The 72,089-nt window shown below is 36.3% G+C and overlaps 1 long non-coding RNA gene across 1 annotated transcript; it reads left to right on the forward strand.

Moving 5' to 3' along the window:
• Positions 1-7,943: 7,943 nt before the first annotated feature.
• On the forward strand, positions 7,944-48,851 carry LOC140596564 (uncharacterized). Its single transcript, XR_011998490.1, has 3 exons — positions 7,944-7,962; positions 48,364-48,411; positions 48,832-48,851. It is a non-coding gene; the product is annotated as an uncharacterized lncRNA (long non-coding RNA).
• The last annotated feature ends 23,238 nt before the right edge of the window (positions 48,852-72,089 follow it).

Here is a 72,089-nt window from a genome sequence, read left to right on the forward strand (position 1 = left end):
TAAGACATTTGAACAATTTTCAGCTATTTTCTACATCCCCATTCAGCATTTTATTAAAGTTGCCTAAGCTTAAATTACGATTTTTTCCTGCTTCCTTTAGCTGTGACAAGAACAGGCTGGTTTGCTACAATTGATGTATATTTCTTTCTCAAGTTATCTTTTTGCTTTGAGTTACTCACTTATATATAAGTAATTATATATAAATATATAAAATCATATATAAATATATACATGTATTTAGATATATATTTATACATTTGAATGCATACATACATTTTATTTGTATATATATACATATATTTATTCTATATACTTACTATACATATTGTATATATGTAGATGCATATATACATCTATAATATTACATATATTTAAATATATACATTTATTTAATTACCTCCTTTTTTTTAATTAATTTTTATTGGTGTTCAATTTACCAACATACAGAAAAACACCCAGTGCTCATCCCGTCAAGTGTCCACCTCAGTGCCCGTCACCCATTCCCCTCCAACACCCGCCCTCCTCCTATTGTTATATTGCCTGTACTGTCCTATTTTGTGTATCTTTGTAAGTTTTTTTTTTGTTTTTGTTTTTTTTTTTTAATCTACACCTTTATGTTGTGCCCAAGATTGCGAATCCAAGACACGGCCAAGGAGCCGACAGCGATGCAATCACACGAGGGTTTATTTACACGCTCGAGCCTGGTCCAAGTGCACCCGACGCAGCGGAGCAGGGCTTGGGCCCCGAGGCTAAGAGGCGCAGCAGCTTTATAGGGGCCAGTGGCCCATGGCATATGCAGAAAGTTGCACAGTCACGCTGGTCCGCTGAGCCGGATTTCCCACTGGGGTGTGTCCTGGTCTTTTTTTTTTATGATAGTCACAGAGAGAGGCAGAGACACAGGCAGAGGGAGGAGCAGGCTCCATGCAGAGAGCCTGATGCGGGACTGATCCTGGTTCTCCAGGACCGCAACCTGGGCCGAAGGCAGGCGCTAATCCACTGAGCCACCCAGGGATCCCCTACTTTAATATTTTTTCAAATCGTAAAAACATTTGCTCTTCTTGACAGCATCACTCACCAGAGTTCATATTTTACCTTACATTGCCAACATGCCCTGTCCAGCAGTTAGGAACCATATAATTTCCAATCTCTGTGTCACTTTCAAGTGAGGATTAAAGATAGGCATGAGTTTTCTACACACTCCCTTTTCACATCTTTACAATCTTTGCACTTACATGTTCCAGATAAGGAAGAGTGCTGCTGATCTCTACATAAGACTTTCCCTAAGCAGCTATGTCAGACGTTTCCAAGACTATCACCAGATTCAGTGATTTGTTAGAACCCACAGAGCTCAGAAGTTATTGTACACATAATTATGGCTTATTACAGCAAATGGACCAAAAGCAAAGTGATTTTTTTGAAGCAAAATGATTAAAGGAAAATAGTACATGCGGCAAAGTCTGAAGGAAACCAGGTGTAAGCTCCCAAAAGTTCTCCCTCAGTAGAGGACATGGTTAATTTCTCTAGCAACAAGATGAGGAAACCTGTTTGAAGTATTGTCTACCAGTGAAGTCACCTGAGCCTACAACGCCATGGCTTTTATTGGTGGTCCACCACGTAGGTATTTAGCCATTGCCTACAAGACCAGTTTCTGAGGCTCCAGAAACCCAGGAGAACAGGTGTTCATCATAAATCACAAAGTTTGCACATATTCTCTACAAAGACTGGTATAACACCTCAGGGACACAGGCATACAAAACATTTATATTGTTTAGAATCCAAATATTTTTTAACAACTTTGTTGAGCTATATCTCACATACCACACTATTCACCCATTTAAAATGTACAATTCATTGGTCTTTCTCTAATCAGAGATATGTACAACCATCTCCACGATTTTAGAACATTTCCTTACTGGAACTGTGATTTCCAGTTCTGCACATAGGAAGCTGAGAAGTCAACTCTCTGTCCTAACAACAAGTAAACAAGCTGAATAGACTTAAAAATCAACTCTTCTCAGATCTTTAAGAGGGGGAAGACACAGGAAAAATCACTGATCCCAAGATTGGATATATAGAAAGGTGAATGAATAACAGGAGGGAGTCATAGCTTACCTGGAGCAGACACTCACAAGCGGAAACACCTGTAGGAACCAGGCCTGAGATGAAAATTTGAACTGTACTTGTACTTGAAAACTTGAATTTCTGGAGTCTCAGAGCAAACAACTCTGGGGATTAAAAACTCCAGCGGGGGGGGGGGGATCCCTGGGTGGCTCAGTGGTTTAGCGCCTGCCTTTGGCCCAGGGCGCGATCCTGGAGTCCCGGGATCGGGTCCCACGTCGGGCTCCCGGCATGGAGCCTGCTTCTCTCTCTCTCTCTCTCTCTCTCTCTCTCTCTCTCTCTATGTCTATCATGAATAAATAAATAAATCTTTAAAAAAATCATTTAAAAATAAAAAATAAAATAAAATAAAATAAAAACTCCAAGTGGATCTAGTCATAGAAGAAACTCCCACAATACTGTTAGATTCACTTCTAGGAGCTCCATCAGATTCCCACAATAAATACCATTAAAAAAATTCCCTGGGGCTTACAGCAGGGAAGGGGAAGAGAAACCATTTTGAAACATGCCAAAGCACTCCATTTTTCTTAATTTCTCTTCACTCCACACCTATCTATGTAGAAGTCTGAAAATTCAACAAAAATATTTCTGGAACTATTAAATGAGTATAGCGAGGCTACAGAATGACAGGTTAATATACAAAGGTCAACTGATTTCCTACGTGCCAGCAATGAACAAGTGGAATTTGAAATTGAAAACACAATGCCTAGCCAACACTTGTCTCCTATGTTGTTAATTTTAGCCATTCTGACAGGTGTGAAATGAGATCTTTTGTAGTTTTGATTTGTAATTCCCTGATGATTGATGTTGAGCATGTTTTCATTGATGTTGAGTCTGTTAGCCATCTCTATGTCTTCTTTGGAAAAATGTCCATTCATGTCTTCTCCTCATTTCTTAACTGGATGATTCATTTTTTGGGTGTTGAGTTTGATAAGTTCTTTATAGATTTTGGATACTAACCCTTTATCAGATATGTCATTAACAAATATCTTCTCCTATTCTACAAGGTTGCCTTTTAGTTTTGTTGATTGTTTCCTTCACTGTGCAAAAGCTTTTTACACTGATGAATCCCAATAGTCTTTTTTTGTTTTTCTTTCCCTTCAGGAGACATATGTAATAAGAAGTTGCTACAGTTGGTGTCAAAAAGGTTGCTGCCTGTGTTCTCCTCTTGCATTTTGATGGTTTCAGATCTCACATTTAGATCTTTAATCCATTTGAACTTAAGAAAGTGGTCCAGTTTCATTCTTCTGCATGTTGCTGTCCACTTTTCCCACCACTATTTTTTGTTAAAGTGACTTTTTTCCAGTGGATATTCTTTCCTGCTTTGTTGATCAGCTGACCATATAGTTGTCAGAATCCATTTCTGGGTTATCTACTCTGTTCCACTGATTTTCGTCTGTTTTTGTGCCAGTACCACACTGTCTTAATCACTACAGCTCTGTAATACAGCTTGAAGTCCAGATTGTGATGCCTGCAGCTTTGTTTTTCTTTTTCAAGATTCCTTTGGCTATTCAAGGTCTTTTACAGTTCCATACAAATTGTAGGATTGTGTGTTCTAGCACTGTGAAAAATCCTGGTGGTATTTTGATAGGAATTGTATTAAATATGTAGATTGCTTTCAGTAGTATAGATATGTTAACAATATATGTTCTTTTGATCCATGAGCATGGAATGTTTTTCCATTTCTTTGCATCCTCTTTAGTTTCTTTCATCAGTATATTATAGTTTTCAGAATACAGGACTTTCACCTCTTTCGTTGAGTTTACTCCCAAATATCTTATGGATTTGAGTGTAATTGTAAATGAATCAATTCTTTAATTCCTCTTTCTGCTGTTCCACTATTGATGTATAGAAATGCAACAGATATCTGTATGTTGATTTTCTAACCTGTGACTGTACCGAATTTGCGTGCCAGTTCTAGCAACTTTTTGGTAGAGTCTTTTAGGTTTTCCGTATAGAGTATGATGTCATCTGTAAATAGTGAAAGTTTGACTTCTCCCTTGCCAATTTGGATGTGTTTTATTTCTTTTTGCTGTCTGACTGTTGAGGGTAGGACTTCCACTGCTATGTTAAATAACAATGGGTGAGAGTGGACCACACTGTCTTGTTTTTGACCATAGAGGAAAAGCTCTGTTTTCCCCATAGACAATGATATTAGCTGTGGGTTTTTCACATAAGACCTTTGTAATGTTGATATAGATTCCCTCTATCCCTACTTTGCTGAGGGTTTTTATTATGAATGGATGTTGCATTTTAAGGGGAAACCTCTCACACTGTTGGTGGAAATGAAAACCGGTGTAGCCACTCTGAAAAATAGTACAGAATTTCCTGAAAAAGTTAAAAATAGAACTACCTTATGATCAAGGAATTGCACTACTGTGTATTAACCCAAAGGATATAAAAATACTAATTCGAAGGGATACATTCACCCCAGTGTTTATAGCAACATTATCAACAATAGCCAAATTATGGAAAGAGCCCAAATGCCATCGACTGATGAATAGATAAGCAAATGTGTATATATAAATAAATGGGATATTACTCAGCCATAAAAAGAATGAAATCTTTCCATTTGCAACAACGTGGATGGAGCTATGGAGTATTATGCTAAGCAAAGTAAGTCAGTCAAGTAAGATAAATGCCTTACGATTGCACTCATATATGGAACTTAAGAAGCAGAACAGATGAACAGGGGGTAAAAGAGAGGCAAACCAGGAAACAGACTCTTAGCTACATAGAAGGAACTGATGATCACTCTTCCCAGGTGAGCAGGGGATGCATTACATAGGGGATGGGTATTAAGGAGACCACTTTTGATGAGCATGGGGTATTGTATGTAAGTGATGAATCACTGGGTTCTGCACCTGAAACTAATATTGAATGGTTAACTGTAATTTACATAAAAAATTGGAAAAAAAGACCCACAATACCATTTACATTAACAGTCTCAAAAATGAAATACTTAGGGCAGCCAAGGTGGCTCAGTGGTTTAGCACCGACTTCGGCCCAGGGCCTGATCCTGGAGACCCGACATCGAGTCCCACATCAGGCTCCCTGCATGGAGCCTGATTCTCCCTCTACCTGTGTCTCTGCCTCTCTCTCTCTCTCTCTCTCTGAATAAATAAATAAACAAATAAATAAGTAAAAAAATGAAATACTTAGATGAACAAAAAAAAAAACAAACAAAAACTAAATAAATGGAGATATATTCTATTTTTATGGACAAGATGATTCAATATTATGAAAATGTAAAATATATATATATAAAGGGTGGATAGAGGGAGCTGTCCATGTAATACCAATTAAAATCCCATCAGGTTATTTTATGTGTATCAAAAATTAATTCTAAAATTTATATGGAGTGACAAAATATCTAGAATAGCCAACACACTATTGAGGGAGAACAACAGAGTTGGAGGGCAGATGCTACTTGGTTTTAAGACTTACTACTCAGCTATAGTAATCAAGGCAGTGTGGCATTGACAAAAGAACAGACAAATAGAGTAATGGGCCAAAACAGAGATCCCAGAAATAGATCTCCATAAATACAGTCAACTGATCTTTGACAAAGGAGAAAAGGTAATACAATAAAGATAGATTCTGCAACAAATGGTGCTGAAAAATTGGGCAATCATCTGCAAAAACACAGGCCTAGACACAAATCTTGTACCCTTTATAAAAAATAACTCACCTACATGTGAAAAAGAACAGTATAAAACTCCATGAAGAGAGTATATGAGAAAACCTAGATTACCTTGGCTATCATAAGGTCTTTTTACCACTCCACCAAAGGCAAGATCCATGAAAACAAAAAAAGATAAGCTGAATTTCATTAAATTTAAAAGCTTTTGCTCAATGAAAATCAATATCAAGAGAATTAGAAGATAAGCCACAGAATGGGTAATATTTTTTTCCAAAAAATGCACCTGATAAAAAACCATTATCCAAAATATACAAAGAACTCTTTTTTATTTACAAGATTTATTTATTTATTTTAGAAAGAAAGAGAGTGAAAGAAGATGCATGGGAAGCATGAGTGGGGGTAGGAGCAAAGGAAGAGAATCCTCAAGAAGACTCCTTCCTGAGCTCAGACCCTGAGGTGGGGCTCAGTGTGGGGAAGGAATGCCAGGCTCCCATTCTACCTCACTACCTATGTGATTATGACTTGAGCCAAACCAAGAATTGGTCACTTAATCGACTGAGTGTTCTGATAGCCGTTCCCTTCTTTATCCCTTCACGTCTAAGGGGTAAAAGACGCATTGATTGCTTGCTCATGACTGGAAGTGTTTTCATTTGATGAAAATAATTATTAGGCGCAAACAGTTTTTAACCTGATAGTTTCTTTTCCATTAGCTTTGCGAACAAGAATCAATACAAGAACACTTCTCCAAAAATGATCTCTCATTCAACAACTATCAATGAGCATCTACCATATATCAGATCAGGTATGGTGTTAGGTGCTAGGAATAAGGCAGAAAACTATAAAAACAAGACAAACAAGTAAAAACATAATCCTGCCTGTATACAGTAACTAATATTCTAGTGCATTTTGAAGCACTGAAAAGATGATAGATTCTGTAACCAGATATGTGAAAATAATCAAAATAAAAAGATACCTTCACATGTTCCTACCACTTGCTCTTTTTTAAATAATCACATGCAGCTAATTGCCTTCCCTGTCCCTTTCCAACACAATTCTTTTTCTTTATGATAACAATAAAATATTCATTAAATAATTAATTCGGAGAGACAATATTAAGGTAAAAGATTTTCAAGTTCTCAAACTCATCATTGATACATATCCTCCAATATTCATTTATATTTTGTCTATAGTTCTACATTAAAATATTTCACTTGCCTGGGGAAACATTTAACAATGTTTATAACAAAGAAAACCTACCCTTGGAGAGTGGAAGCAATGCTGAATTGTTTCCTACTATTCATTAAAGCTCAATTATAAAGAAGAATATTTATGGAATTATTCTGTTTTCTTTCTCCTCTTCTTCCCCGTTTTTCTCCTCTCCCTTTCCTCCTTCTTCCCCCTTTTTTCTTCCTCCTCCTTTCCCTCCTTCTTTCCTGTGACTCTAAAGTGTTGTGCTATATCAGATTTTGTATATATTTGTGCTTATGTTTGAGTATAAATATATATAACTTCTGATATATTATACATATATAATCTACATACACAATATACATATATGACTACTCTAATATTTAGTAAGTTTTTAAGTGATTATTTTTATAATGAGACTTTTGAATAAAATATTTAGCCATCCCTTTGTATTCATTATGAGAAAAAAATCTTGCATTCTCTTCCTCCCTCATACCTTCCTCTGCTCCGTCACTTAATATTATCTTCCTTGTGTGTTTATCTTTGTATGAAATCTGTATGCTTTTGTCCCTGAATTTATCATTTTATTTTTTAAATTTATTTATTCATAGAGACAGAGAGAGAGAGAGAGAGAGGCACAGACACAGGCAGAGGAAGAAGCAGGCTTCACGGAGGGAGCCCGACGTGGGACTCGATTCCAGGTCTCCAGGATCACACTCCGAGCTGCAGGCTGCACTAAACCACTGTGCCACCAGGGCTGCCCGAATTTATCGTTTTAAAAGATGTCCTTTGGGGATCCCTGGGTGGCGCAGCGGTTTGGCGCCTGCCTTTGGCCCAGGGCGCGATCCTGGAGACCCAGGATCGAGTCCCACATTGGGTTCCCGGTGCATGGAGCCTGCTTCTCCCTCTGCCTGTGTCTGCCTCTCTCTCTCTGTGTGTGACTATCATAAATAAATAAAAATTAAAAAAAAAATAAAAGACTTCAGGTTCGACTGCAAGCTATTGTGCATAAGGTAATAAAGAGAATTATTTTAATATCCAAATTATTTTGTTTTCATTTATTCATTTGATATTATCAGAATATCTAATATTTATATTCTATCCTGTTATTCCTATTCCTGCCTTGGTTTTTATGATTTCAATTTTTAGTTGAATATATTAAATTAATTCCACTGGAGGATCCCTGGGTGACTCAGCGGTTTAGCGCCTGCCTTCCGCCCAGGGCACTATCCTGGAGTTCCTTATCGGGCTCCCTGCACGGAGCCTGCTTCTCCCTCTGTCTCTCTCTCTGTGTCTCCCATGAATAAATAAATAAATAAATAAATTCTTTAAAAATAAGCAAATAAATAAATTCTCCCTAACAGTCTTTTGCCAGGATCTTTCCATTCACTTCTTACCTAACTATAGCCTTTCTTCCAGAAAGGCTTGTATGAAAAATGTATGCTGCTATTTTACGGTAAAAACTGTTTTGTCTATATACTTTATACTTGGAAGATGACTTTGCTGGATATAAGATCCTTGTATCATATTTTCTTTCCTTGAGGCTCTTTGCAAGTGTTGATCTTCTATCAATGAATATTGCAGCCAAAGTGATTACCTGGACCTTCATTTTCAATTTATCTATCTTATTTCCTTTCCTTTATAAGTGCCATACTCTTTTTCACCAAGAAGCCAAATGGATCTTTCCTAATAAACTCAACGGAACATTTGTTTATTTGATTTTCTCCTTCACATATTCAGTTTTGCACATGTTATATATTTGGTTCCTGTCTTTTCTTTACTACTTGTTCACTACTTATTTGAATTTAGTTTCCTTTTGTTAAGTTTTCTCACTTCACTTTTCTATGTATCCTACTGTTCTGTTTCTTTTCTTCCTATTTATCTTCCTCTTTACTGGCCATTCTTTCCTGTGTTCTTAGTGTTTTTTTTCTAAAAGTTGTGATTACATATTTAATATTTTTGTGTTAATGTTGGGAGTGTTGGATTCAAATTTTATCTGCTTTAATGTCTCGGTTTTCTTCCATGTTTTTTCTCTGTTGGGAAGTTTTCCTATTACCCCTTTTCTTTTTTTTTATTACCCCTTTTCTTAAAGTAACATTACATGGATGCTTTATCTATTCCCCTTTGTTGGTTTTGTTGTTGTTGTTTCTTTCTGTGAGGTTTTTGTTGTTGTTGTTTGTTTGTTTGTTTGTTTTTTTTTTTTTGGTTTGCTTTTTAGCATATTTTTGTTGAGTTGGATTTTCAGAGAAGAAATTAGCAGGGGATAGCAATGACCGCATTCTTAAGTACTGGTTCTTAACAACTTTTGTCTAATTTCTCTGTAGATGTTTGCCTTTTATTTATTGATATTATTTGATTACTGATATTAAGAGCCCTTTATTTACTAGAAATTATTTTGTTACATGCATAGTGTTATTTAAATGAGCATAGAAGCCCATGTAGTATTATTTTATAAATCTTTATAAATCCTCATTCACTTTATTATAACCTTTTGTCATTGATGGTTCTATTAGGATAACATAAACCTCTTTAAATATTGCAAGCAATTTAGAGTTTAGCACAGCAAATTAAGTGCTTACATATCTGTTGAAAGGACTGAGAAGTAAAAGGTCACAGCATACCACCAATAGATCTCAGGTTTGTTGATAGCTTTGGGGGAATTATGAAGTTCCTATTTCCAACCCTGCTCAAAAGGTACGGGAAGTCACTGCTGTTGGTTGCTGCAGGGCAGGCTGTAACACTGAAGAGAATGATTCTTAATGGCCAGCAGACACTAAAAATTCTCACATTCACCATATCCATGCTTTTGCTTTCTGCTGCAAAAGGAAGAATAGAACTGTTTCACTTCTGCCTTCCAGATCTAACAGTCACTCATATTATTATAATCTAAACCAAAGCACTGCCACAAAGCACCCTGGGAAATTTGTTTTCTAGACATGCTTCTAAGCTATAGGAGAGAGCACGGAAGGTGGTGAGAATGGTTCTGAGTACCAACAATCCTTTTCCTCAGTGCCAGTACACAGCCTTCTATTCAAGCTTATCTCCCAAACAATGGCAACAAGATCATGTGACTGACAAAGATAATGTGCAAGTAACAATGTGTTTGCTCTTTTCCTGAAATCCTCATCATATGCTATACTATATATAGCATTAGATAGTCTTTATTTCTTTTCTAGTGTAATCACAAACCCCCTTCTAATTTGTAGAACCTGTAACCTGTAAAGACTGATTAATAAGTCATTCCATCAACCCTTTATAAAAATTGTGCAGAAAAAAAGAAAGTCTTCACTTTTTAAATTCATATTATTTACTTGTTTATTTATTTATTGTATACTCCATACCCAGTATGGAGCTTGAACTCACAATCCTGAGATCAAGAATCGCAAGTTCTACTGACTGATGTAGTCATGGCGTGCTGAGAAAAGAAAAGCTTTTAAAAAGGCAACTGATACGATACAGAACAATAAAGACAATATGATTATTTGTCTAGTCTTTGTTTAACAACTGGTATTTAGTTGCTATTAAAAACTTCTTTCTTTCACTTTCCATGCTATGTTCCATTTATACTCAGTCAGTGCCTCAAAAGTTTGTGATACTCTGCTTAGTAAGGTGACTCAAACCTTTATTCCTTAAATATCATGCTATGTTTGATATTTGATTGCTGTGGCCTTGAGAACCCATGAGTTAGACAAACATAATCCTCTCTGCTTCTACTGTGTAGCAGAAATTATATTGCACCTTACTATTAAGATTGTAACTACAAACAGTTGGCCTTTACCTATTAATTTGGTTGCATTAGAAACTCAATAAGAGTAAGTTTTGTTTTGTTTTGTTTTTAATTTCGAGTTCATTGAAACCATCACTGTGCCCTTGTAAAACAATTCTGCCTTTGGAAACAAACACCTGTAAACCATCAAAGCAGTAAATTATAGGGAGGGGAGACAAAATCATTTTTGAGGGTGTTCTGAGGGATTATAATGAAAGGAGTCATTCTCACTTTCAACCATTGAGTTTCCAATCTGTTTTCTAAGACAGAAAAAAACATTTGTGGTCATAAATAAAAAAAAAATTTAGAAGATTTCTTCAATTCTACCAGATATTTTCTATAAGCCATTCCACTATATAACTGGACCAACTGCTTCTGGGTAACGAGGCACCCAACAAGGTGAGTGATTCCCTTGGGTATGAGTCCATTGCTTTACTCTTTTGTTGTAAAGTGAATGCCTTGGTCAGAAGCAACATTGTATGGGATGATAATTGTAGCAAATAATGTATTCTATAAATCAGTGGGTAAGACTGAGGGCAGGAAAATTAGAGACACAGAATGGAAATGCTTACCTATAGTAAGTGATAATATCAAAGGGGGAAGGATTACTACTCTTTGATTCAAAAGGGTAAACATTCATTAAACTGCCACCAGAACTTACTTCCACCCTTCCCTCTGGGAACATATACGTAGGATTCCTAGTTGATCTTCACTATAGACATTTGGTAATTGAGCAGCTGAGGTAGCCAGATTTACCTTTACGAGAATCTTACGTATTTGAGGCTAAGCAAATTCTATACCAGCATCCATTGTCAGTTTGTTAACGAGTCTACAGAGTAAACACTAGGTGGCACATAAAGAGCCTGACTGACATCCACACAATAAGAAATCTTATCTGAGGGATCCCTGGGTGGCGCAGCGGTTTGGCGCCTGCCTTTCACCCAGGGCGCGATCCTGGAGACCCAGGATCGAATCCCACGTCGGGCTCCCGGTGCATGGAGCCTGCTTCTCCCTCTACCTGTGTCTCTGCCTCTCTCTCGCTCTCTGTGTGACTATCATAAATAAATAAAAATTAAAAAAAAAAAAAAAGAAATCTTATCTGACCTGGTACTGCAAGTCTCTTATATATCAGTATGTGTTTGAAAACATTTATATAAATAACAAATATCTATGTTTTTTGCCAATTTTTAGAAGTTCATCATTAATCTTCCTTCTTAACCAAATTATTCCCTAATTTTTTGATTGTAGGGTTTCTAAAGTTAGTGTTATTGGAAAAATTATTCGTCAGCACACCTGATTGTTAATATCAATGAATTGATGCGTATCTGTACCTTCAACCAATTATTTTCTTATGCAAAGTGAACAACCAGAGGCCATGCTCAAAATTCTACCCCTGAAAGGATTTTCCTACACAATTATCTTTCAGGCCTATGATAATTAATTTTAGACATCAACTTAACTGGACCATAGGACACCAAGATATTTGTCAAACATTATTCTTGGTATTTCTGTGAGGGTGGTTGTAGATGATATTAACATTTTAATCAATATACAGAATAAAGCAGAACTCCTCCCCTAATGTGAGTGGGCTTCATCTAATCTATTAAAGGTCTGGAGGAGGGTGCCTGGGTGGCTCAGTGGTTGAATATCTGCCTTTGGCTCAGGTGTGATCTCAGAGTCTTGGAATCAAGTCCCACATCAGGCTTCCCACGGGAAGCCTGCTTCTCCCCCTGCCTATCTCTCAGCGTCTCTGTGTCTCTCATGAAGAAATAAATAAAATCTTTAAAAGTAAATAAATAAATAAATAGAAAATAAAGGTCTGGAGGAATAAGAAAGCTGAACCCTCCCATGAATAAATAGAACTCCTCTTGCTTATGTGAATAGGAACATCATTATATTCCTGTCTCCAGACTGCAATGGAAAATTCATCTCTTTTAGGGTCTCTAGTTTACCAGCTCTCAATCTGGAACTACACCATCAGTTCTTCTGGATCTCAAGTTTGCCAAAAATAGACTTCTCAGCTGCCAAAAGGAGATCATTCCTTCTAACAAGTTAATAAATCTTGCGTGTGTGTGTGTGTGTGTGTGCACAGTTATAATTATATATATATATATTTTTTTTTTTCTCCCAGTCAATTGATTCTGTAGAATTCCCTAACAGGCTATAGATAAGAATGGAAGTAGCGGTGGTAATTCAGTAGAATTAGATCCCACGAGAGTCTGAGCTACGTGATTATGTAACACATACATGGTATTAGAATCTGTAGGAGCCTGACTCTAGAGAGTAATGAATCTTATAACAGCTAATCATGTTGCATAACTGAGACTACATGATTATAGGTAAGATGTCCCTTTCAGTCTCTACTGAGGGTTTAGTAACAAAGTTGAAGCTCTTTAAAAATGAGAGCTGTTATTTGATGGAAAAAGTGATAGTTTTTCTCCCTAACTTCAAGTTTGTCTGTTTTTCTCCTTGCATAAATTATTAGAGGGTTTATACAATATCCTAATTTGTATAGGAATTTTATGTGTTGTTGGAGTTACTAAATTATAGGCCAAGTGGAAGAGAAGGGAGCCTTAATCTTATTTTGTCTGTACTCAGTCAAAACCAGCAACCTGAGAGAATATGTCAGAGCAGTATACATTTTTTTTCTTTTTTTTATAAGTTATAATGTAAACTTGTGTCTCTGTTACCTGGTATTCTATGTAGGGATTCGGCCTACTTTGTAAAACCTGGGTCTTCCCTCTCCAATGTGATAAAGACCTTCACTTTGTAATATGATAGCTCAAATGAGGTGGTGCCTTTTCTGTCTTGTTTTGGTTTTGATTTTAAAATATCACATAACACTGAATGATGTCCATTTATTTCACTGCTAGAATGTCCATGTCAATTTGCTACTACCAGAGGTGCCTACAATGAAAAGTATTATTATTATTGTACCTACTTTGCTGCCCATTTCAGGGACCACATTGGGTGTAAAATCACTATACTAAGGGCTATACTTTGGCATCTCCCAATCTGGAATACTGGCATGACTATTAATGTCAAGAGTCCTGTTCTTTTTGTTATCCCCTGCCTCAAGAAGACATCCAATTCAGAACCTGTCAAGAGCACTAGTGCTTCCCTCACAAATAAATTTTCGATGTTTTGGTGACATAAATGTAAGAAGGTCCTTTGAAGACCTCCCAAGAGATATTACCACAAATAAATCCCTTAAACATCCTTGTATCTTTTAGATTTGGGATTTATGTAAGGACATTATATCAAAACAGTCACAGAACTCCAAATTCATTTAAAATAGATGCCATTTGGATTAGGTTTTGGTTATCCACCAAAGCACCATGGGATAACTAACACATTAAATCCAGAATCTCTGGTATATCTACCTATATTCTTTTTTTTTTAAGGTTTTATTTATTCATTCATGAGAGACACAGAGAGAGAGAGAGAGAGAGGCAGAGACACAGGCAGAGGGAGAAGCAGGCTCCGTGCAGGGAGCCCGACGTGGGACTCAATCTCGGGACTCCAGGATCACACCCTGGCCGAAGGCAGGCACTAGACCACTGAGGCACACAGACATCCCATCTACCTATATTCTTAAATTCAACCCACTTTAAATTCATTTTCCTTCTTGACTGTTTTTTGGCATTAAGAATTAATTTCCATACATATTGCTCCATATTTTGTCTGATATAAAATATCAAAATATTGCTCTTGTTTTTGTACAAATGCTGTCTCCTTCATGTTCAGACTTTGGAGTCATTCCCTTCAGGAATTTTAAAAACTGACTAATAATAATTCTGGAAATAATAATAGTTAATAAACTGGATATTACGAAGAATAATGATTGTTATGGATGAACACAGTCCAGACTCTTAAAATAAAAGGAATTTAGTCTCCTTGCATAGAGAAAAGGAAATGGTAAAAAAAGATCAGTAAGATTTGGGCATTCAATGTATCAGATTGATACAGATTGATACAGCAGGCTCCATGCACCGGGAGCTCGATGTGGGACTCAATCCCGGGTCTCCAGGATCGCGCCCTGGGCCAAAGGCAGGCGCCAAACCGCTGCGCCACCCAGGGATCCCCTCTGTTGGTTTTTGAATAGAAATTAAATAATTCCCCTTGGATCAAATGGTCATATTTGAAACAATAACCTATGATTAAAGGAAAAGAGGATTATGGGGTATGATATTATTCTCAGACCCACTCTAACAATCAAGTACACATAAGGTTTCAACTCCAAAATAATAGGATATGGGCTGAACCAGGCAAAATATATTTTTTACATATTTTTTCATTTATTATTTATTTATTTTTAAGTAGCTAGTTTGTTTAGTACTACCCAGTCACTATGGTAGAAAGTTAGCAGAGTTTAGATTTCTATGACAGAAAACTACTGGAAATCAGAGTGATCCAGCAGTGTGGTTTTGGGCACATGACCCCACTCAATGCTACAGCAGAAATCCAATTTGGAGCTGAATATACTTTAGAGGAGGCGAGTCCTTTGTGAGTCATAGGGTGATACCAAAACTCCTTTAAGATTACCACATGAATACGTAGGAATTTGAGAGTAAGTCAAAACAGAGTAAATTGTAATACTGCTCCATTGAAGCTTTCCAAAAATGTCTAGAACTCATTCATTCAATTTACCTCTAAATATATTACTCACTGTTCTTCTCTATTATTAGATGTTATACAAGAATGACTTAAAATAAGTGTGAGTTTCTTGATAATGCTGTGTGTGTGTGTTTGAAATGAGCATGAGGCCTATAGTATTGCAAGTACCAGTATATGAGATTGGTCAGACTGACTAAAGACTTGTGATGTTGTGATACCTCGTCAGACACAATTATGCTATTTCTAGTTGCCTCTGTGTGCCCGAATAGAGGTAGAAAATCTTTATCCGGAATTATAACCAAACAAATGTAACTTCCCTATGTTCTGAATTTTTATAGCATTTTATGCTTATTTAGAATTCTAATCTACTCTCTATAATTTTAAGCAAATAATTTTTTGAATTTTTTTACCATGAGGGGAAGAATATATCTTATTTATAACTATATCCTCCATAACACTTTATGCACATGCTCTGCATAATAAGTCCACAAAAGAAGTTCCATTTGTACTAATTGATAGGATACATTTTTGGCAAGAAGCAGACTTCATTATTGTTTCCCTATAAGAAAAGAGTATTCGGCAGCCTTTGTGGCTCAGCAGTTTGGCGCCACTTTCAGCCCTGGGTGTGATACTGGAGACCCGGGATCGAGTCCCATGTCGGGCTCCCTGCATGGGGCCTGCTTCTCCCTCTGCCTGTGTCTCTGCCTCTCTCTGTGTCTTTCATGAATAAATAAATAAAATCTTAAAAAAAGTATCTTGGATTCTTACAGCAGTAATTTTTACAGTAAAAATTATGTCACATCTTATTACTACCCAAAGAAGGGTATGTAAACCAATCTGTTCATCAGTCAATCTTAGGTATTCAGTTCTCATCATCAGCTCTATTAGCACTGTAAAAGATTCCTCTAACTCAAAAATTCCCATTATGGAACATTCGACTTGCAAGCTCCTTGTAGTTACTGTAGATGGCAGCATGGAAAGAAGCTCTTCTTTTTCTCTGAAAACCATACCTATATCATTTTTCTGCCAAAACTTACTGGCCTTTCTCTACTGTCATGGGGAGTTTTGATTTATGTCGCTCACTGTGAGAATTCAGTGAATAAGTCAATGCCAGTTCTGTGTACTTTCTGGTACACATATAATAGTTTGTCTGCCACTGTCATTTCCCTTTCACCTGACATTCCAAAATGACAAAAAGCAAACCACTGGTGATCACACACACATATGGCACACACACGCATGCACACACATCACGCACATCACACACATGCACAGGCACCCACACAATGATAATCAAGACATATTAACCTTAAGAAGAAAGAAAAGCAAAAATATAATCAGTGTAAAAAGAAAAGAGTTAATGATCAGATTGCTTATAAGGCTTATAACTAATCCACTCCCCAAGACTTTCTTGAATTGTATTTGTGTCATGATTCTTTTAGCAAAATGGAAATTTGCAACATATTTCTATTTTAAATATTGCCTAAGTTGAAACTTTCCAAAGTTGTCTAAAATCATAATGTTGAGAAATATTATGTGACTTTCAAAGATCCTTTAAACCATACATGCTTGAAATAATCTATTTTAAGATGATTAGCTGCATGCACACACATACACACACGCACATCACTATGAGAATTCAGGAAATAAGTCAGCACATGTTCTTTTGTACTTTCTGGTACACAGAAAAAAGAATGGTTTCAGTGCAGATAATTTTTATTAAAAAATTTCTAAATGGTTATTAACATGCAATTACATTAAAAATTAGATGGATGTTTAAAACCAAGTGACTATTCATTCCAATAGGCTTCATTTTGAAGTAGTGTTTTATAGGTTCTACCAACAGATAGTTGGTTCTGAATCCTGGCTATACCACATTTTAAAATGTGGGACCTTGAAAAAATTAAAATAAAGTATGGAACCCTGGTCTAATTATGATCTCTCAACTCAGTTTTCTTAATTTTAAAATAAAGATAAGTAAGAGTACCTACTTTATAAGATTGTAATAAGGATTAGACATTAGTGCCACACTTGGTAAGCCTTTAATAAATGTAAACTATTGTTACTATCCTAATGAGTTTGCACAAATGAAAAAACTGAAAAAATATAAATGCCTGGTTAAAAAAAAAACAGTGGATATGCTGAATTATTTTCTTAGACAATACACAAAAATATTTTCAATTACTTTCTTCTCTGTGCATATGCAAAGGTGAAAAAAATAACGGTAGAGGAAAATAAATCAGCGAATAGATTACAATGTGACAGCTTGAATTCCTTAGCAGAGGAAGGGTACATAAACCCACTCCCCAGACATTGGGTGTGGCTTGTGATGTGATTTGCTTTGGCCAATGGAATGTAAATCCAAGTTTAGTCAGTAAACGTAATTCATACCAGTTATTTTAACAGATGTTTTAATAGGAATTAATCTCAAGAACTATTAGAAACAAATTTATTAGTTAAAAAGCAAAAGGAAACTTTTATTTATCATGGAGATAGCTATGAAAAGCACTTACCATCCCTAAAGCCACAGAATGAAAAAGGAAGATACCAATATTGTTAAAAATAGAGAAGTGTGGAGGGAAGACCTCATGAATGTAGAACCCAGACTCCTGCAAAGTTTGGTTCTGGTAAGGCTTCTGGTAAAAACTCTACAGAGATTGAATGGAAAACCTGAAGAAGAAGACACACTACTCACTTGGTAACTATGTCTTAGGAGTTCAAAAGGAGTGTCACATGACTGAAGAAGTTTGGGGACACTTAGATAAAGAGACACTAATGTGTTATCTTGGGACTGAAGTTTAACTTCAGTAACTTTATAAATTATGCCAAAAAATAAATGTTTAGGTTTTAACAGATGATGCTAATAACAAATTAAGAATTTATTTTTTAATTTTTAAAATTATTTATTTATCTGACAAAGAGCACAAGCAAGTGGAGTGGCAGGCAGATGGAGAGGGAGAAGCAGCCTCCTTGCTGAGCAGAGATAGGTCGGGCTGGATCCCAGGACCTTGGGATCATGACCTGAGCCAAAGCAGATATTTGACCAACTGGGCCACACAGGTGCCCCAGAAAGTAAGAATTTAAAAAGTAGATTTTGAGTCATCTATATGGTTCAGCCAGTCAGGCATCTAAGTTGGTCTCAGGTCATGATCTCAGGGTCCTGTGATACACCCCTGCATTGGGTTCCCCACTCAGCAGACAGTCTGCTTCTCCCTCACCTTTTCTCTCTGCCTGTTCTCTCCCTTCTCTTTCAGTAAATAAAATATTTAAAAAAATTTTAAGTAGATTTTGTTTTTGTATTAAACCTATGTTTATGTTTTTGAACTACTAATCCTGACACAGATAATCTAGATATTTTCAAGTAAATTCACATCACTTTTTCTATATTTAATTATGTTTGCTTAATTCAACATTCACAAAACATTTCTAGTCCAATTTGCAAACAATTAATTCTTTTTTTTTTCAATTAATTCTTTAACTGCTGCTTCAGATCTCTCACAAGTGCATACATTAGAGCAAGATTGCTGCTGGCACACAACACTTAGAAACAGGACCCTTGAGCTCATCAAGAATACCATCGTCTTGTGAATCATGAAAAGTATTTACAAATTTCTGATTCTTAGAGCAACATATTCATTGATAACTTAAAAAACTAGAGTCAGAAAAGTATCAGGAATCCAACTGAGAGGGCAGAAAAGGTCAATCATGATAAGAAAAGTAAAACTGTATTTCTATACCATTCATTCTCTATACAAGCAAATGTACCACCATGAGAACTACCACTAGGAATGAATGACCTATGCCAAAGAGAATAGATAAGAAGGACATGGGCAGCTGAAGCCAGCAGGAACACAAATCTAAGCTCTACTCTCTAATTCTTCATCTTCAACAGGAGCTTCATCATAGTAAGTTACTGCTCCCCATTACCTAGTTACCGTCAAATATTTGTATTTATGAGGACCTACCAAAAATATTAGATATGTTTGCACACTCAACTGATACTGGGTTGTGAATCTTGAATTCACTCAAATATGTAATTAGATCAATGAAATGTACTTGATGGTGTCTAAATATAGTCAGGAAATACTAGGGACATCAAGAAACAAAACTGCCTACTTGCCAAGTAAAATTCTATTTTTTTACATTCCCAATCTCAAGCTAATGCCATCTGTATCAAAACTTAAATCATTGTTTTTGGCAATTTTCAGATATACAATGCTAAATGATTCTATTTAGAAAGTCAATTCATTTTTGAAAAAATATTTGGCATCTGACTACCTTTGGTGGACCCATCACATGACTATGCTTCATTAGATCTGACAATCCATGTATGCAAATGCAGAGGCAATGCATTAAGGTATACAAATAAGAAGTGACTAATTATCATATCTAGTTTAATATGACACGAAAAAGAAAGCACACATTAATGAAGGTAACTCAATCCATAAAGTGAAAAATTTAGGAGAGTGTTCTCTGAAGCATTGATGACAATGAGAACCTAAGTTATCTATGAATTTATAAAATACTGGGAAAAGATTAAACTCTCATAATTAGTGGCATAGAACTTTCAGACATTTTATACATCTTAATAGACAGGGCTGCTTCAGCTTACATTTTGTTTACATATGTTACAGTCCATTATTTAAATGTTGCTTCCTTTACATCATTTTAATTCTTTAACAGTTAATTTCCCCAAACCTATCAAATAGTATATATACAACTTTAGTTAGTTGGTTTGAATAAAATAAATTTTACCCCGTGTCTCAGAGAGGAAATCCAAGAAAGAAAATCTTTTTCAGCTTTATTGAGACATTAATTGATATAACATTGTGCAAGTATAAGCTATACAATAGAGTGATTTTATATATGAATAAGCTGCAACATGATTTCCACAATAAGCTTAGCTAACCCATCTGTTATCTCACATAGTTACAACTTTTTTTCTTTTTGTGTGTGTGAGAAGTTTAAAAATCTACTCTTTTAGTAACTTTCAAATATATAATACAGTATGGTTAATGATAGCCACAGTGCTGTAAATTGCGTCTTCAGCCTTTATTCCTCTTGTGTGTTTTGACTGTCTTCAGCCATTTCCTTCATTTCTACCACTCTCCACCACTGGGCAGTCACTAATCTAGCTTCTGTTTCTATGATTTTTGTTTGTTTTAGAATCCACATACAGGTGAGATTGTCTTTGTCTGACTTATTTCACTCAGAGTAATGTTTTCCTAAGCAGGTCCATCAATGTTGTTGCAAATGGTAGAATTTCCTTTTTTTACCGCTTAAGAAAGTACACTACACTTTCTTCATTCATCCATTGATGGGCACTTAGCTTGTTTCTATGTCTTGACTATTGTAAATAATGCTTCAGTGAACATAGGAGTGCAGGTATTTTTTCAACATAGTGATTTCATTTCCTTTTGATATATAGCCAAACATAAATTACTGTATAATATTTTGAATTTTTATGAAATCTCAATACTGTCTTCCTAAGAAAAATAATGTGATATCAGCATTAAATCATAGTGTCATAAATAAATAAACCCCATAATAATGTGACACTTTAATGAATTAAATGCGTAATTGTCAAATATTTACTTCCTAGAAAATTTCCCTACCCATTGTTTCATGACCTTTAAACTCTTAAGTGTTTTACACTTAAAATTAATTATTACACTGTATTTAAAAAATCAAACTATTGATTAAGTATTCTTAAAAGTGGAAGTATGCTCTTAAAAATAAAAAAAGACTTTTCAGGTGTTAAATATCATATGCTTTTTAAATATTTAATAATATTAACAAGCTGTGAACATGTATGTAATTAAGCAGTTGTTATAAAATCTCCATTCTGGGGGAAGTAGATTTAGAAAGATTTTTAATTTTGTTCTAAGTTTACTTAGCCTAATATATTCACACATATTTTAGAATACCTCCAAACTGTATTGTTTTTAAATATCATTTTATTCCATGGTGTCGGCACATTATATCCATCCTTTGTGTTTGTTAGCTTCTCTTCCATTTTGTTAATTATTTATGCAAAGATCATGTAAACGTGTTTGAATTTAAATCTTCTCCCATTTATTTTGACTTGGCAATAATTAAAATTTGAAAGCAAACAGAAGTTGTTTATTTGGAAAATAAAAAGATTTAGAAAAAATTTTAAAGTTCTTTATTTTATAAGATAAGAAGACTCCTATTGTTCTTGACTAGTAACAGATATTTTTATGTTTCCTGCTGTTAAAGTTTTGAGCATAAATATTGTATTTTTTATTTTATTATATCTAACTGGGTAGCAATCTTAGACTCTGAAACACCTGAGTATTGTAAATTTGTGTGTGCATGTGTCTTTGTGCTTGATTACAAATACATATATCAGTATATCAATGTTTTATGCAATGGTATTTGGTTAATCATCTAAGTGTGGTGGCAAAAAAATAGGGGGAGTTGGGGTTTCCTTCAGCTCCATAAAAACAATTTTATTTTATTTTTTAAATGATTTTATTTATTTGAGAGAATGTGAACAGAGGAAGGAGCAGAGGGAGAGGGACAAGCAGACTCCATGCTTAGCATGGAGCCCCATGTGAGGCCTGATCCTGTGACCCTGAGATCATGACCTGAGCCAAAAACAAGAGTTGAATGCTTAACCAACTGAGCCACTCAGGTGCCCCATAAAAAACAATTTTAAATAGTCAGAGAAAAGAGTCATCCTCCTTAAACACATCCTACTCCATCATATTGACACACATAGGGTCACATTACTTCATAGGCCAAAAGCAGGACACCTAAATAACCTACCTTCTATATAAAAAAAACAAAAATGGAGGGATCCTCATGTTTCACTTAGGAATTTTTGTCATTGCATTTTGTACTTCATTATAGAACTAGTGTATATGTGATTACATACAAAGATTTCAGATCGTCCAGATTAGTGTTCTATTTTTGGTTCTGTCATTGAGCAAGCTTGGAAAATATAAAAATTGTTTCTGAATCTCATTTTGTTAATTGCAAAATCAGAGTAATAAAAAAAATCTCAAAAATATTATTAATATTAAGTAAATAGTCCATAAAAATTTCTTGGCATTTACTAGGCACTTCACAAATGGCAATTAATTATTATCATTGATGAAGTCCTAAAGGTTTACTTAGTTTAAAAAGTCAAGATATAGAATAGTGAGAGTAAAAATGGATTTTTTTGAAATATGTGTCTATAAAAACATATTGTAGCTAATTATGTGTAAGATATCTGAAGGATATATAAACAATTGGGCAAGGACTTGGGTGATTAGTAAATGGAGTAGGGAGGAGAATTACTTTTCATTGTAGCATTTGATTTTTGTACAATTTTGTATTAGTCACCTGCATATAAACAACCCCAAAACCTAACAGCTTTAAATGATTATCATTTTTTTCTATTTCAGGTACTGGATTGGTTGAAATTCAATTAATTTAGATTGAGCTAAGCTGGACTTGAGTCTAAGCTACATATTGGGTTCAGGTATGTTTCACCTATTTCTTATCCTTGGATTAGCGGGTCACACAAAACATTTGTTGTCCATGATGATACCAGACCTAGAAAAATGAGTACTTTACCATGCATGTGTGTTTTCAGTTTTTGCTTATGTTACATCAGTTATTATTTCACTGGCCAAGGCATGTGATATGGCCAAGCCAAAATCTAGAGAAAAGAAATTCAGTCCACTGACCATGGTCAAAACCAGTACTAGTGGAAAGAAGTATACTCCCACTTCCATGTAGGTGGTAAAAGGAATTGTTATAGCCTTAAAATTATCTCATTTACTATGTCTATGAATGGATTACCTATTTTAAATACGTATTTATATATACTCAGAAACAAGAAGAAAACAAAGCAAAAATAGTAGAAAAAATGTGTGCCTTTAGTCCAACCACAGCAGAGAAACATCCCTAACGGTACAAGTTTCAGAATAAGCATTTGAATAAGCAGTAAGCAAGTTTCAGAATAAGCAGAATAAGCATAGTTTTTCCAGAGATGGCAAAAGCACTTCATTTGAAAGGCTCATCATATATTGAGATTATCTAAGTAGCTAAGTCGACCTAAGGAGGAAATTTTAAAAGAGGATGTTTTAACTTTCAAGACCCACTATCTCTTACTCTAATCTTACATAGGCAATTTACTTTCAATAATACACAGTTACAGAATAATTTTTGTTATTATTTTTAGCATATAATTTATTATTAAAATAGTTTCCAGCTTGTTTGTGTGTGTGTGGGGGGGGCTGTTTATTTATTTTGAGTTGCTCTGGTTGGACATTATTCTGCTGCTCAAATCTGCATTTTTTGCTCCTATTCTGTTTGCAGTCAAAAACAAAGCAAGGGGCATCCCGGGTGGCTCAGCAGTTTAGCGCCTGCCTTCAGCCCAGGGCGTGATCCTGGAGTCTCAGGATCCAGTCCCACATCAGGCTCCCTGCATGGAGCCTGCTTCTCCCTCTGCCTGTGTCTCTGCCTCTCTCTCTCTCAATCTGTGTCTTTATGAATAAATAAATAAAAATCTTTAAAAACAAAGTGAGAACAATGGAGGCACCGTGCAGTTTTCAGGCAATTTTGTGTTATTTTTCTTCCACTGCGTTCTTATTAATCTTTATTAAGGATTAAGTAAATGCTAGATCTATTTCAAAGGTATCTTGATTTTCAGTATTTTAAAGCACATATATTGGATTTAAAAAAAATCAGTTATTTGCATCAATGTCATTAAATATCATTACAGTGTTTTTAGCCTTAGAAATGTGTTTTTCCTGAAGGAGGTTTGAAAAAATTTTCTCCTGAAATCATGTTGGGCTATAGGAAGCTGTGTTGTCAGTCATGAATCTATCAGAAGATACAGGGAATTACTACGGTTGAAAGATATAGAATGGAACACACAAGATTAATCCTAGTTCTACTTTGGCCAAGTCATTTACATAGGTTATCTTTATTGCATATTCATTTACTAAATAAAGATATAGGGCAGCCCAAGTGGCTCAGCAGTTTAGTGTTGCCTTTGGCCTAGGGCGTGATCCTAGAGACCTGGGATCGAGTCCCATGTCAGGCTCCCTGCATGGAGCCTGCTTCTCCCTCTGCCTATGTCTCTGCCTCTCTTTCTGTGTCTTTCATGAATAAATAAATAAAGTCTTTAAAATAAATAAAGATATAAAGTTTGCCATCTCCATCTTAACATTATGTAAAATTCTCAAAGAAGTATGTGGTACATCTGGAATGGAGTCCATACGGCCACCAGAAGTGTCTACTTTACTATATTAGATGACCCAAATTCATGGTGTTAAATACACAAGTGTAGGAGTTGAAAGAAACACCATTCTACAAATGATGTAGAGCAAATTTTTTGGCAAAACTTGGTGACCAAGTAAACTTCAGTAAATCTGTCAAAAGCATACATGGGAGAGAAAAAGGAACCATTATACCCATAGTATAGGTAAAATCATTCAAAATCAGCTTGATCATAAAAACTTGGTAAACTAAAAAAACAATTGGAGACTTTCGGGAGTTTGAATGCACTTGATTCAATTTTGCACACTATGTCTGCCTATCCCAGCATCAGTCACCAAGAAGAAGATAGTCATCTGCAAGTGAACAATTGAAAGAGGAATATGTCAAAAGATAATTGCATCAGAGATAAACAGGCAAGGAAGACTTTATTCAAAACTATTGTAAATAGAGAGATAGCCTGAATTCCACTCTATTGAAACAAAAGACGGGAGGTTAAATTTAAGCATTGATGTGATTTAGTGAATGAGTACTGAAGGATTTTAAGAGGGACACTGGTCAATGCAAAGCTATACTGTGCTAAGTAAGGTTAAGCTCCTACCCTCCCACAGCAAAGGGGGGATTTGGAGTGCAATTTTTCTGGATGATTACATTTTAAAAGGATGGCTCCTAGATCCTTGAGAAAGACATTTCTGGGTTTTACCAAATATACCTAGCATGAGGCTGAGAAAATATTTACATCTTAAAGGGGCACAGGTACAATTTTCAGTCGAAAGTTTTATCAAGTAAATGCTCTAAGAAAAGGGAGATCTAATGTCTGAAACGAGGAAGAAATATGTCAAAAGTTCAGGCAAGCTAAGAAGCACACTAAGGCTATCTTGATCAGATAATAGGATTTGTTCAATTAATATGGACATAATAGAAGAAAACAAGGAAAGTGATATAAGAGCTAAAGAGAAGAACAGACTCATTATCATGCGTAGTAAAATATAATAGGATAAAAGAGAACCAGTTCTTATCTTCAGGGAGTTTACTTACTAGTAGGACTATGATACACACACACTCACACACACTAATAACTGTACAGTAAGGCAAAATGGAATAAGGATTATTCTCAAAAGTGTTATAGAAGCCAAAGGGATAATGGCTTTCAGAATGATTTCATGAAGGTGGGTGGATAAAAAAATATGAAAATTAATTAGAATTTGGTGAAAAAACAGAGTATAGCATCCAAAAGAACTGATTTACTTCCCAGTAAAAATTTTTATGGGAATACAATTTTTAAAATACAATTTAAAAATGTCAAGGCTCCCTAGGGGTGAGTTCTGTTAAGTATCTGCCTTTGGCTCAGGTCATGATCCCAAGGTCTTGAGATTGAGCCCCACATTGGGCTCTCTGCTCAGCAAGGGGTCTGCTTTTCCCTCTTCCTCTGCCACTCTTGCTCTTGCTCTCTCTCAAATAAATAGAATCTTTGAAAAAATAAAAAAATTAAAAAACCTGAATGTCTGTGGAGATTCATTTTAATATCTCCATTTATTTATTTATTTCAAAAATTTCCGGATGTGTTATACTTTGTTAGCCATTTTGGATTCAAAGATAATACTATAGCATCCCCTCAGATAACTTATAGATTCATAGGAAAACTGCTATATAAACATAATACAGAAAGAAATGGTAGATGCTGTAATAATGGTAAATAATATAGAGACACATCAAAGAAGGGAGTGTCTATGCCTTTACATCAAAAAAATTTCAAAGAGGTTGAAGCATTCAGAGGACAAATGCACTTTGTAAGAAATATTCTGGCAAATCAAAATAGGAAGAATACAGAAATTAGCAAGTCATGGGTAAAAGGGAGGTTGAAACAGGTAATAATAGAATGCAGTTTTAATTTTTGATTTCTTCTAATTCATTCTCCAAAATGCATCTCCAAATATGTTTTAAGCTTTTATCTTTCTTTCTACCTATCTATCTATCTATCTATCTATCTATCTATCTATCTATCTATGAGAGAGAGAGAGAGAGAGAGAACATATGGGCAGGAGAATGGGCAGAGGGGGAAGGACAGAAAGAGGGAGAATCTCAAGCAGACTCCACAATGAGCATGGAGTCCTACACAGTGCTCATTTCAGAACTTGGAGATTATGACATGAGCTGAAACCAAGAGTTGGATGCTTAATCAGCTGAGCCACCAAGGCATCCTGGAAGTGATTATTTTAAAATATCAATGAGATCATGTCACTTCTCTGCCCTAACCATTATGTGGCTTTCTGTTGTATTTTAAATAAAATAAAGGTTCATTTTCTTGGCATGCAAGCTCTCTTCATATTTTTCCAACCTCCAACTTAAAATCATTTCTAATGCTACTAATTTCCAAATTCCCTGGCCTGGTTTTAATTTCTAGCATGTACCACACTCATCCTATTTTCTGGTTCTTACACAATTGGATTCTTCTCATTCTTCAGCTTACAAGATTAACGTCACATGGCTATGGATAGCTTCTTAGAACATCCTATTTAATTTTCCCACCATCCATTCTTCTCAGTTACAACCTCAAGTGATTTCTGTCTTGAACTTATTAAATTCATGATTATATTAACCATTATGTATTTGTGTACTTTGTTTCTCTGGAAAGTGAATAGTTTTAAGTCTTTAACAAAGATTTCCTGAATGAATAAATGTACAGCTTTGTCTTAATTCTACAAGGGGGAAACAAGCAAAATATTGCATATAATATAATACGTATATTTTTATTTGTAAAAAACAAAAACAAAAACCAAAAAACCAAACAAACAAAATAGTGAAAAGTCAAAATAAAAACTAATAATATTTATGTAGGAAGACAGAGAACAGAGGGAGGGAATTATAATGAAAGATTTTCTGAGAGAATATTGTTATTAATTCTGACTTAAAACATACAAACTTATTATATGTTACAAATAAATGTACATAAAAATGCAGGTCTGAAAAATTGAAGACAAATTAAAAGAATGGACATATACCAGTGATATAATCACACAGACAAAACAAATCATTTCAATAAGGTTCAAAACATTGTATTTTGGCCATATATTCTTAAAGGAAATGTTTACACACAAAGAAAACCTAAAGTACTTTAACTTTTTTCACTCGTATGGCTCTAGTTAGAATATCAGTATGGTTACTTAAAATTTGCATTATGTATATTATAGAATAAAGCAAATGAAAAGGTAATTTTAGAATTTTCAGTGTAAGAGAGGAGGGTATAAATATAAAATTTCATAAAGTTAAAAATACATAGTATTAAATTTGGTGTAAAGTATGAATTCATAGAATTTTTGTTAAAAAAAAAATTCCTAGGTCTGTCCACTGAAAAGGCCTAGAAGCTACATCAACTCAATGGCTCTGAAAACCTTATGTACATAGCATGGCAACTAAGTTAGAGCTGTTTAGAAAAAAATAGCTTTTTTTTTAGGTTTACAGAAGAAAATGTACAAAACTAACATATAATAGTTTGCTATGCTAGAAATCAAGGAAGCTATCAAAGAGCAATGTAGTCATTCCCAAAAGTCAGAGTTGACAACCTTAAGAAGATCGCACTGTAAAAGAGGGGGCAATTTAAAGACCAGAGAAATAATAACACAATTAATTTAAAATATTAAATATATATTTTATACTCATAGTGTTAAAAATGCTTTTCAAAAAGCTAAGAAGCCAAAACAAGAAAAAACACCTTTTTCATTATTGAGGATATTGAGTGCATCAATAATTTTTCTAAAAAATCAGTAAAAATAAAGAAAAAATATTTTCCTTTCTTTAGAGAATGTACTTGATATTACTAAATAATCTTAAGTGATAAGAAAAATATTTACGTATGAATTCTAGTTAATAGAATATATTATTAAAATAGTTATTAGAATAGTTATAGATAGATAGATAGATAGATAGATAGAATTAGAATTCATCACTTTGCAACCACTACTCTAATACTCTAATGATTATATCAAGCAAGAATTATCAATGTATTTAAAAAACATCTTGTGAGAGCTTGATAGGTGTATTTATTCCTAAAGTTATTCCTAAAGTTAAAATCATCACCCCACGTGTTATTTGTTGATTTCAAGATGAAAAAAAAATCATAAATTTGCAAAGGAGAGAACAAATTGTCACTTCCTGAAGCAATTTATCAACCACTAATAATGGCTGACCAGACATTATGTTTGTCTAGATAGGATGCAGTAGACACCCTGACAAAATGCTGAATGTAAATTTAATATACCTTCAGATTTCATTTCTAGTTTTCAGGAGATATAGGAGTTGGAGCAATAAAATTAAGTGACACCACAAAGAAGTAAGGTAGGTAATTTTATAAAATAATTGATCTGGTCTTGTCAAGTCAACACTATAAAAAAAGAGCCTTTTTTAAAAAAATAAAAGATATTAAAGAAAATAATAACCAAATGTGATACAGATATAAGCAGCCTGATTTGAACATTGAGTGTAAAAGGACACTTTTTAGACAATTGAGAAAATTTGAAATATGGAACTAGTGTTATATATAATACTAAAGACTATTGTGGTTTCAAAACATGTCCTCAAGTTTATTGGAAATTCTTCCCATTGAGAATTAGGGTGTATGTCCCCTCCCCCGATATGGGTAGGCTTAGCGCTGAGTAATCACATGGAGCAAAAGAATCACTTAGCTAAGCACTGCTCAATTTCTTGATCCAGAAATGCATGAACATAATGACTTGGCTGTTGTTTTCTACCAATAATACATCAAAGAAAGGATTTTTTAACAAAGAGTATATGATGGGAATGATTAACAGTTGTTAACTTTTTAGGTGGGTAATGGGACTAGGGTGTTGAAAATATACTTTTTATTGGAAAAACCAAAAAATTTACTTAAAGGTAAACTGTTTTTATATTTAGGATATGGATTAATGAAGCATATCTAACTTATTATAAATATTAGATTTGTTTTGTGCATATATGAGAGTTTTTGAATCATACTCTGCATATCTTTTTTTGAAAAGTTTATAGTACTTTTAAAGATCATCTACTGGGTAAAAAGTAAAGATTTCTGTTATAAATTAAAACAGAGCAGGGGAGGAGAAAATTAAGGCTCCTTTTAATTTTAATACAATCTTAGAAAAAAGTAAAAACATCAGATTTGAAAAGGAGTTAAAAGATAGACTTGAGAAGAACTAAAGTAGAATGAAAAGTAGGAGATCAAAGAGATTCTCAAAAAATACAATAAAATCACTTTGTACTGTAATGATGTGTTTCACGTGGGTGTACCCTTCACTGGTTTATGAAATCATTTGAGTAAGGATATTATCTTCAACTTTGTATTCCCCAGGGTTAGCATATTGCCTGCCATGCTTAGGGCACTCAGTAAATGTCACATAAAAGAAGAAAAAAGTTGTGGAAATTGGAATTTAAAAAAATCTGTATATATTAGTCCAAAAATTCAACATTGCATTTATGAAGGTGGATGCATAGAAGGTTAAGCGTCTCTATTCAGGGTTCTGTGCCCTGGTCTGTCCATGTTGAAGTGGATATTACAAATATACCAGACATGACCTTCAAACTGTGGAATGTATGATTGGAAATGAGGAATGGAGAGAGAAAAATAAACATTATAAATTAAAGTAACTTTACCTCCCATTTGAAACAAATACAAATATTTTTAAGCCACATTATTATTAACTCACCATGTTAAAAAAAGAACTGATACTTGGAGATAATTTTACCTATCTTAGAAAATAATGTTATAGGGACAGATAAACTTTAAAAAGTGAATTATGATAATAGCAATGGTGATCATTACTGGCAATTATTGAGTATCAGGTACTTTACAATCATTATTGCTAATATATAACCCATTTCTGCAAATGATGCATTATTTTCATTTTCAAGATAAGGAAATTAAAGGTCAGGGGTTTAAGTATCATGCCAAGAATTTCACATGTAAAAATACTTCAGTACAAGTCACAACAGTAAATAAAAACTACACTTAATAAAATCTCCATTTCTCCAAGATAAAATTGAGTCATGGAATCATGCAGTTCAAAAGGGGCTAGTGTTTGAGGTTTTTCTGACTCCAAAATACTTGGCAATAAAATCAAAGTGTAAGCCAATCTTCAATATGAGATCAAATGATGCTAACTTACATACACACACTTATAGCTGTATTACCAAAAAGATCCCTGGAAAAATGAGAGGAGCTGATAGATTTTTTTAAATATATATGTATATATACACACACAAGGGAAAATAGAGGTTCTATAATGCAATGTGAAAGATGTTAGTTTTTCTGATCCTGCTATGGTAATAGCTGAAATAAACACTTTGGAAAATTATTTGGCATTATCAAAATAAACTGATGACATTATATATGTACAATGACTAGAAATTCTATTCTGCAATATTTATCTGGAAGACCCTCCTGTATACATACTCCAAGAGGCATATATACCTTCGTAGGAGATGAAATGTCTATCAACAGTTGAATACATAAATAAGTCATGTTATTCCATAAAGTGCAATATTAAACACCCATATACATAAGTGAACTCCAATTACCTGCAATAACATAGAGGGGAAAACCAAAAATTCAAGGGCCTCCAGTTGTGCTAAAAAAGCAAGTTTCAGGTAAATATATGCAATTTAATTATTTTTTAATAAAGTTTAAAAGTATGTGAAATAAACCATAAATAATTTAAAAATTCAAAATGAATGACTTTTTACAAATTAATTAATTTATTTATTTTTGGTATTTTTTTATTGGAGTTCGAATTGCCAACATATAGCATAACATCCAGTGCTCATCCCATCAAGTGCCCCCCTCAGTGCCTGTCACCCAGTCACCCCAACCCCCACACGCACCTCCCTTTCCACTGCCCCTTGTTCATTTCCCAGAGTTAGGAGTCTCTCATGTTCTTCATCACCTTCACTGATATTTCCCACTCATTTTCTCCCCTTTCCCCTTTATTCCCTTTCACTATTTTTTATATTCCCCCCCAAAATGAGACCATATGATGTTTGTCCTTCTCTGATTGACTTACTTCACTCAACACAACACCCTCCAGTTCCATCCACGTTGAAGCAAATGGTGGGTATTTGTCGTTTATAATGGCTGAGTAATATTCCATTGTATACATAAACCACATCTTCTTTATCCATTCATTTTTCGATGGACACCGAGGCTCCTTCCACAGTTTGTCTATTGTGGACATTGCTGCTAGAAACATCAGGGTGCAGGTGTCCTGCCCTTTCACTGCATCTGTATCGTTGGGGTAAATCCCCAGCAGGGCAATTGCTGGGTCATAGGGAAGTTCTATTTTTAACTCTTTGAGGAACCTCCACACAGTTCTCCAGAATGGCTGCACTAGTTCACATTCCCACCAAGAGTGCAAGAGGGTTCCCCTTTCTCCAATCCTCTCCAACATTTGTTTCCCGTCTTGTTAATTTTCCCCATTCTCACAGGTGTGAGGTGGGATCTCATTGTGGTTTTGATTTGTATTTCCCTGATGGCAAGTGATGCGGAGTATTTTCTAATGTGCCTTTTGGCCATGTCTATGTATTATATGGTAAAATTTCTGCTCATGTCTTTTGCCCATTTCATGATTGGATTGTTTGTTTCTTGAGTGTTGAGTTTAATAAGTTCTTTATAGATCTTGGATACTAGCCCTTTATCTAATATGTCATTTGCAAATCTCTTCTCCCAATCTGTAGGTTGACTTTTAGTTTTGTTGACTGTTTCTTTTGCTGTGCAGAAGCTTTTGGTCTTGATTAAGTCCCAATAGTTCATTATTGCTTTTGTTTCCCTTGTATTCATAGATATATCTTGCAAGAAGTTGCTGTGGCCAAGTTCACCAGGGTATTGTCTGTTTTCTACTCTAGGATTTTGATGGATTCTTGTATCTTTCTGTATGGTGGAAGAGAATAGTCTAGTTTCATTCTTCTGCACATGGCTGTGCAATTTTCCCAGCACCATTTATTGAAGAGACTGTCTTTTTCCAGTGGATAGTCTTTCCTGCTTTGTCGAATATTAGTTGCCCATAGAGTGGAGAGCCCATTTCTGGATTCTCTATTCTGTTCCATTGATCTATGTGTCTGTTTTTGTGCCAGTACCACACTGTCTTGAGGATCACAGGTTTGTAGTACAGCTTGAAATCCGGCATTGTGATGCCCTCAGCTCTGGTTTTCTTTTTCAATATTCCTCCGGATATGTGTGGTCTTTTCTGATTCCACACAAATATTAAGATGATTTGTTCCAACTCACTGAAGAAAGACCATGGTATTTTGATAGGGATTGCATTAAATGTGTAAATTGCCCTGGGTAGCATGGATATTTTCACACTATTAATTCTTCCAATCCATGAGCATGGAATATTTTTCCATTTCTTTGTGTCTTCCTCAATTTCTTTCAGAAGTGTTCTGTAGTTTTAGGGTACAAATCCTTTATCTCTTTGGTTAGGTTTATTCTTAGGTATCTTTTGGGTGCAATTGTAATTGGGATTAACTCCTTAATTTCTCTTTCTTAAGTTTCATTGTTAGTGTAGAGAAATGGCATTGATTATGTATTTCTGGGCATTGATTATGTATCCTGCCACACTGCCGAATTGCTGAATGAGTTCTAGAAATCTTGGGGTGGAGTCTTTTGGATTTTCTATGTACAGTATCATGTCATTTGCAAAGAGAGAGTGTTTGACTTCTTCTTTGCCAATTTGAATGCCTTTTATTTCTTTCTGTTGCCTGATTGCTGAGGCGAGGACTTCCAGTACTATGTTGAATAGCAGTGGTGAGAGTGGACATCCCTGTCGTGTTCCTGATCTTAGGGGAAAAGCTCTCAGTGTTTCCCTATTGAGAATGATATTTGCTGTGGGCTTTTCGTAAATGGCTTTTAAGATGCGGAGGAATGTTCCCTCTATCCCTACACTCTGAGGAGTTTTGATCAGGAATGGATGCTGTATTTTTCAAATGCTTTCTCTGCATCTATTGAAAGGATCATATGGTTCTCGTTTTTTCTCTTGTTGATATGATTTATCACATTGATTGTTTTACGAGTGTTGAAACAGCATTGAACCCCAGGCATAAATCCCACTTGGTCATGGTGAATAATCTTCTTAGTGTAGTGTTAGATCCTATTGGCTAGTATCTTGTTGAGAATTTTTGCATCTGTGTTCATCAGGGATATTGGTCTATAATTCTGCTTTTTGATGGTATTTTCTTGTTTTGGAATTAAGGTGATGCTGGCCTCATAGAACAAGTTTGGAAGTATTCCATCCCTTTCTTTCAGAACAACTTCAGCAGAATAGGTATTGTTTCTTCTCGAAACATTTGATAGTATTCCCCTGGGAAGCCATCTGGGCCTGGACTTTTCTGTCTTGAGAGGTTGTTGATGACTGCTTCAATTTCCTCCCTGGTTATTGGCCTGTGCAGGTTTTCTATTTCTTCCCATTCCAGTTTTGGGAATTTGTGGTTTTCCAGAAATGCTTCCATTTCTTCTAGATTGCCTAAAATATTGGTGTATAGCTGCTCATAATATATTTTTTAAAATCGTTTGTATTTCTTTGGTATTGGTTGTGATCTCTCCTTTTTCATCCGTGATTTTATTAATTAGAGTCTTTTCTTTTTAATAAGGCTGGCTAATGGCTTATCTATCTTATTAATTCTTTCAAAGTACCAACTCCTGGTTTTGTTGATCTGTTGTGCAGTTCTTTTGGTCTTTATTTAATTGAGTTCTGCTGGAAAATTTATTAACTCTCTTCTTCTACTTGGTGTAGGCTTTATTTGCTATTCTTTCTCCAGTTCCTTTAGGTGCAAGTTTATCTTGTGTATTTGATTTTTTTTTTCTACTTTTTTGAGGGATGCTTGTATTTCACTCTCAGGACTGCTTTTGCTGTATCCCAAAGATTTTGAATGGTTGTATCTTTATTCTCATTAGTTTCCACAAATCTTTTTGATTCTTTTCTAATTTACTAGTTGATCCATTCATCTTTAGCAGGATGCTCTTTAACCTCCACGTGTTTGAATTTCTTCCAGATTTCTTCTTTTGATTGAGTTCAAGTTTTAAAGCATTATGATCTGAAAATATGCAGGGGACAATCCCAGTCTTTGGGTATCTGTTGAGACTTCATTTGTGACCCAGTATGTGGTCTGTTCTGGAGACAGTTCCATGTGCACTTGAGAAGAATGTGTATTCAGTTGTATTGGGATGGAAAGATCTGTAAATATCTGTGAAATAGTATCTTAAAGCTCTTTTTTCTTTGGAGATGTGCTTAGAAAAATCTGTCATTTGCAGAAAGCACTGTGTTGAAGTCTCCCAGTATTAGTGTATTATTATCTAACTATGTCTTTACTTTGGTTATTAATTAATTGATATACTTGGCAGCTCCCACATTAAGGGCATAAATATTAATGATTGTTAGGTCCTCTTGCTGGATGGATCCTTTAAGTATGATATAGTGTCCCTCTTCATCTCTTATACAGTCTTTAGGATACACTCTAATTTATCTGATATAAGGATGGCTATTCCTGCTTTCTTTTGAGGACCATTTGAATGATAAATAATTCTCCAACCTTTCATTTTCAGGCTGTAGGTGTCCTTAGGTCTAAAATGAGTCTCATATAGACAGCAAATATATGGGTCTTGCTTTTTTACCCAGTCTGAAACCCTGCACCTTTTGTTGGGATCATTAAGCCCATTCATGTTCAGAGTTACTATTGAAAGATGTGAATTTAGTGTCATCATAATACCTATTCAGTCCCTGTTTTGGTGGATTATTTCTTTGGACTTCCTCTTTCTTTTACAGAGTCCCCCTTCATATTTCTTGCAAAACTGGTTTGGTGGTCACATATTCTTTCAGTTTCTGCATGTCTTGGAAGCTCCTTATCTCCCCTTCTATTCTGAATGAGAGCCTTGATGGATAAAGTATTCTTGGCTGCAAGTTCTTCTCATTTAGGACCCTGAATATATCCTGCCAGCCCTTTCTGGCCTGCCAGGTCTCTGTGGAGAGGTCTGCTGTTAATCTAATATTTCTCCCCATATAAGTTAGCGATCTCTTGTCTCTTGCTGCTTTAAGGATTTTCTCTTTATCTTTGGAATTTGCAAGTTTCACACTTAAATGTTGAGCTGTTGTACAGTTTTTATTGATTTTAGGGGGGATCTCTCTATCTCCCGGATCTGAATGCCTCTTTCCCTCCACAGGTTAGGGAAGTTCTCAGCTATGATTTGTTCAAATACACTTTCTGGTCCTCTGTCCCTTTTGGCATCTTCTGGAACCCCTGTTAAATGTAGATTTTTCCTTCTGAGGCTGTCATTTATTTCCCTTAATCTTTCCTCATGGTCTTTTAATTGTTTTTCTCTTTTTTCCTCTGCTTCCTTCTTTGCCATCAACTTGTCTTCTATGTCACTCACTCTTTCTTCTACTTCATTAGTCCTCATTGTTAGGACCTCCAGTTTGGATTGCATCTCATTTAATTGATTTTAAATTTTGGCTGGATTAGATCTAAATTATGCAGTCATGAAGTCTCTTGAATCCTTTATGCTTTTTTCTAAAGCCACCAGTAGCTTTATAATTGTGCTTCTGAATTGGCTTTCTGACACTGAATTGTAATCCAAATTCTGTAACTCTGTGGCAGAGGGTACTGTTTCTGACTCTTTCTTTTGTGGTGAGTTCTTCTTTCTAGTCATTTCACTCAATGCAGAGTGGCTAAAAATGAGTTTTACTTGTTAGAAGTGCAAACTCTTCTCTCTATAGCATTGCAGCTGTCCTCTCTTTAAATCTCAGGTTGAATTCATAGGTATTCAGGATGATTTGTAAGTTATCTAGTTAAGTTGGTGGGGACAGGTGACTTGGGGACCCTCTTGCTCTGCCATCTTGCCCCACCCACCACATCTTTCTAAAGGAAATAAAAAATACATGCAAAATTCACTGTAGCAATTCTCCCTGAAATAGAAGGGAAGGGATAGGGAAATCGGATTACAAAGATGATATTAAAGACAATGCGACTGTCTTATCCCTTAAACAAGGTACATTTACAGCCAATTTGATACTTTATGAAGAAATATGACAAACTTTCCTTTGAAACTGGCAATGAGACAAGGGTGCCTACAATTACTGCTTCTATTTATACTATATTTTGAGCAAAACAGCAAGAAAAGCAAGAGTGAAGATAAAATATAACTGCCTCTATTTTCAGATGACATGAGAAAATCCTAGGAAATTCAATTTAATCTAAAGGCTAATTATCAGATTTTAAAAGAAAATTTTACAAAATTGATTGATTCAATGTCTATATAAATATTTAATTAGCTTTCTATATACTAAGGACCACAAAGAATTTTTTTTAAAAAAATGAAAAGATACAATTCTTCATTGCAGCAAGATTATCACTTATGACATAATCTAATGAATAACATACATGAATTCTATGTATCAGAAAATATATGTAATATTACTACAAAACATTAAAGAAGATCTAAATAAATGGAGGGACTTATTATTACATTTATGGACTGGAAGATTCCATTTTCAAAAGATACTAATATTCTCCATATTTAACTTCTGACCCAGTGCAACTCCTGTTAAAATATGACAGGTTTGTTTTTCCCTTTTCACTCTTTCCCTTCCCTTTCTTTCCTTTTCCTTCCCTTCCCTTCCTTTAATCTTCCCTCACCCCTTTCCTTCCCTTGTGTTTCCCTTTTCCCCTTCCTTTCCTTTCCCTACCTTTCCACTTTCTTTTCCCTTTCCCTCCCTTTCCCTTTCCCTTTCCTTTCCTTTCCTTTCCTTTCCTTTCCTTTCTTTTCTTTGTCTTTCTGTTATTTTTTGGGAACTAACAGGCCAGTTCTCAATTTTATGTAGAAAATCAAAGGGAAAGTGTAGCCAAGACAATTTGAAGGAAGAACAACAAAATGGAGGCTTAAAATATAAAACCTTATTATCAAGCGAGTGTTTAAGACCATGTGATACTGGTACATGGAAATACAATTTTAGAAACACATTTATATAGCCCTTTGATTATGAAAATGCTTATTCTTTCGTGTAGAAAAGAAGTGAGGAACTTTTCAAAATGATGTTGGATCAACTAAATAACCCTGTTTTTAAAAATGAATTTTTATCTGCCCTTATACACAAAAATTGATTACTGATGGATTGTATATCTACAAGTCAAAGGTAAATAGTAAAATTCTACATGTAAAGGTATACATGACATAAGAGTAGGCAAAGATTCATTTAATCAGGGAGAGATCAGGAACAAAGCATAAGGAAAATATTGATAATTTAACTTCATTAAAATTAGAATTCTGTTTATTAAAAGGCACCATATTGAGAGCAAAACTCGATCCACAGTGGGAAAAGATATTTGAAATATATTTATCTTAAAAATTATTCCCATATAAAACATATGAAGAATTTTTTTTAAATCAGTAAGATAAATGAAAGGCCAAAAGAAAAAAAGCACAAATTACTTGAATAAGCACTTCATAAAAGCAATAATACTTATTATTAATAAACTTACAATAAAGTGCTCAACTTCATTAGAATCATGAACAAATTAAAATCAAAATTAGATGTCACTGTTCCTCTAGAATGACTGATTATAAAAAATGCAAAAAATATCGAGTATTGGTGAAGATATAAACAACTGAAACTCACATATTACTATTGTTTTGCATCAGTGAGAGCATAATTTACTTCAATCACTTTGGGAAACTTAGTTTACAAATGTACATACATTACCCTATAAAGATTTTATACATATGTGTACATAAGTACACCAAACAAAAATGTGCACATAGGTGTGCCAATAAAGGATATATTTAGCAACATTATCCTTGGCCAAAAAATTGGAAACAATCCAAGTACTCATCAACTATAGAATGAGAGATACTGATATTATCATATGATGAAATATTAAACAATAAGAAAAAAAGAAGTGTTTCTAAATACAACATGGATAAAATTTGCAAATGTAATGCTGAATAAAAGAAGCCAGACATGCAAAAATCAATCAATCCCACACATATAATGTCGGATTTCAAAAAAGATGATACAAATTTATTAGACAAAATTAATAGAAACCAAGATAGTAGTAGTTAACATTACAAAGTGGTATCCCTGAAAATTCTGGTAAGATTCTAATTTTTTATTCTGGTGCTGATTATTTAAAAATTCATCAAATTGCAGAAGTTAGGGCCTCTGCACTCTTCTTTATTAGCTATGTATTAATTTCCTAGTCTGCTGTAACAACCAGAAATTGGGAAGCTTAAAACAACAGAAATTTATTCTTTCACAGTTTAGAAAGCTACAATTCCAAAATCATGGTGTTGCCAGGATTAGTTCCTTTTGGAAGTTCTATAGGAGAATCTATTTCATACCTGTCTCCTGGCTTTGGGCAGCTATCAGCAATATTTGACCTTTCTTGGTTTGTAGGTCCATTACTCCAATCTTTGGCTCTATCTTCACATTGTCCTCTTCTCTGTTTCTGTGTCCTTCTCTGTCTCTTGTAAGAAAAGTCATTGAACTTAAAGCCCACCTTAATTCAGTACAAACTCATCTTGATCCTTAATTTAATTAGCAAAGACCCTATTTCCAAATAAGGTCACATTCTGATATTCTGGGTCTATATAGATTTTAGGGAGACAGTATTCGACCCGTTATAGTTGTGCTTCAATAAATCACTTTTTAAGAATATACTGTCGGGACGCCTGGGTGACTCAGCTTCATTCAATGATGGTTGAACGTCTGCCTTCGGCTCAGGACATGATCCTGGAGTCCTGGGATCAAGTTCCCCATCGGGCTCCTGCATGGAGCCTGCTTCTCCCTCTCCCTATGTCTCTGCTTCTCTGTCTTTCATGAATAAATAAATAAAATCTTTTTAAAAAAGAATATACTGTCAAAATAATATTTATTATTTAAGTTAATCAAGTTTTTAATACTCATGGGGGTGCAGTAGTTTTAAGCTAAATCTATTTAATGGGACAATGGAATTGTGTTTTGGGTCCTTTTTTATCATCTATAAGAATCATGTAAATAAGCATATGTATATATTTTTCTTTTTTCTTTTTTAATTTTTTTTTATTTATTTATGATAGTCACAGAGAGAGAGAGAGGCAGAGACACAGGCAGAGGAAGAAGCAGGCTCCATGCACCGGGAGCCCGACGTGGGATTCGATCCCGGGTCTCCAGGATCGCGCCCTGGGCCAAAGACAGGCGCTAAACCGCTGCGCTACCCAGGGATCCCTGTATATATTTTTCTAATAAAAATGTTTCTACCATATTTGGAGGATATAAATATTTTCCAACATTTGTACTAGATTTTGCTTATCTTCTTTTGACTATGATACAATAGATTTATAATTTTAAATTTGTCAAAATGGAAAAACAAAACAAAACTGATTTCAGGATATTAACTTTTAGTACTACATTTATAAACTTAACATTAGCGATCATAAGAATGAATGTACTGATATTATACTGTTCATAATGCTATACCTTATTGTTCTACAAAACTGAATGTGATCTTTAAAGTTAAATTTGAAAAACAAAAAGGCTTTTTTTCTAATATTGGCACACAATTTTAAAAACTATCTCAAACATACATCAAATTAAAGATACTTATCATATAAATATAAAATTATAGCTATCTTACTGATAAAAACTGTTTTTTTTTTATTTTTTATGTTTTATTTTTTTTTTTACCCTATGAGTTTCTTTTTTTTTTTTTTATTTATGATAGTCACAGAGAGAGAGAGAGAGAGAGGCAGAGACATAGGCAGAGGGAGAAGCAGGCTCCATGCACCGGGAGCCTGATGTGGGATTTGATCCCGGGTCTTCAGGATCGCGCCCCGGGCCAAAGGTAGGCACCAAACCGCTGCGCCACCCAGGGATCCCTGTTTTTTTTTTTTTTTAATTCTAGAGACAGTTTTAGATTTAGGTCTTACTTTTTCACAAACTAATTCCTTTCTCATTTTATATGCTATATGTTCATCATGATTTTCTATGTGCTATATTAGAATAAAGAATTGTCTTTACTTAATTCATATAGCTTTTAAACTAAATCTCAATTTCCAAATTAAGAAAGGAGTGTCTTAGCATTGATTGTTTATATGCATGCCAAAATGCCTTATCTTGGTTTTATGATGTTGTTTGTAAACTCTGGAGACATTATTGCTAATTTCATCTTTGTTACATCTTGGATAATCTGTTCTGAGGCTTTGTGTATTGCTGACATACAATGTTCAGATTTTATTTTTCCTTAGTGAATCCTGTTTAGTCCTGCTATCACTAAAGCTTGTTATTGTTTATCCTATTCACACAGCTGCAAGGTTCAATCTCTGTCCATCATGTTCTTTGATGCCCAATGCTTGTACTTCCTTTTTGTTTTTCTTCATTGACATAAGCTTTTTCCTCTTTGAAAACATCATAGCTGCTCTAATGGTAAGAATAACTTAAAGATATTCTTTCATTTTTAAAATATAGGCTAGTCTTTATATAGAGAAAGAGGGAGGGAGGGAGAAAGTAATGGTATTTTTCAATAATAATACATTTAAAATAGTAATTAATTAGAGATAGCTCCTGGAAAACACATTTAGTCAGTATAGAGTTATAGCATTAGGCCACCAATATATAAAACAATGAACATGAAACCCCCCCTCCCATAACATTGGTCTTTCAAATCACCTGGGAAAATAACTATTAAACAACAGAATTGTATTGGAAAAACTATGCCACTGGTTGTATGAAGACTAGTTAATAAAGTTATGAAATAGGATGGTAAACTTTGTCATCCCCAAATGCATGGATTAACAAAAATATTTGATAAAGCATCATACTTCAGATGGGGAAAATTTTTTCTATTCTATACCATTTGTATATAATTGAATTGATAAAAGTCAGTTGTAAGGTGTGTGGCAGATGTTACAGGTGTCCCATTCCATATTATCTTGGCACAAAACATGCCAGGCATTCAGAAGTCTTGCTAATGCAAACTTCCGCAACTCTTCGCCTGATGACTTTCCCAAAAGTATTTAGCTCAAAAGCAAACTGAAAAAGCCAGGCAAGATGCCCAAGGAGCAGCCCTCATCCATTGACAGACAATGGTAGGAAAAAATTTTGGCATCTTCTCTGCCATGGGTAGGAAAACATATACATATAACTCTAATCCAGTTATCTTAGGTCTTTATACCATCAGCATCAGCTAGGAGGCTGTTGGAAATTCTAGGGCTCCAACCAAGCACTACTATGTCAGAATCTTTGGGGACAAGCTTCAAAATCTGCTTTAACTGGATTTTTAGGTAGTACTTATATCTGTTAAAATTTAAGAAGAGTTATTTTACACCAGGAATAAGAAAACAGTTTTTCCTGTAAAGGGTCATGTATTAGTTTCTTATGTTGCCTCGCCAACTTATCACAAACTAAAGTGGTTTAAAATGATTAAATTTTATTATCTTATGGTTCTAGAGGTCAGAAGCTCAACATCAGTCTCACTGGGCTAAAGTCAAGGTGTTGGTAGGACTCGTTCCTTTTGGAGGCTCTACAAGAGAACCTGTTTCCTTGGCTTTGTTAGTCTTAGAGGCTATACGATTTTTCTTGAAATGTGGTCCCCTTCTCTATTTTCAAATACCATATGATTTCACTCATGTGGAATTTAAGAAACAAAAGAGATGAACATAGGGAAAGGGAAGGAAAAATAAAATAAGATAAAAACAGAGAGGAAGGCAAACTATGAGATGCCTAACTATAGGAAACAAACTGAGAGATACAGAAGGAGAGGTATATGGGGAATGGGGTAACTAGGTGATGGGCATTAAGGAGGGCATGTGATGCAATGAGCACAAGATGTTATAAGCAATTGATGAATCACTAAATTTTACTTCTGAAACTAATAATACACCATCTGTTAAATAAATTGAATTTAATTTTTAAAAAGTGCAGTGACATTATATTCCCTAAACTGACAATTTCTTTTGTTACATTGCCATCTTTTATTTGACTTTCCTGCATCTCTCTTATAAGGACCCTTGTAATTACATTGGGTACACAGGATAATCAGGATAATCTCAAGATCCTTAAATTAGTTACATCTATAAGGCCCCTTTTGCCAGGTAAGGTAACATATTCATAATTTCTGGGGATTAGGACATATGCATCTTTGGGGAGGATATTATTCAGCCCATCATAGGCCAGGTGATGATTATTTTTAGCATTTTCTGCCAAGAGGCAAGGTTGAGTATATTATGTAGATACTTATATAACAAGATAGAAAACACTTGTGTTGCCTCATTTTCCTGGGATGAGCCATCCCAGATGGTGGGCCTGTTTTGGCTCAAGTGGAAAAATTCTCCGGAAAAAGAACTGGGCAAGAGGGGTACCTGGTAGTGGGAAATGCTGGCTATCTCCTCATCAGTTTCATTCTCTATCCAAGGAATCCCTGCATTTCCTTCTCTTCTCCTAAAGAGTTTTCCAAACCCAATTTGGGCAGTTGGACAGAGTTGAGGTGACATTCAGAGCTCCTGATACTCAGCCTGAGATTCCAAAGCTAGGTGTCCAATAGTTGTCAACATGGAGAATTGCCAAATGTGAAGGTGGCCACTGGCACAGACCCCATGCAGGACTATGGTGCAGCCATTGGCCAGGGTGACAGGTGCTGGGAGCATAGGGAGGGCATCTAAACTTGATTTCTGTGGCTCACACTGCCAGACTGCTGGAATGGTGCCCCTGACTGGAGGGGGTACCAAAATAGGTGATGTAGCAGGTTTTACCTGAGGGCTATAATTTCCTAATTTGTGTTGTACACCATATTTCAGAAGTTACTGTTACAATTGAGCTCCAGTTGCCTATAGCAATGACCTGCTCATATCTGCATGGTCTATTTACTTCCTTCCCTTCCCTATCTCATTTTCTGCCCACCCCCAACCCCTGCAATGCTTCCTGAAATAACTTCCCAAATAAACTACTTGCACTTAAACCTTTCCTTCAGGAGCACTGCTGGGATAACACAACTAGAATATGCTATGACCAGAAATGGTAACGACAATGGTTTTAAAAGTCACTTCTTTTTGTCAAATATATACCAATTATAAACTTAATTTTTCATGTAATATCAGGTTTTTAGTAGCTGGAAAAACATGCGCTTTCCCTCCAAACACCTTTGTTTTACCCACTTTTTCCCAGTGTGTTTGTTTGCTTATTGTCTTTGTACTGTATATAGATGAGAGAATACAGTAATATTAATAATGCAAAAATCTATGGAGGATTGCTAAATGAAGTAAACAATAGAGGGAGAAATTCTCTAGAAATACCAGAAAATTAATGATGACTAAAAGACCACTCTGCATTGCAATTTGTTGATTGACCTCTAATACTTGAAAATCATTCCAGAAGAATGAAGACCTAGTTGTGTTTTGCCCACTTGGCAAGATATTTTCTAAGTTCACTAGTACTGCTCTCCTGAAAGCCTGAATAATGTTTCTCCAGTACAAAGGCAAAATGCAAACTGGAGGTCAGAAAAAATGTTTGTTTCAATCAGATGAAAGGAGGTACTATTTTAAAACCACCTTCTTATTTATAAAGAAGGTATTTTCCTGTCCTAAGGCAAAAAAAAAAAAAGAGGCCAGGGATGGAATATTCAGGAAAATAATTTATATATTTCAGGTATGTTTTAATCTGTTTTGGTGAAAAAAAAAATCTAGATTTTTATCCAATGCCAAGGAACACTATATATACTTTTTTTTTCAAAAATATGTAGCTAAGTGCAAGAATAACATACATTTTACAAGTTTTAACTAGTCAAGCTAACAGTTTTCACAACATATCTTCTTCTAATATCACAATTAGAAGGAAACATTTCATGTAGTGTGATTGTCACTAGAAAGATTCCAATTTAACTATAATAGCATTAGTGAGTAACAGGGCATGGAATTGAGCTGTACAAACTAGCACCATAAGGAAAAGATTTTATATCCACACTCTATTTAGAATGTGATCACTACTATCTTTGTGTCTCTGTGATTCCTAAGTTTCTCAGGTAAAAATAAACATAGTTAAACAATTAACATTTAAAATGAAAAATTCAAATTTATGTTGCGTCAGAATTTGAGGCAAAGATACAATTAATGTTTCCTTTACCTGCACTCTCCCCCATAAACACATAACTAAAATCAATTAAGACCTGTCGTCTCAATTAATAGTAAATTTCATATAGACTAAAATATGCTCATCCATTTTAAGCTATTCTTTTGTCTCAGATTTCCAGCACACTTGGTTACATACAGGTAAAGATATAGATTAAGACTACATAAGGTATCTGCAATATAGGGACTTATGCAGATATGAACAAAGTGATGGAAGTAAATATTAATTGATTAATATTAATATTAATAATTAATTCTAATAACTTTTTGACATATGACAAGGAGGTAATTCCCAAACTGGGAAACATTTTCATTATCTTTCCAACCCATGCATTCTGAACGGTAGTTTTAATAACATTTACCACTAATATAATACATTTGACTGTTTATTGATTGATTGATTTTTGTTTTATTTTATTTCTTTTTAAGTAGGCTCCACACCCAGCATGGAGCCCAACACAGGGCTGGAACTCACAACCCTGAGATCAAAACCTAAACTGAGATCAACAGTAGGTCGCTTAGCTGACTGAGCCACCCAGGTGCCCATAAGTTTGACTATAAAAAAATAAATGAAGTATTGTTTCTCTAAATCAAACCATAATAATTGAAGGGTACTACATTTCACTCTGTAGTGAGCTATTAATTAAAGATGAACATATCTGTGTATTTCAACAGAGCAGAAGGTGTTGAATTTCAGGAAATTTGCAGGCCTAGGAGATATTTGCATTTTTATTTTTTTTTAATTTTTATTTATTTATGATAGTCACAGAGAGAGAGAGAGAGAGAGAGAGAGAGGCAGAGACACAGGCAGAGGGAGAAGCAGGCTCCATGCACCGGGAGCCCGACGTGGGACTCGATCCCGGGTCTCCAGGATCGCGCCCTTGGCCCAAGGCAGGCACCAAACCACTGCACCACCCAGGGATCCCCGATATTTGCATTTTTAAAAGGAATCACAAGAAACACTATTCTATGAATTTTACACCCACGGATCTCCTAAATTTTAAAATGAAACCAATAATGTGTCTTGTTCCAAAAGTATGATTGACTTAATGTGTTGAAGTTTTTTGTTTTTAATATATATAGTTTTTCCATGACCAATTAGTTGATATACAATGGCCTGTGTCTTCTCCTACAGTATGTGATACATTTTTGGTGAACATGCACTATATTTGCTGCTTCCATAATAAATCTTCAAGTTATCTAACAGAAAGATGTTTATACAATGGGTACAGATGGTACAGACTGACAAATTTTTAGACATTACTTCTTAACACAGTGTCTTTTAACACAGCTTCTCTGGAATTTTGCATATAGGAATTCTAGTTAGAGAAAACATATGTAAACTATGTCTTATATTAAAATCTTTATATTTGTTTATCTTATAATCTTTATATTTGTTGTTTAAAATGGGATTGCTAATGTCTCTGTTTTAGCCTTTATGCTAGTTTTATTTTTTGAGATGTAATTAACTACAATAAAGTCTAATTTATAGTTAGAATTTGGTAAGTTGTGACAATATATAAACCTGTGAAACAATTAATACAATCAGGATATTGAACCCATCTCCATAACCTACAAAAATTTGTGTCTTCCCTTGGTAATCACAGTTCCTAACCAACTACCCCCAACCTTTCCTAGGCAATAACTGATTTTATTTCTGACATCTTTTATTGGTTTGAATTTTCTAAAATTTTCTTTAGTTAGATCTTATAGTATATGCTTTTTTGTGTGTGTCTTATTTTTTTATGATTTTATTTATTCATGAGAGACACAGAGAGAGAGAGAGAGAGAGAGAGGCAGAGACATGAGCAGAGGGAGAAGCAGATTCCCTGGGGGGACCCTGATGTGGGACTTGATCCCAAGAACCCAGGATCACGACCTCACCCAAAGGCAGATGCTCAACCACTGAGCCACCCAAGTGCCCCTCAGTTTTAAGATATTATGAATAATAATATTATGAATATTATGAATAAAACTACGAACAATTTGCATATAAATCCTTGTATAGGTATTGCCTTTTTTTTCCTCTCAGGTACATGTCTCAGATAATACAGTAGTGTTATGTTTAACCATTCAAGGTTTAAATCTTAGTACTTTTGTTTCCATTTTTCCATGTGTTCTTTGTTGCCTTTTTCTTCTCTTTAATTTATATTAATTGGATATTTTTATGAATTCACATATCACTTTTGTTCACCAATTAACTATAAATACTTATTTTAGTGATTGCAGGTTGATGGTAATACGTTTAACTTTTCAACACTTCAAGGAATATTAAACCATTTCATGTAAAGTGTGAGAACCTTATAATAGTATACTTCCATTTCTATCCTCATGGCCATTTGTTATTGTTGTCATACATTTATTTCCCCATATGTTATAAACTCCACACCACATTGTTATTATTTTTGCTTTAACGGTAAATAAGCATTTTTTCCAGTTTTTAAGATTGTGGTAAAATATACATGATATATTAAAATTGACCATCTTGAGGGGATCCCTGGGTGGCTCAGTGGTTTAGGGCCTGCCTTCGGTCCAGGGCAAGATCTCGGAGTCCTGGGATCTAGTCCTGCATCGGGCTCCCTGCATGGAGCCTGCGTCTCCCTCTGCCTGTGTCTCTGCCTCTCTCTCTCTCTCACTCTCTCTCTCTCTGTGTCTGTCATGAATAAATAAAATCTTCAAACACACACACATACACACAAACACACACACACACACACACCTCCCTGTTTATCTACAATGGCTGTGCAAATTTGCATTCTGATCAACAGTGCACAAGGGTTCCAATTTCCTGGAAAATATCCCATGTACACTTGAAAAGAATGATTGTTGTTGGGTAGAGAACTCTATATATATGTTTGTTAGATGTAACTGGTTTAGTTGTGTGGTTGAAGGCCTCTATTTCCTTCTTCCCTCTCCAGAGAAATCTCTCCTGATTTTTCTAATCATCATTGAGAGTGAAGTATTAAAGCATCAAACTATTATTGCAAAACTATTTCTCTAAGGTTTCTTCCAAGAAGAAAGATTAGATTACCAAGGGAAGACAACCTTGGTTTATATATTTTGATTGTTATTAGGTATATAAATGTTTATAATTTTGTATCATGATGTATGAACATTAATATATAATGTCCCTTAACTTTTATTACATTTGATTTAAAGTTTATTTTTTCTAGTGTTACTATAGCCACCCTCTCCTCTTTTGGTTACTATTTGCAAGGGTTTTTTCCATCTTTTCACTTTCCACACATTCGTGTCTTGGATCTAAAGTGAGTCTCTTATAGACAGCAGATAGTTTAACCATGTTTTAACCCATTCAGCCATTCTCTATGTTTGGATTGGAGAATTTAATCAATTTATATTTAATGTAATTACTGATAAAGACTTCTGTCATTTTGCTATTTGATTTACATCAAATATGTCTTATACCTTTTTTGTCCCTCATTTCTTGCATTACCATATTCTTTCAGGTTTAGTTGATTCTTTTAGTGAAACATTTAAAGTCCTGTCTAACCCCCTTTTGTGTGTATTCTAAAGCTATTTTATTTGTGAATACTATGAGGATTATATTTAAAATTATACCTGAAACTATAATAATATGCTAATTTGAATTTGTCAATACTATATGAAAGCTCTGCTCCTTTATAGCTCTATCCCTATTCCTTTCAGGTGCTGATGTCACAAAATTACATCTTTATATGCTGTATATCCAAAACCGTAAGTTGATATTTTTTGGAATTCACCAGTTTTTTAAATTATGTAGCAAACAAAATGTGGAATTACAAACCAAACTTCCAATGATACTTTTAGACTAATAATTGTATTTTAAAAAGTTTTCATTTCTTAATCATATAAAAAACAGAAAGTAAAGTTACCAACTATTGTTACAGTAGTAATAGCTTTTGTAATTGCTTATATATTTATGTTTCCTGAAATCCTTGTTTCTTCATACATCTTTCAGTTACCATCTATTATATTTTCCTTTTGACATTCAAGACTCTAGTATTTCTTGCAGAGCATGTGTACTGGTAACAAATTCCCTCAGATTTTTATAAGACAAAAATCCTAATTTATGACATTTTTGAAGTACAATTTTGCTGGATATATTATTCTTGGATATACTTTTTCTTCCTTTAGAACTTGGAATATATCAGCTCAGTTTTTTATGGCCTCCAAAATTTCTGGTGAGAAATCTGCTTATAATTTTAGTGAAGATCCCTTATATGTGATAAGTCATTTCTCTTTTGTTACCTACAAGATTCTCTGGTTTTGGCTTTTGGCAGTTTGATTAAAATGGGTCTTGATATGGGTCTTTGAGTTTATCCTGCATAGATTTGGTTGAGCCTCCTATACTGGCTTGAATAGTAATCTCCCAAAATATATATCCACTCAGAACCCATGCAGGTGACTTTATTTGAAAGTGGTGTCTTTGTAGATACAATCAAGTTAAGATGAAAACATAGTGGATTAAGGTGGAGCTTAAATCCAATATGACTGGTGTTCTCATAAGAAGAAAGAGATTTAGAAACAGATCCAAAAGGAGAGCACCATGTAAAGACAAAGGCAGAGAGTGGAGTGATCTATCGACAAGTCAAGTAATTTCAAGAATGGCCAGCAACCACCAGGAACAAGGAGAGAACCTGAGTCACCACCAATCTTGTCAACACTTTAATTTGAACTTCCAATCTTCTGAATTATGAGAAAATAAATTTTTGTTGTTTTAAGCTACCCAATTTTTAGTAGTTTGTTACAGTGGCCCTAAGAAACTAATAAAAATCCCCTTAGTCTTTAGATGCATAAGGTTGCAGCTGAATTTGGAACTTCAGTTGCAGACCTGTTGGAATATGTTTCTTTCACAAATTAGAATAGCAAATTAATGGAATCCTTATTTCCTAGTGATGAAGTTTAGGTAATGTGAGATTATATAGTGTCATGGTGTTTGAAAAATGTATGAAGAGTTTTAGGTTTATGTAGATGTAAACTTGGGGTCCTTGCTTTCTGTTGCCCTTTTAAGATGCGTCTAGGGTTACTGTACAAAAAGAAGGACTTTCCAGAGAGTGGAGACAAGGATAAAGAAGAAAAGATCTGAGAGCTATTTCTAAGGAGGAAAAAATGCCCTACCCCAATATTGAGTCCCTCCCTTATGTTTTCCAGAAATATTTCAGGATTTCTATGAGCCATTGTCTGCTATAAGCTTATCACTCTTACTCTTCCTTAAAATACTTACTTATTATGACTATCTGATATAAATTCACCATAATATTTTAGTTTAAGGAAATAAGTTCATTTTTATTGTATTATTGTCACTGTTACTATTTTCAATAACAAGCTGGCAATTTAATCGGGAGCAGGCAGATATGACTTAACCCACCTGAGTAGAAAAGATAACTCTAAGTTTCTACCAGCTATCTTGCTTTGTCTTTTTGCCAATAGAGATGTCCCAAGCAGAGATTGTTCCTTTAATCACAGTCCATAATGGAAAGGCATATAAAGCATATACACATATAGCTCCTGATTAAAAGTAAATGTACTTAAAATTACTAAAAGTAATGTTTTATGCCACTGAAGTTTGGGGGTTATTTGTTACCAAAGCAAATCTATCTAAAAACAGTCTTTAAAACTAAAAATGTAACAACTTTTACAAGACTAAGTTTAATGGTTGGCAGATGATTAATGGGTAAAATGAAATTTTGTAAATTTTTTCATCTTTCACAGCTTAGATGGAATATATATTGTTGTAATTGAAGTATCACAAAAAAAATAAAAACTAGAACTATTACCATTTAATATTTCTTTCTTAATTCTCTCTCTTATTAGTAGCCTTAAGTAACATTTATTAGATTTAGCAAATGTGTATGCATTGTAATAGGACTTTATGGAAACTCGTATCATGGTTTGGAATCACTTTCCATATTTATGATTTGGAATCATTTTCCACATTCATGATTTTTCACATCCTTGTGATGCGCTCTGCGCAATAAAATATAAGGGAAATCACAGTGGATCAGTTATGCATTTAGGCCTCAAGCGTTACTGAATACCTCTGCCTATTTTCTGGAACTCCTTCTATGACTATTAGAGAAAGCCAAAGATAGCTTATTGGAAGATGAGAGACGGGGGGGATGCTAGAGCCAGCTCTTATTGACTTGGAGGAGCCAATCATGTGTTATCTTTTACAAACTTCACATTCAGCTAAATCACATCGTCGTTGCTAGACCAAAATTACCAAGGCTGAACACTGATCTGCCTTTCTGAGTCAAAATGTTTTCTCAATGTTATCTCTTTGTATTGGGGTCTTAATTCGGTAAATTTTTTCAACATTTGAAATCACTGAATTTCTGAAATCTCTATTTTATCTTTTATTCCTACCTGCAAACTGGCCACTTTTTTTCAGTTTGCCTCTTTTTTTTTTAAATGTGTTTCTTAAAGAAATCACCCCAAACTGAAACATACTACCAATGCCAATCTTTAGATCTAAACATTTCTTAGTTATCCAGTCTTCCTTGTAAATTACTTCAAAAAAACAATTTTATCAAATATTTCACCAATGCAGTCTTTAACTTCTGATTAAAGTTGTCTTTTATAATCTGGAGAATTTATAAGCCAATGCCACATACTTTATTTTTTAAGGCAGCACTTTACTTTTGATACTATGAACTGGGAGGTTTGTCTCAACATTATACTCCATCAAGAATGTAATTTGGTGACGACTCTACTGTCTGCAGTGATGTAGATTGCTGTGGTAGTGAAAGGGGACATTGCAAACTATGTCCTACTTCTTAGAGGTTTCTATTCTAAGAAGCACATGACTTTATATAATGTGAGGAGTGGCGAAGAATAATACTATCATTTTCTCAAAAAGAGGGAAAGCAAAAATCTACAATAGCATTAATGATTACTACGGTAGCTATTAAAAGAAGAAATAATAGAATATCACATATACCAGATCTAAAGAATGACATGATTTGAGGAAGAAAGACATGTGGCTATTTGTTTTGGAGTACAATGATATAATCACATGCAGAGTGCAGAGTGCAATATTGGATGTGAAAAGAGAGCCAGCATCTGGATGCTGCACAGAAACAGTATCAATGACCAGTTAGTCTTAACAAGAGCAGCAGGGTGAAGAAAAGAAAACTACAGCAATATTCATATGAGTAACTACATGTCCTATTCCATTTTGGAACAGAAGGGGGCTCAGAATATCAAGATAACAAAAAGTAAAAGATGTATGCCTCAGTTTCATTCTTGGGATAGCTATCTGGCTAGTTTTGTGGGAAAGAAGGAGGCAAGCATTAAAATGAAAATGAAACTGAAGCTTTAAAGTTGGCCAAATTTTTGTTTGTAATTGAAATGACCATAAAATTGGAAATGTGCACAAGACAGGTACTACTGTGGAGTTAGAAGGGAGATTTTAAAATATTGCCGTTTTTCTGTATGTTGGTAAATTGAACACCAATAAAAATTAATTAAAAAATAAAATAAAATAAAATAAAATAAAATATTGCCGAAGGCAGTGTTTGTACACAAACAAAATAGGTACAGCCATTTCTTATTATTGGTGGGTAGTTATGTTCTATAAAGTGACCACACATGCCAAAATAGCAAATACAGAACCACTTTTCCTAAGGATAATGCAGGGATATATTCCTGAGAACTGATCACAACATCTTTATCAACTGATCAATATATAACTTTGTTTTATGTTTCTGTTTAAAAATACTTTCTTTAATATTAATATATATTGTTGATTGATTAACTTTGAATTAATGGCAAATAGCACTATCACTCTTGTCTGAATGGAGCTTACCACATGTATTTTCTTTGTAAGACACATTGTACACTTTTGCACATAGGAAGACTAGACAGCACTTCAGCATGATATTGGAGACCGAAAGAAGCTTAAATATGTAAAAACAAAACAAAGAATAAAAACCAAAGTATGACACCAAATAGACTAAGGGATAAGGGGAGGAAGGATTATTAAGTTGAGACTATTTCACTTACACGTGAGAAATGTTGACCGTACCTTGATTCTAAGGTTTCGTAAAAATGCAAAAGTCTAAGACTCTAAGAAGTGTTGTGAGAACAGAGCAAATAAGATATTTCTGTGGTTGGAGTAGTGAGTTCTAGTTTGGAGTTCGAGAAGAACTTTCAAAGTTCTTTTCAAGAATAATTTTGAATAAATAATAAATGTATACATATATATTTGTATGCAAATGTATTTATAATTGTAAGAAATCATGAAACGTCAGAAATATAAAAAATGAGCTATCTCTCTTACTCAAGTCCTCCTACTATTCAGAACTCCTTATTGGATGACACATAGTGTTACAAAGAGGGAAGGAATCTAGAAGGACATGGCATTTGAACAGGGCTTTAATAGGTCTTCTGGATTTGGAGAGATGAAGGTGCATTATCAGTGCATTTATAGAGACAGTATGAGAAAATCTCGATTGAGGGGATCCCTGGGTGGCTCAGCAGTTTAGCACCTGCCTTTGGCCCAGGGTGTGATCCTGGAGTCCCGGGATCGAGTCCCACATTGGGCTCCCTGCAGGGAGCCTGCTTCTCCCTCTGCCTGTGTCTCTGCCTCTCTCTCTCTCTCTCTGTGTGTCTCTCATGAATAAATAAAATATTAAAAAAAGAAAATTGCCAATTATAGATTTAGTGAGAAGTTCTAAGTTACATGATCATATTACAATTCTCTTTTGAATCATGAGTTAAATATGCCAAGGAGTAGAAGTTATATCAGTGGATCTCAGAAGTATATTCTTAAATTCCCTTCACTGTTAAAATTGTTCCTTAATATCCCATGAAAATCTTTACCTATTAATTTCATCCTAGTGACTTATTTTAGTAAGAAAAGGATTATATAAGACTACAAGAAAGCCAAATCAAACAGTAAAAAGAAATTAATAAAATACAACGTTGTTTGAATTTAACTGTTATTTCTGATAGTTTCAAAAACCTTTGGGGTTTTAAACAAACTCAACTGAAATAGTTCTACAGTCCCATGAAGTAGGTGCAGGCATTATAATCTCTATATTACAGCTGGGAACCTTGAGGCACAAAGCCATTTAAGGGATATGTCCGAGGTCACTGAGCAAGTAAGTCACTGGTGAGGCCAAAAATAGAATCCCAATTCTTCAGCTAGTTCTTTGTTCAGAAGACCATATTGGTTTTTTTTATTACCCCAAGGATAAAATTTAGCTTTATATCAGAGGATATTTCTTCTTACATGCCAACCAAAAAATCAACATTTAAAAAAATTATTAAATGGGGATCCCTGGGTGGCACAGTGGTTTGGTGCCTGCCTTTGGCCCAGGGTGCGATCCTGGAGACCTGGGATCGTATCCCACATCAGGCTCCCGGTGCATGGAGCCTGCTTCTCCCTCTGCCTGTGTCTCTGCCTCTCTCTCTCTCTCTCTCTCTCTCTCTCTCTGTGACTATCATAAATAAATAAAAATTAAAAAAATTAAAAAAATAAAATAAAAAAATAAAAAAATCATTAAATGGATATTAAATCAAATCATATTTCATGCTTGAGATTTTCAAGCTACTCTCAGAAAAGTGTTTTCTTGTTGTTTAAGAGGAAAATACCCATACATAGTTTTTTGCTGTCATCATCTCAATTCATAAAACTTTTCTCCCTCCCCTAAATATTTAATGACTCTATTTAACTATGAGTATGTTCTGGTTTCTGCACAAGAAAATGCAAGCCATAGTAACTGGCTTTGCCTTCAGACAGCTGAGTCAGCAAGAAATCAGAGAGCCTATAGAAACCTTTTTATTTCCTATCAGTTTTTCAGAGTTTTAAGCCATTGAAATATATTGAAAAAATCTGGGAGGGAACTAAACCATGCAAATTAACCTTACATCTGCTTTATACAACTCTTGAACCTCCAGATTTGTAATTCCTTATCTGTGGCTGCTCAAACAATTTTCTGGTTCATAATGCTGTCAGTGCCATGGTAGGAAAGGAAAGTGGATTATAGTCTGAAGCACATGTTTGTCTAAAAGTGCTTCTATTTTTCCAGTCATGAAAAGAATATTTTCCCCCTCTTGTGGGAATCCTCGAGAGCTAGAAATTCTATGTTTTAAGTTTCATATCTACGCATATGGATTTTGTGGAAATGATTTTATAAAGTTCAAAGTTGTTAAATATTTTAAAAGAAATGTATGCTCATACACTCTAAAAAAGGACTATAGATATATTTATCTCTCTTTTTTTTTAATTTTTATTTATTTATGATAGTCACACAGAGAGAGAGAGAGAGTATATTTATCTCTCTTTATACACTATATGCCTATCACATATAAACTCATATAGACATACATTTACACAAATGTAACATAGGCCATTTTAGAATTACAAGCAATTATAATAATAGACAGCATTTACTAAGCAATCACCTTTTACCACTCTGTGAAAGTTTTTGTATATAATATTTTATTTGTCCTCATTACATTATAGAGTGACTATTATTATTACTTTGACTTACTTAACAAGGAAACTGAGACACTAAGAGCATATGTCAATTGTCCAAAGTTACACAGCTTTTACGTGGGACAACAGGGTTGGAAACACAGGTGGTTTATTTTTCCTACACTGAGTGTGAATAGAAATTACTTGTGGACATGTGAGTAAAATAAAAATGTAAAGTCTAGAGCTTTAGTCAAAATTGACTAAATTCATAAACTAAGATCTAGAAAAATGTCTTCCATAGGTTGTACAGTCACCCAGGTCCCAAATCTGGAAAATGGCTCCGATAGCATTGCATTATTGCTCTCACAGTTGTCATAATGAAATGATGTCATAAATTGCAAAACAGGTAGGAACTATCTTTTATATAGATAGCTATTTAAAAAAAAAAAAAAGATAGCTATTTTTTTACATTTTTCCGGCTGAGATACTTTTTAAAATTAGGTAGATGAAATATTTTCCACTTGTTTAGTTTTCTGTTAATGTTTATAAGACAATTGCAAAGGATATATATATATATATAGGGATTTCCACTTTCCTATGGCTAGTGTTCAACAACTTTTCTCCACAGCCATTTATTATTCAAACTCCTTCTCCATAAATGTCACAGAAATAGCTTAAGACACTCGGATATCTGAAATGCTACCATCAGTGCAACATCTTAGTATTTATCTTAGGGTAATCTTTTTTGGTAGGTTTTACACTCTTTACTCTTCCCTTTCTCCTCTGAGTTTGTCTCCATGTTATTCTGGTCACACCTGCAACTTTTAAATGTGCTTCCTCTCACTTCTGTGTGAACAGTTCTTTAACAAATATTGATGTTCTTAATTTTTATTCTATAGCCTACTATTCTTAGTATAAACCACCCCATGGTGGAGGGTGATCATATTTCCCATAATAAACATATTTGGATAATTCTGTATGTGAATGACATGCACACACATACACAACAGAGGACAGTGACCTTCAAATTCCACTTGTTTACTGTACTTTCTCAACCATCCACAGTGAAGGGTACAAAACACATACCAATGATGGTCAGAGGTAGCCCCACAGGGATAGAACACCTATACTGAGGTCGAAAGCTCCAGAATGATTCAGTTATGTGACTGTATCTGGAATAATTTCTTGAAGTTCTATTTTTTAGTAACTATCTTCATGTGGTACTATGTTGATAAAATTTCCTGCTAAAGGTTCATTAAAACAAAACAAAACAAAATGAGAAACCAGATTCAAAAGCTTCTCTGATCTCCCTTGGTTTCTGGAAGGACCTCACTTTCCCATTTAAGGCTGACTTGCTACAATTTAAAAGTTTACTCTCAAACTCAACAGTAACAGTTCCTCTCTCACCTTCCCAACTGTGTAGCACAGATTAGTCTTACCTTGAGCTAATGAAAGATGGAGTCAAGCAGGGAAAATTATGGTCTGTCTTTCCCAAACTTCCCTTCCCTCCTTTTGTGTACTGAGGCATGAGTTAAGAAAGGGAACTCCAATATTTTCTTACTCACTAGCGTGGGATTGTAGTGTTTTCTTTGCTTGATATAATTATTATATTCCTTGTCTATGAGCTCCAACAAACCATGACAAAGTATTTGTGTGCAGCTCCCCTAGGCATTTTTACATTTGTGGGTTTGGCCCCATCTCTCAGCTGACCCTTAGCTGATGAATTCCTTTAATGTTTAATGTCCCTTTTGTCCCTTCATTCCTCAAATCTGTACGTGTAATGGCAAGGCTATATCCCCCAATTGTATTTGCCCTTCGAGGTCCCGTGGGACCCTGCAGAATGCTTCCCCTGTATACTTGGAGAAGGTGTTTCTGCTCCTTCTCGTGTCTGCAGCTTACCCATACGCACACATACACACATTCTCTCCCCCCTCTCTTTCTTTTCTCTTTCCAATTCTCCTTCCTTCTGTTCATTTAGCACAGGAGAATTTCAGCAATCCTTGTTCCAAGCACATGTATAAACAAAGAATGAAAACTGTTTCCTCTTCTTGAAGCCTTTACCAAACTTTCAAAATAAAATTCATAGAGCCCCCTTCCATGTCTCCAAAGTGGGGAGGCTTTCCATGAACAGGAATCTCTCCAACATGTCAACCATAGTATTTTTTTCCAATGTTCATTCTATAGTAATTGGTAGGGATGAATGAGCAGGGTTAACGTGTGTCCTTTCTCTAACCGGCACCTCTCAACAATTCCAATTTCTGGTGGGTCTCTGAATTTAGAATGTTAAGTACTTAAAACAAGGTCCCGTCAGCTTACACCATAAGTACAGAATACAAGAAACCACCCACATTTTGTTACACTGGATCAAAGATGATTCATCGGAGAGAAAGCAGTGGTTGCAAAGGCCCTTAAGTGCCATTCTCTTCTGGCATCTTAACAAACTCTGACTTCATCTTTGACATTTAACTGCTGAAAGTTTTCAAGCCCTGTGTCTTCTGCCCCACAACTGGCTCAGCTGATAAGAAAGGCTGGGTGCTCCCTCCTTTGGCACGTGTAGGAAGTTCCAACCATGCAAATCCCAGGCCCATTCATGGGAACATTCACTCAAGCAGATCCCCTAATTTCAGGAAAAGCCTAAGTGGTCTCTTTTATCTGTTATCTCCAGGCTCTGCTTTTGCATCTGCTCGTGAGATAACCGTTTTTTTTTTTTTTTTTAAGAAGGCTTCATTATGTGAGTAATAAACCTTTCTGTATCCTCTCTCTCTGTTTTGTGGGGTTTTTTTTGTTTGTTTGTAAAAAATCATTTTGTTTAGGTATCCATGACATGTAACGTCGTGTTGCTTTCAGGTGCACACATAATGATTCAATATTTGTATATATCATGAAATGATCATGATGCAGACTCCTGACCGCACTCCTGCCAAGGAAGAGAACCTGCCCCTGAAGCAAGCCCAGGAATCATCCTTATGATGATCCTTTGAGAACGTACCTTGCAGAAACGTAGTAGGCCTGGAGGGAGCTGACTAGTTCCCGATGAAGACGGCCGCCTTGGAGCACTCCCATCCCCAGCTGAGGAAGCTCCACGGGGAGTCAGTTGTCCAACGTGTCGTGGAGGCCAAGCATCTGGGCAGGCAGCCCCAACTGGTCGAGGGTCTGACTAGGGGCCCAGTCACCCCACAGTGCAGCACATCCCTGGACAATGGAGGGAGCCGGTCCTGTCACGGCAGGGAGGTGCACCTGGAGATCTGGCTGGAAGCCCTGGAGGAGGCTCCCCACATCCAGGACCCGCCCCGTCATCCTGTGCCATGGAGCCGGCCGGCAGGTGCATGTGCTCTGCCTGCCCAGGCCTCCCCACGCAAGCAGCGCGGCCTCCCTGAGGAGAACACACACGCCGCGAGGACCCGCCAGATCTGGCGTCTTCGGCCCATGGCCCAGACCCGGGCGCTCTCCCCCGGACCGCCAGGAGCGTCTCGTGTGTTGAGGAGACCCAGGACAGGCGGCGGCTCACGTCTAGGACACCGCCGAGGAGGGGCGCTGCGTGCGGCCAGCGTGCGTGACGTGCGTGTGTGACGTGCGCCTGACGTCCGGTACGCCGTGCGCAATGAGGTCACGCGGATGCCCACCGCGGAGCGCTGAGGGTGCGGCTGGGGTGTCGCCCCTGTGTCCTCTGCCCAAGCTCGACGTCCTGCGGTGGATCCTGATTCCAGGACGTCAGAGGCTACAAAGGCCTTCACAGCAGGTACTGATTTGGGCATTGGGGGAGGGGAGGGGACGGCGCACCAAACCCTTCTCCTTCGTTTTCTTTTTTCCTTTTCATTTCTTCAGAGGGAAACTCAAACACCTTTTCTTCTCTTTTCTTTTCTTCTCTTCTCTTTTCTTTTCTTTTCTTTTTTCCACCTTTACTTTTTTAAATGCACCAAGAGGTTTATCTGTGTGAACAGCTCATATGCATTTCTCATATGGGAAGAGGATGAAGCAGGTGCACATGTTCTTTAAACAGAGATTAGAAGGTAGAAACTCCTGTGTGGGGTCACCATAAGCACCCCCAGCTACAGTAGTACCATGGGAATAATAAGTTGGATGTGGTGAAGGCTGTGAGGAAAATAAAAAAATAAAAAACAACTTGAATTGAATGTGGCATAATCGGGCTTAATATCCTACCCAAAGTTGAGGTGGCACCAGTGTGGGGGTACATCCCACTCCCACGGGGTGAGTGAAACTGGCTCTGTATGGAGGCTGGCGAGGGACCACTACCACAGGCTCTGGCGGCGGCCGGTTCATTCTTCTAATGCCTTTTTTGGTAACTTGGTTCTGCTGCCTACTGGCAGGCTTTCACGTGAGCTGCTGAAGGACGGTTTGTGCTTTGAACTGTGTCGCATCGTGCTACATTGGCCGAGCACTGCAGCATCTCCCTGACAGATTCAGCTGACCAACACGGGCAGGTTCTGTTAATTGACAATTAAGGACAGGAGTATGCAATTAGGGGCCTCCTTAACACGGCTGTAGTTCACGTGTGTTGTCTGGGAACTATCCTGGTGTCGCAGGCACAATCCTCTGTCTTAATTCTAACATAAGCCGTAACTGCCTCTAACTCAAAGGAATGACTTTCATCCTGGGACCATGGATTGTGCGTCTCAACCTGGCACTAGTTGCCATTATAGGATGCGCTTAAAAGAAAGACTATAAATGAATGTGGACCCATCAGTGGTTGCTGATGGGGAGCAAGAGTAGTCACTGTGTAGCATACTGAAGACCACACTCCTAAAACAAATAACACACTGTAACTTTTAAAAGTGCCTTTGTCTGTGTTGCAAAAAAAATCCATATAGTCTGGAATATAGGGAATAATACCCATAGTGCCCTCATGACACAGCTAAGGGGCTATTCCAAACCAATCTCAGTCGAGGGTTCTTAAACCCAATAAAGTTAATATTGCCATGGAAGAGCCTCTAACTCTATGACACTGATTTGTTACTTTCTGGAGGAAGAAACTTATGTGAGCAGGGTATAGATTCTGGATTCCCTCAAAGTATATCCAGAAACTACAAAACAAAACATAAACCCAAAAACCAAACCAAAGGTCCGCAGTTTACTAAATTGGAGATCCAAACTTCACTGGAAATTCAAATTTACTGAAAGAATTTCTACAACAAACAGATAAAAGAGTGCTAATTAAATTTTATGCCTTTACAACACAGGTACTGAATTAATTTTAACATCTGCTCACATACACCAATTGAAACATTTCATGGCCTTTATCTGTACTGAAGCTCAAATTTCAGTTATCCTTGGGGATCCTACTAAATTTCAGTAAGGTATCCCTTTAAGGGAAGTTACAAAATATAAATTGGGGGGGGGGAGTAGTATGCTTCACTGTAACTGTCAGAGCTATTACTTTGCTTAATTCCCCATTGTCAGGGGATCCCTGGGTGGCGCAGCGGTTTGGCGCCTGCCTTTGGCCCGGGGCGCGATCCTGGAGACCCGGGATCGAATCCCACATCGGGCTCCCGGTGCATGGAGCCTGCTTCTCCCTCTGCCTGTGTCTCTGCCTCTCTCTCTCTCTCTCACTGTGTGCCTATCATAAAAAAAAAAAAAAAATTCCCCATTGTCAGAATACCCATTCACCTAAAATATCCCGGAGTGGCGTGGGCTCCAAACCAAACAGTAATAAATTAAAATTAAGCTAAGTATTTGGCATTCACAATTATATCTTTAAACTGGGCTCCGCATCAACCTTTCTACTCAATTTCCTACATTTTCTGGTTTGAGAAACAGAGGTTTCTGGTTCATTTGGTTGAGCAATGGCTTGAACAGTGTGCTTCTTTTTAATCCACACTGCCCATTCAGTGTCACTGACAAACTCAGAGTGGCAAAAGAGAAAGCCCCAAACTAGGCCATGAATGGAAGGTCTCACATGGATGAGGTGAAAAAGGATCAGGTCCGTCGTGCCTTTGGTTATTCTCCATCACCTCATTTCAACCATGGAGGATCTTACTCCTTTAGTTATAGCTACTGGTAGTCCAGATTTTGATGCGGCATCGATTTGGTGAGAATATTTGAGGTGGCAAGTAGGATGTGCTGTAGAGTGGAGGAAGAAGGAAGATGAGGATTCCCAGGAATACCATGGAAGTAAAGGATACTCAGTTTGAATTTATCTGTACAGAGAGTAATTCCTGAATCAGGACACTTAGGCTACTTTAAACTTTCTCTACCTAAAGGCAGAGTGTAGCTTTTCGCAAAGGTAGTGTTTGTGTTCAATTCTCCTCTCTGAGTAGCTTTTAGAGAAGGTTGTGTTTTTGTTCAGATGTCTGTGATCAACCTCTCTTTATTCAAAACCACTTGAGACTCAGTTTGATGAATTTAAAGTAAGGAAGATTTAATTTAAAAAAAGAAAATACAGTGCTAAAAAACTAGGTACAAAAGAAATCGCTACCAGGTGTAAGATTGAGGTGAGTTGTCGACTTGAAATAAAACAGCACATTTTCATGCAACTGTTTATTGGTTATTTCAAGATTCTAAGTTTAAGATAGTAAATGATCCTTCTTGAGTCACTGTTTTTTATTAAATACGTAATACAGCAAATAAAGATCATTTTTAAGAACATGCTTTTAATTTTACAAATAATGATTCTCAAATAGATAATCTTATTAATTTTATTTTTCTATTCTTAATAGAGCATATGGACATGATTTGGTTTTCAGTTACTCAGGAAGTGTTTATTGAGTCTCTACTATATTTCTATGCCAGGAAAAAAATAAAAATAAAAAAGGTAACGTGAGGCAGAAAAATACTGAGGAAAATAAGAAAACACAAGCGATGGACTATGATCTATATTAAAATACTTTTAAACTATTTCTGTTTCCCCAGAGATGTTAGATATACACAAATAGTAGCTTGTGAACCTTTCTCAGAGCCATCATATTTAAATAAAATCAATGACATTTTATCTGTCACAAGTCTGACAGAGACACATACTATTGATTTCTTCTCTCTGTATCTCTAATGCCAACCTTGTCTGCTAAATGATGGGATCTGTAAAGACTTGATAAATTGGTGTTTAGTTAATGTGAACCAATAAGGAAATAAACTCTTATAAAATGGAAACACATAGAAACATTTGTATGTGTTAAAAAAAGAAATTAAAAATAGTATATGTAGCTCTTTGTTCTAAAACCATTAAAGTTATCTTCTCTGGTAAGAGGAATATGATACCTAGATCATTTTGAGTTGAGAAGACCCAGCCTCTTCATTGATGGGATGCCAACTTCGAAGTAGGCCTGAGGTACAGCTGGTGTTTCAGGAAAAATAAGATTAGTTTAACACTGATAATTTCAGCACAGAGTGTCATCTGTTTGGAGAATGTTTAATCAGAAGATATTGACTCCATTTTCCCCAAAAATAATAAGATGTTCTCACAAATGGAAGGATTTGGTAAGATACTTCAGGACAGGTAGAAAACAGGAAATTATCAGTGGGCGTCACAATGGCAACAATCTGAAGCTTCATCTTTACATGGAATTTACATCTTGAATCCAGCTATCATTACAGAAACAGCTTTAAAATATCTGGATTATATCTTCACAGGAGTATTTTGTCCCTCGAAGTTTATCTATTTTTGTTCTTTGTGATTATTATTATTTTCAAAAATACACTGTCACTTTTATCAATTGTTCCCATTGAAAAAAAATAAAATCATGACAATTGCCTCTACTTCATTTCTAAATAAAATTGTCTCCAAGATCTATCAATTCAACTCTACTTGCTAGTTTATTTGTTTCTCCCCTATTTCAGAGTAACATCAACTATGGCCAGACTAAGACCCTCAGAGTAATGCTTCTTATAGTTAACTGTTCATTTAAGTGATCTGCAGATACTGGGAAAATGATAATGGGAGTGGATTTGAAATTCTTTTTTTTTTCTCATTAAACTTTTCTTTTAATGGGTCTCAAAATTCTGTGACAGATTTTTGGTCAAGTTGTTTCCATTAAAAAGTACTGATTTTAAAAACTAATAACTTAAAACTGCCACACGCACAAAAAAAAAAAAAATGGTCCACAAAACATTCTCCTTTCCTTCTGAAGGTTTTACGATGCATTGTTATCATTAACCAGTCTTTTACTATTAAACTTAAATGGCCAATTGACAAAAACAGTTCTGAGACCGTTCTTCCACCACTGATTAAGACTGGGGTGGCAGGTATTGGGGATAATATTCATTTAGCCTTCTGAGCTTTCTGGGCAGACTTGGTGACTTTGCCAGCTCCAGCTGCCTTCTTGTCCACTGCTTTGATGACACCCACAGCAACCGTCTGTGTCATGTCATGAACAGCAAAACGACCCAGAGGAGGATAGTCAGAGAAGCTCTCAACACACATAGGTTTTCCAGGAACCATATCAACAATGGCAGCATCCCCAGATTTCAAGAACTTGGGACCATCTTCCAGCTTCTTTCCAGAACGACGATCTATTTTTTCCTTCAGCTCAGCAAACTTGCAAGCAAGGTGAGCTGACAATCCAGCACAGGTGCATATCCAGCACTGATTTGGCCTGGATGGTTCAGAATAATCACCTGAGCTGTGAAGCCAGCTGCTTCCATTGGTGGGTCATTTTTGCTGTCACCAGCCACGTTGCCATGATGAACATCTTTGACACATACGTTCTTGACATTGAAGCCCACATTGTCCCCAGGAAGAGCCTCACTCAAAGCTTCATGGTGCATTTCAACAGACTTTACTTCAGTTGTAACATTGACTGGAGCAAAGGTGACCACCATACCAGGCTTAAGAACACCAGTCTCCACTCGACCCACTGGGACAGTACCAATAACACCAATTTGGTAGACGTCTTGGAGAGGCAGACGCAAGGGCTTATCAGTTGGACGAGTTGGTGGCAGAATGCAATCCAGGGCTTCAAGCAGTGTGGTTCCGCTGGCATTCCCATCTTATCGGGTGACTTTCCATCCCTTGAACCAAGGCAGGTTAGCACTTGGCTCCAGCATGTTGTCACCATTCCAACCAGAAATTGGCACAAATGCTACTGTGTCGGGGTTGTAGCCAATTTTCTTAATGTAGGTGCTGACTTCCTTAACGATTTCCTCGTATCTCTTCTGGCTGTAGGGTGGTTCAGTGGAATCCGTTTTGTTAACACCAACAATTAGTTGTTTTACACCCAGTGTGTAAGCCAGAAGGGCATGCTCACGGGTCTGCCCATTCTTGGAGATACCGGCTTCAAATTCACCAACACCAGCAGCAACAATCAGGACAGCACAGTCAGCCTGAGATGTGCCTGTAATCATGTTTTTGATAAAGTGTCTGTGTCCTGGGGCATCAATGATGGTCACATAATACTTGCTGGTCTCGAATTTCCACAGGGAGATATCAATGGTGATACCACGTTCACGTTCAGCTTTCAGTTTATCCAAGACCCAGGCATACTTGAAGGAGCCTTTTCCCATCTCAGCAGCCTCCTTCTCAAATTTCTCGATAGTTCTTTTGTCGATCCCACCACATTTGTAGATTAGATGGCCAGTAGTGGTAGATTTGCCCGAATCTACGTGTCCAATGATGACGATGTTAATGTGAGTCCTCTCCTTTCCCATTTTGGTTTATGTTTAGCGGTGGTTTTCATGACACCTGTGTTCTGGCGGCAAACCCGTTGCGAAAAAGCCTGAAATTCTTCATTTCTAATAAACTTGCAATTGTCGGTGCTGCTGAGTTCAGACTACATTTTAAAAAGGCTTTAGAGAGTTTACCAATGTCCCCACCACTGCTACAGATGCATCATTCCAAATAAACAAACAAACAAACCAATACATGGAATAACTGTACAGAGATTAAAATTCTGATTTTTTTCATATTTTAAAAATGTATTTTATTGGAAATTGCAGAATTCACATTATAATTTACTCTGAATCTGCCTATAGAGCAATTTAGCTCATTTTCACCTCATGTTTGTATGTTTTTCTTTTTTTTCTTTTTTTTTAATAAATTAATTTTTATTGGTGTTCAATTTACCAACATACAGAATAACACCCAGTGCTCATCCCGTCAAGTGTCTCCCTCAGTGCCCGTCACCCATTCACCCCACCCCCGGCTCTCCTCCCCTTCCACCACCCCTAGTTCATTTCCCAGAGATAGGAGTCTTTATGTTCTGTCTCCCTTTCTGATATTTCCCACACGTTTCTTCTCCCTTCCTTTATATTCCCTTTCACTATTATTTATATTCCCCAAATGAATGAGAACATACACTGTTTGTCCTTCTCCGATTGACTTACTTCACTCAGTCTAATACCCTCCAGTTCCATCCACATTGAAGCAAATGGTGGGTATTTGTCATTTCTAATGCCTGAGTAATATTCCATTGGATACATAAACCACATCTTCTTTATCCATTCATCTTTCGATGGACACCTTCCTTCGACACCTCGATGGAGGCTCCTTCCACAGTTTGGCTATTGCGGACACTGCTGCTAGAAACATCAGGGTGCAGGTGTCCTGGCTTTTCATTGCGTCTGAATCTTTGGGGTAAATCCCCAACAGTGCAATTGCTGGGTCGTAGGGCAGGTCTATTTTTAACTCTTTGAGGAACCTCCACACAGTTTTCCAGAGTGGCTGCACCAGTTCACATTCCCACCAACAGTGTAAGAGGGTTCCCTTTTCTCCGCATCCTCTCCAACATTTGTGGTTTCCTGCCTTGTTAATTTTCCCCATTCTCACTGGTGTGAGGTGGTATCTCATTGTGGTTTTGATTTGTATTTCCCTGATGGCAAGTGATGCAGAGCATTTTCTCATGTGCATGTTGGCCATGTCTATGTCTTCCTCTGTGAGATTTCTCTTCATGTCTTTTGCCCATTTCATGATTGGATTGTTTGCTTCTTTGGTGTTGAGTTTAATGCTTTTGGGTGCAATTGTAAATGGGATTCACTCCTTAATTTCTCTTTCTTCAGTCTCATTGTTAGTGTATAGAAATGCCATTGATTTCTGGGCATTGATTTTGTATCCTGCCACGCTACCAAAATGCTGCATGAGATCTAGCAATCTTGGGGTGGAGGCGTTTGGGTTTTCTATGTAGAGTATCATGTCATCGGCGAAGAGGGAGAGTTTCACTTCTTCTTTGCCAATTTGAATGCCTTTAATGTCTTTTTGTTGTCTGATTGCTAAGGCGAGGACTTCCAGTACTATGTTGAATAGCAGTGGTGAGAGTGGACATCCCTGTCTTGTTCCTGATCTTAGGGGAAAGGCTCCCAGTGCTTCCCCATGGAGAATGATATTTGCTGTGGGCGTTTCGTAGATGGCTTTTAAGATGTCGAGGAAAGTTCCCTCTATGCCAACACTCTGAAGGGTTTTGATCAGGAATGGATGCTTTATTTTGTCAAATGCTTTCTCTGCATCTAATGAGAGGGTCATATGGTTCTTGGTTTTTCTCTTGCTGATATGATGAACCACATTGATTGTTCTACGGGTGTTGAACCAGCCTTTTGTCCCGGGGATAAATCCTACTTGGTCATGGTGAATAATCTTCTTAATGTGTTGTTGGATCCTATTGGCTAGTATCTTGTTGAGAATTTTTGCATCCATGTTCATCAGGGATATTGGACTATAATTCTCCTTTTTGGTGGGGTCTTAGTCTGGTTTTGGAATTAAGGTGATGCTGGTCTGATAGAATGAATTTGGAAGTACTCCATCTCTTTCTATCTTTCCAAACAGCTTTAGTAGAATAGGTATGTTTTCTTCTATAAATATTTGATAGAATTCCCCTTGGAAGTCATCTGGCCCTGGACTCTTGTGTCTTGGGAGGTTTTTGATGACTGCTTCAATTTCCTCCCTGGTTATTGGCCTGTTCAGGTTTTCTATTTCTTCCTGCTCCAGTTTTGGTAGTTTGTGGCTTTCCAGGAATGCGTCCATTGCTTCTAGATTGCCTAATTTATTGGCGTAGAGCTGTTCGTAGTAAGTTTTTAAAATTGTTTGTATTTCCTTGGTGTTGGTAGTGATCTCTCCTTTCTCTTTCATGATTTTATTAATTTGAGTCTTCTCTCTCTTCTTTTTAATAAGGTTGGCTAATGGTTTATCTATCTTATTAATTCTTTCAAAGAACCAAATCCTGGTTCTGTTGATCTGTTCCACAGTTCTTCTGGTCTTGATTTCGTTGAGTTCTGCTCAAATTTTAATTGACTCTCTTCTTCTGCTGGGTGTAGGGTCCATTTGCTGTTTTTTCTCTAGCTCCTTTATGTGTAAGGTTAGCTTTTGTATTTGAGTTCTTTCCAGTTTTTGAGTCGATGCTTGTATTGCGATGTATTTCCCCGTCAGGACTGCTTTTGCTGCGTCCCAAAGATTTTGAATGGTTGTATCTTCATTCTCATTAGTTTCCATGAATCTTTTTAATTCTTCCTTAATTTCCTGGTTGACCCTTTCATCTTTTAGCAGGAAGGATGGTCCTTAACCTCCACGTGTTTGAGGTCCTTCCAAACTTCTTGTTGTGACTTAGTTCTAATTTCAAGGCATTATGGTCTGAGAATATGCAGAGGACGATCCCAATCTTTTGGTATCGGTTCAGACCCGATTTGTGACCCAGTATGTGGTCTATTCTGGAGAAAGTTCCATGTGCACTAGAGAAGAATGTGTATTCAGTTGAGTTTGGATGTAAAGTTCTGTAGATATCTGTGAAATCCATCTGATCCAGTGTATCATTTAAAGCTCTCGTTTCTTTGGAGATGTTGTGCTTAGAAGACCTATCGAGGGTAGAAAGAGCTAGATTGAAGTCACCAAGTATAAGTGTATTATTATCTAAGTATTTCTTCACTTTGGTTATTAATTGGTTTAAATATTTGGCAGGTCCCACATTCGGGGAATATATATTGAGGATTGTTAAGTCCTCTTGTTGGATAGATCCTTTAAGTATGATAGAGTGTCCCTCTTCCTCTCTCACTGTAGTCTTCCGGGTAAATTTTAGTTAGACAGCAAATACATGGGTCCTGCTTTTTTATCCAGTCGGAAACCCTGCGCCTTTTGATGGGGTCATTAAGCCCGTTCACGTTCAGAGTTACTATTGACAGATAGTGTCATGCCCAGTGTCATCATGATATCTATTCAGTCCTTTTTTTGTGGATTGTTCCTCTGAACTTCTTCTTAAAGGGAAATTTTAAGAGTCCCCCTTAAAATTTCTTGTAGAGCTGGTTTGGAGGTCACATATTCTCTCAGTTCCTGTCTGTCTTGGAAGGTCTTTATCTCTCCTTCCATTTTGAATGAGAGCCTTGCTGGATAAAGTATTCTTGGTTGCGTGTTCTTCTCATTTTGGACCCTGAATATATCCTGCCAGCCCTTTCTGGCCAGCCAGGTATCTGTGTAGAGGTCTGCTGTTACCCTAATCCTCCTCCCCATAAAGGCCAGGGATTTCTTGTCTCTTGCTGCTTTCAGGATCTTCTCTTTATCTTTGGAATTTGCAAGCTTAACTATTAGATGTCGAGGTGTTGAACGGTTTTTATTGATTTTAGGTGGGGGGATCTATTTATTTCCTGGATCTGAATGCCTGTTTCCCTTCCCAGATTAGGAAAGTTTTCTGCTAGGATTTGTTCAAATACATCTTCTGGCCCTCTGTCCCTATCGGTGCCCTCGGGAACCCCAATTAAATGTAGGTTTTTCTTCCTCAGGCTGTTGTTTATTTCCCTTAATCTGTCTTCTTGGTCTCTTAATTGTCTCTCTCTTTTCCTCAGTTTCCCTCTTTGCCATCAACTTGTCTTCTATGTCACTCACTCGTTCTTCCATCTCATTAACCCTGGTCGTTAGGACTTGTAGTTTGCATTGCATCTCATTCAATTGATTTTTTTTTAATTTTTTAATTTATTTATGGTAGTCACAGAGAGAGAGAGAGAGAGAGAGAGGCAGAGACACAGGCAGAGGGAGAAGCAGGCTCCATGCACCGGGTGCCTGACGTGGGATTCGATCCCGGGTCTCCAAGATCGCGCCCTGGGCCAAAGGCAGGCGCCAAACCGCTGCGCCACCCAGGGATCCCACATTCAATTGATTTTTAATTTCTGCCTGATTGGATCTAAATTCTGCAGTAATGTAGTCTCTAGAGTCCTTTATGCTTTTTTCTAGAGCCACCAGTAGCTGTATAATAGTGCTTCTGAATTGGCCTTCTGACATTGAATTGTAATCCAGATTTTGTAACTCTGTGGGAGAGAGGACTGTTTCTGATTCTTTCTTTTGAGGTGAGGTTTTCCTTCTAGTCATTTTGCTCAGTGCAGAGTGGCCAAAAACAAGTTGTATTGGCAAAAGGAGAAAAAGAGAGAGAGAGAAGGAAAGAAAAGAGAAAAAGAAAAAAGAGAAAAGAAAAGGGAAAAAAGAGAAGAAATAGAGAAAGAGAAAGAAAGAAAGAAAGGTGAAAAAAAAGGGGTGGGGGAAGCAATCAGAAATCAAAAAGAAAGAAAAAAAAACAAAACAAAACAGAAAAAACAAAAAACACGGGGGAGTATCTTCTGATTCTGTATACTTTAAGTCCCTTGACCTCCCCTGGAACTGGTCTGTCTAGCTGGTCTTCTGGGGGAGGGGCCTGTTGTGCTCATTTTCAGGTGTTAGCACTTGGGGGTGCTGTTCGGCCCCCTGCCTGGTGCAGGGCTCAGTGGGGGTTGTTTATCCCGTGAGGGCCCAGGAGGAACAACCCCAGTGGTGGGGCCAGCTCTGCAGCCCTGGAGTCAGCTCCCGCAGTAGTTCCGGGGCTCTCTGTCTGCAGGGCCTGGAGGCTCCGGGGCGGGGACGCTGATCTGCTCAGCTCGGGGCAGGAGCATCCTCACTGTCCTGGGCCCTCCCGGCCTCTGCCTGTCCTGGGGGAGGCCGGATCCTGGGCTGTGTCCCGGCGCCCTGTGCTCCGGGGCCTGCGCTGTTTGATTCGCTCCTGCCCCGCAGCCCCCTCCGTGGAGCCGCCGCCTGAGCCCCTCCTAGCTGTTCCGGATCCCGCCATGCGCGCTGCACCTTAGGGAGCTCGGCACACTCTCCCGGGGCACAGGTGCCTGTTGGTGTCCCAGGGATCCTGAGGGTATCCCCGCCCTCCTGGGTCCTGCTGCACCTCCCTGCGGGCCCCTTTCTGCCAGGGAAGGTTGGTGCAGCTCCTGCTTCTCCGGGATGGGGCTCTCCTGTCCTGGGGAAACTCACCCAGGCCTCAGCCCAGCTCCTCGCGGGCCCCTCCCCCTCGGAGGCCTTTTGTTTCTTTATTTCTTTTTCCCCGTCTTCCCACCTTGATAGAAGCGTGAACTCTTCTCACTGTAGCATTCCAGCTGGTCTCTCTTTAAATCTCAGGTCGAATTCATAGATTTTCAGGATGATTTGAAGGTTATCTAGGTAATTTGGTGGAGACAGGTGATTTGGGGACCCTCCTCTTCCACCATCTTGCCCCTCCTCCATCATGTTTGTATGTTTTTAAGAATACCCTATTTGGTGTTCAATCGTTATCCTTTCAAAAAAAAAATTTCCAAGTACTGTGTGACCATTATTATATAAATGCATAGGAATCGAATGTGAGAGCTAAGAAACAAAAAAAAACAGAAAACTTACACCTTTACTTTTTGTTGCAAAAAAGTTGTTACTTTTTTATTTTAAAATATTTTATTATATAATCTTTTCATGGCACCATCAGGAGTAACAGAAAACATTATTCCCAGTTCCTAACCACATCCTGATTTTTTTTTTCAAGTATCACAATGTTTATTGATAGATACAAGCGTATAAAATCGGGGCATGAACATGACTTGATAAATTAAGCAGACTTAATTTCAATACTACAATAAGAGGGACCAATTCATATTCTCACCATTTGTTTCACACCCACAAAATCACTTCAAGGACATTAACAATCTCCCAGAAGTGATCAGTTTTGTGCAAGTAAACCATGTTTCTTTTAAAAAGACTTGTGCACTTGCCCAGGCTCAAGGATATTAAAATCTAGCACATGAAGCCCATTACTAGAGGTAGAAATACAGGCTGTATATTATTACAGCAACAACCATCAATTACAGTTAAGGATTTTTCTGTAACAACCAAGGGCCTATGCAAATAAGTTAGAGAAGCCAAACTGTCAACTGACTCCTTCTAATCTATTTTCTAACTTGACTATTTCTTTTGTCTAAGTTAGTTTCCACATGACTTCTGCAAAGATTGAAGACTTATTGCATACTCGTACTCATTTATGTATCAGCAGTACACAATGTTGACTCTGATAGGTGCTATTTTATGTTTTTGGGCTATATTGATGTAGAAGACAGATACAGTTCTTATTCCTATGGGATTCATATCAGTAGGGGAACCAAAATATTACACGGGTTACACAGGTAAGTTATTGTGATTATGTTTTTCAGAATTCAGTGAGATTTTAAATGAGTAGAAGCTACTATTGATGTAGGAAAAAACATTAGGATTTGAAGCCAATGGCTAAGAAAGAATTCTTGAGACATCTTTGGTGCAAAAGGTGATTTAATTAAAACATGGGTACAGGTCTTGTGGGCAGGAAAAGTTGCACTGGGGGCATGAGAAGTGGCCCATTATATACTTTCAAGATGGGAGGGGATTAGGGAGAGCGTAAGTCTCTAAAGAATTTTGGAAGCAAGGTTTCCAGAACCTTGAGGGGGCTGCCTATTACTGAGAAAAGGTGATTTATTGTCATCTATTAAAACCTTAGTCATGAGGCCCTTCAGATGTGTATCGGTGGGCCATATGCTTGGGGGATGATTGCCAACATGAATCTTGGGAGGCCTAGAGATAAATTTTCTAAAGGAATTTTTACGTGTTAAAGTAGACTTAACAGGATCCTGGGGGTCAGGCTAAGGTTGTCTTTTGCCTTTAGCAAAGTTTCAACATTGAAACAGTTGAGTCCCTGGAGGAATGTTGGTCTGCCTTTTTCATGGAATTGTCAGTGTGCTGTAGATGGTAAGGAAATTTAATAATTTTTCTTCTGCCTTTGTTTCCCACATCATTAAAATTGGG

This window comes from Vulpes vulpes, unplaced genomic scaffold, assembly GCF_048418805.1.
Source record: "Vulpes vulpes isolate BD-2025 unplaced genomic scaffold, VulVul3 Bu000000656, whole genome shotgun sequence".
NCBI lineage: Eukaryota > Metazoa > Chordata > Mammalia > Carnivora > Canidae > Vulpes > Vulpes vulpes.